The sequence below is a fragment of the Mytilus galloprovincialis genome, chromosome 6, assembly GCF_965363235.1.
Source record: "Mytilus galloprovincialis chromosome 6, xbMytGall1.hap1.1, whole genome shotgun sequence".
NCBI lineage: Eukaryota > Metazoa > Mollusca > Bivalvia > Mytilida > Mytilidae > Mytilus > Mytilus galloprovincialis.
Window position 1 is genome coordinate 60,002,676 of NC_134843.1, and position 62,755 is coordinate 60,065,430.

The 62,755-nt window shown below is 32.2% G+C and overlaps 2 protein-coding genes and 1 long non-coding RNA gene across 5 annotated transcripts; 2 read left to right on the forward strand and 1 right to left on the reverse strand.

Moving 5' to 3' along the window:
* Positions 1–4,383: 4,383 nt before the first annotated feature.
* LOC143080002 (uncharacterized) lies at positions 4,384–22,223 on the reverse strand. Of its 2 annotated transcripts, none has more exons than XM_076255646.1 (7): positions 22,139–22,223; positions 18,077–18,199; positions 16,846–16,997; positions 8,576–8,728; positions 8,103–8,264; positions 6,283–6,509; positions 4,384–4,985 (listed from the first exon to the last, which is right to left on the reverse strand). In XM_076255646.1, the coding sequence occupies exons 2-7, from the start codon at positions 18,174–18,176 to the stop codon at positions 4,904–4,906; spliced, it is 876 nt and encodes a 291-aa protein (XP_076111761.1). In that variant the 5' UTR covers positions 18,177–18,199; positions 22,139–22,223; the 3' UTR covers positions 4,384–4,903. The 2 variants fall into 2 exon arrangements, with proteins under 2 accessions (XP_076111761.1, XP_076111760.1); XM_076255645.1 differs by lacking the exon at positions 22,139–22,223 and adding an exon at positions 21,854–22,085.
* A 7,151-nt stretch (positions 22,224–29,374) lies between these two features.
* On the forward strand, positions 29,375–45,429 carry LOC143080004 (uncharacterized). Of its 2 annotated transcripts, XM_076255647.1 has the most exons (8): positions 29,375–29,508; positions 34,832–34,915; positions 36,995–37,162; positions 40,215–40,409; positions 40,764–40,858; positions 41,803–42,066; positions 42,366–42,478; positions 43,179–45,429. In XM_076255647.1, exons 2-8 carry the CDS (start codon positions 34,849–34,851, stop codon positions 44,353–44,355), a joined length of 2,079 nt encoding a protein of 692 aa, XP_076111762.1. In that variant the 5' UTR covers positions 29,375–29,508; positions 34,832–34,848; the 3' UTR covers positions 44,356–45,429. The 2 variants fall into 2 exon arrangements, with proteins under 2 accessions (XP_076111762.1, XP_076111763.1); XM_076255648.1 differs by lacking the exons at positions 29,375–29,508; positions 34,832–34,915; positions 36,995–37,162 and adding an exon at positions 39,362–39,511.
* A 6,579-nt stretch (positions 45,430–52,008) lies between these two features.
* On the forward strand, positions 52,009–60,000 carry LOC143080005 (uncharacterized). The gene is made up of 3 exons (XR_012979589.1): positions 52,009–52,167; positions 53,632–53,739; positions 59,838–60,000. It is a non-coding gene; the product is annotated as an uncharacterized LOC143080005 (long non-coding RNA).
* The last annotated feature ends 2,755 nt before the right edge of the window (positions 60,001–62,755 follow it).

Sequence of the window (62,755 nt, forward strand, 5' to 3'; positions counted from 1 at the left end):
TAAATTTATTGTGCAACAAATTGAAGTTTAGCATGAATAATTAAATGATTAATATAGAACCAGACAAAATGATTCAATAAAAGATCTCATCTTGATTAATAATCTACTCTCTTCAGATGTGTTCCGACACTAAATGTGAAGGAGTTGGAACCACAGTCCTTTTCTTAAAAACACCTGCAACATGAAAAAAGTTTCAAAAATCCATTTAAGCAATTATCTGTTTCAAAATCCTAACCACAAACAATAATTTCTGAAACACTATTAAGAATTTAATTCATTATAATTTCAGAAATAATGTGAAAAGTTATTAATTTAAGCTCTCAAATTACTCCCCCCCCCTTTTTTTCAATTATGACCTTAATTGTTCTGCTCTATTCTAAATACTACACAACTACATGTAGTTGAAGTCTACTATCATATTTTACATTTTTCTTCATGGACTCTTTTTTTTTACAAATCAACCTGTAATTATGCATATGTACAAGAAAAAACAAACCACCTGAACAGTTGTTAATTAATATCACAGTTTAACCCCAGGGAACACTCTACAAAACCTTATGCAAATAATGAAATTATAATTTCAATGGGTCCCTAGTGTCACATGGAAAAAGATACATGTTCATACATGTTCAGACAAGAATAAAAAGGAAATTTAGGTGTAGCAAATCTAATTTCTTCAACTAAGGCCGTGTTCACATTGACCTAAATTCGGTGTTGTGTTTGTGTAACTCACACGTAAACTAAACACAATTGCGTTCCCATTGATAAAACTCAATGTTTACATGTAGTTTAAATCATGTTTTACCTACACACAGTCGATAGTCAATGTAGGCCATGTGTAGGTTAAGTGTACACAAAACTGCATTTAGGACATTAGTTTCATCGTGTAAATATTTAAGGAGGAAACTATTTTTGAGTAAAATTGATATTTTTGATAATTATTAGTTGTCTAAATTTTACAGATGTTTTTTTGGTTAAAAAAAATTAACGTACTTTATTAACCCCTAATCAAGACTCAAAGCAGCATCATTGCCGAACCCATAAGGCAGCAACCAATTGATTTTCGGGGGGGGAGCTATTATAGTCGAGTATAAAACATAAAGGCAAGGGGGTGGGGGTGGTGAGCTATGGATTTTGTTTTGGAAACAAAAAATGTTTCCAGTTTTTGGCCCTGAAAAAAATGTTTGTTTCACCCTCAGCTGCCACTATATATAATGCTAAAATTGATTTTGACTTGTCACCAAAATTTGTCCTAAAAAAAATCAAAAGCTCACGCCCCCCTCCCCCTCCACAAAAATTTAAGTAAATAGTTGCTGCCTAATTCATTTGAAAAGGTCTTCCCGAATCGACTTGACGTACACAGAAATATTCGCCACTGGTCTTTACTCAAAAAACGATTCACGCATAAATGCATGACTAAAAAAAATGTGAGGTAAATGATCTGTTTGTCTAGTATCTCAGTTCCGTTAAATAACACGTAAAATAAATTAAAAAAACGTTACCCTATTCCTTTACCAAATATTCCTTGGAGAAGAAAAACCATTTGAAACGAACAGAAAAGATAAAAATGTAGTGATCCATAATATCTCAATCCTTTCTTTTCCGGCTGTAAGCACGCTGTTGCATCTAACGTTTTCTAATGCGTTATCGAGACATCTCTAGTGATATTCAAACTACTGCAAATTATAAAAATGGCTTTCATAAAGTAGCAACCACTTAACTTACGTATGTTTTTATTCCTTTTTTTTCGATGCTGGTGATCAAACACTTTTTTTTTCAATATTTAACACTATAATGTATGGGGAAACTCTTGATTCAGAATAATTTTTTTTATTATCTGTATGACCTTTTTTTTTTTTTTTATCAAATTGGGGATCGGAATATTTCCATTCCCATCTTTTGAAGTCAAATAGTTGTTCTCTTACCGCTAGAAAAAATTTTCAAAAATTTTGAATTCAGTTCTACGTAATGAACATTTAAATGACATATAGTTTACAAGTGGGAACAAATCTTATGTACAGGTAGCTAAACAAGGTGTATAGATGTGAACAAATGTAATGTGAAACCAGTGTACACTACACTAAACTAATTGTAAACATGTTTACTCTACACGGCGTTTGGTGTGAACACGGCCTAAAATATTGAATGTTTTATTACTTATTGGAAGGAAAACAAAACAATGTTGAGTAAAATTTCCCTCTCTTTTCCGTAAAATTAAGAAATTTCTAGTTACAAAATTCATATGCATTGTTTACTTTTTAGATCTTAAAACCAGCCTATAATCCTAATACCATTTGTATGCAATTCTGCAATTTCAGAAATAAATGCATTTGTCCTGCAATATTACAAATCTTTCAAAATAATGCAGGATTTTCTTTAGTCTGGAGTGCGTGTACATGCTGTAGGAACTGTTATGAACATTGATTGTTTACACTTTCATCCTGTATTCCTCAATGGAAGATGAGACCATTTGCAGAGTTAACAGTTTACAAACAAACAAACACGTTTTTTAATTATGCAGTATTTAAAGTAAATGTCAAAGTTCAAGTTTGCAGTTGTTTTGTAGAAGTATGAATTCCCTCAAGAGAGTTCACGGTGGCTGTATACATGTATCAATAATTCTTATAATTACATATTTTCTATAATTACTCTGTACATCTATCATGTCTATGCTAAGTGTGAATATACAAAATTAGGAACAGGCATTTTGTTTAGCCATATCTAGTATTTTGATTAGCCGATTTCGAGTCTTAGAACAATAAACATACATAAATTTATGACTGACTCATTTGGTCCTTAAATGTATAAATTAGAGATAAGCTTTTTAATTGTAAAATTAATTAATGATTAATTCTTGTGGCAATTGTTTAACTATTAACTATACAGTTATGAAAGTTTCTGTTCATTTTAAGTTGACAAAAAATGATTTTGGGCTGTTAAATTCCGATTAACCTAGAACAATATAAATGCACATTTACATCTAAAAGAATTTCAGATGGGATTTATCTTTGATTAAATATATCATCTTTTCATATCAATGAATGTTTCACAAATTTACAGGCATCGTCTCTTTGAGCATTCCCCGTTTCCATTCTGAATTTTATTACCCATTTAATTCATGTAAGTTGATCAAATTAGTGCCTACGGTTTACTTATATAAATATAACATTGAAATTTTTAATATAAAAATCCAAGAAATCTTTAACCAAGAATTTCATCTAAAATCTCACTTTTTAATATACTAAAATTTTGATAGCTGCATGTAGCTCAATTGATTTGAAAGCTATCTTTTTATCCATTTCATTAGTACAGTACAAAATATGAAAATTCAGCAATATATAAGCAAATACAGTCAGAAATGTTACTAAAGGGCAATAATAAAATAATTTAAAATGTAAACTAAGTTCAGAAATTTCTACTATCATAATTTCTATTATAAATATCCATGAAAAAGGAGAGGTACTATTCTAAAACTTTCACAAGAAATTGTAAAGGAAAGTCTTTACTTGTGCAAATTTACATACAACTCAAAATAATTCAATTTTAACAGCTATAACAAAAGTCCTATTCGAACATTGAAGTCTTTTTTTCATCATTTCATTCTCATTTTTTTGTATTTTCTATTAAAATAACGTTTCTACATTTTTCTCTATATTTTTTTCCTTTATTTTTTTTCTTGGTCAGAATCATAATATTTTATCAATACACAAATCCATTATTAAAGACATACACATGGTATTGATTTGTATCTATAATTTACACCATTTTAATACACATGTATTTATCATCAATGTCAACATGTTGAACATTATTCCCCATGTGACAATCTACATTTCATACTACTTGTAATATATATCAACAGCAAAAAGTATAACAAAATATATACATTTGGTAGCACCATAAGTGAAAATTGTTTAACAAACATGGTAACAAAATAATTCTCAATTATACACATCCATAATCTTATATTAGGCCATGGAAAATTAATTGTTGGTTTCCCCTAACATGGGAAAATTTGTTTCTACAGCAGAACTTTAATCTTGCATATTTCAAACACTTTTTGTTGTCTCTGCAAAAAAAAAAAAAAAAAAAAAAAAAATTAAATGACCCGGCGGTTAAACAATGACCCGGTCGGGTTAGGGGAAACCATGAATTATTTTTCCATGGCCTTATGTTATACACATATTATTTTTACTGACACCTCATTTTTTCTGACTTTAAGTCATTTCATTTTTATTCAATTGTTCTGATTACATTTTCAATTATTTTTTAAAATTTTAAATCTTGAAAGACAACTCGTTTATACACGTGTTTCACATATAAAAGTATAAGTACATTCCGATCAATGTTTTCTCAATTAAGACTTTCACCATATACATGGATATAAAAACTTGTCAAATAAGGGAAGATTTCAACCAGTTAAGTATTCTATCAATTGCAGTTCATTTTTTCCATTAAATAAAATTCAAATTAAAAAATCTTATGTGTTTTGATAAAAACAATATTTAGCATTATTACAATAGTCTGATATAAAAATCATTCATAATCAGTCTGGTATAAAATTATTCTTATTTCATCTGTTTTAAAATACAGTTTAAAACATTAACATTATGTAACAGATGATAAACTAATTAATATAGCAAATAAAACATGAACAGTTACAAAACCAGGAATCACATCATATATGATAAATAATTCATAATTATAAAAATAATTTTGTTGTAAACTTTGTCAAACTAAGTAAATTATTATCATTTAAAAAAAATTTGTTTAGATTTTTGTAACTTCGATTCTCTGCATATTTCAGGAAATCCCTGAAAAAATCTTCTTCAACAAATTTTTCTACCTATCTTTTTTTATTTATTCCACTTTCTCTTTCAAGTTGCTACTGGTAAAATTTTCTTTATTTAATTTTCTGTATTTTCTTGTCAACTATCTCAATGCATGGTGATATCTGGTTGTTTATTATAACAGCCTCTTCCAATCTGCAAAATAAATTATAATTACTTAATTTCAAATTGATTTACATCTAATTTTCTTGAACTGTCAATTTACTAAAAATTTTCTTGAACTTTTTAGTAAATTGACAGAAAAATTACCCTTTCTAATTCTATTGAACACTTAATGTTAAACAGTCAATGGTATAAAATAGGTGTACTTTCATTATTTCCAAACTATGACCAGCTTTCTATACATAAAGACAATAATATCATTAGAACTTGTATACATTATAACTAAACAAAGACTGAGTATTTCCCTTTGAAACATGTAACATACATTTTTTATCAAAGTTATAAAATTTTTAGTCCACAATAACAAATGTATGTTATTTTGTCTCTAATAACCAAATAGAGTTATACCCTTGATTGATAAAAGAGTCTAGCAATTTCAAAACTTGAAGAGAAAAAAAATCACAAATATTACAGAATATAAATGGCAGTTAATTATAAATTGTGTACATGACCAACCATGCAACCAATATAAAAGGTGCACTCATATGGGCCTTTAGAGAAAGGGGAATGCAAAAGGATGAAATTACTCGCCAACAATAGTTAATTATACCCATCCAACAATAGAGACAGGGTATCAATCAATCAAATAACAGCTATGGTCTAAATAGGTCAATATCCTCAATTCCTCTCAGTGAATAACACAATTGTTAGTTTTAAACTTGAGATGCAATTTTACAAATAGTAAAATAGGTGTACACAAGTTCAAAAATCAAACCAATTCAGTGAAAATGATTCAGCTTCAAAAGGAGCAATCATACAGATCTCAGCCATAACAGAGATATAGACAAAGTAATTGAAGAAAATGTTACTTTAACTGCCTCCTATATGACATGGTTGATTGATTGATAGTTGGTTGGTCCAATAGCAAAAAATTCATACATGTTCAGGACAATAAATTAAATGAAGTCTGCAATTCATTCCAAATAATTATTCTATCAATAATAACAAAATAAATCATATTTCAAATGTTGAAGATTAAATATAGAACTTAACAAGAATGTGTCCCCAGCACACGGATTCCCCATCCGCACTATCATTTTCTATGTTCAGTGGACCGTGAAAATGGGGTAAAAAATCTAATTTGGCATTAAAATTAGAAAGATCATATCATAGGGAACATGTGTACTAAGTTTCAAGTTGATTAACCTTCAACTTCATCAAAAACTTTAACCTGAAGCTGGACAGACGGACGCACAAACCAGAAAACATAATGCATCTCTACTATCATAGGTGGATACCATTTTACAACAGTGTATACAAAATGAATTACCTGTCTTTGATGGCTATATAAGCATCCTTGTCTAAACTGCTTTCTTTGACAGATTTCTTACACTGTGTTGCTAGGTTACGGAAGCACATTTCTTTACTTTTGTTGTGAGCTACATTGTCCCAGTCAGGGGTATTACCTACACACTCCCAGGCTTGAAGTATGTACTCTAGACTGGCTTCCCATGACCCCGCATCTTGAAGTTGTTTTCCTTGACTAATACATGTACTCTGCAAAATGGACAAATATTAGGTACATGTATAACATTTGATGCTGGAAAACATGCATCTAATGCCTCTTATTTTACACACACACCTATCATAACAAGTAGAGTAGATAAAACATATCGACTGTCACAGAAATAGGGTGCAATCAACAGTTTTTTTCTATGACGTCACATTTTGAGGGACCATGCATAAGTGACCCTTAGTGGTGGACTGATTAATAAAGATACTTGTATAAAACTAGATATCACTGGAATCAGAATGTTCTTTAGTTTATAATGAAATAAAAATAATGTGTAATATTAATATATTAAAAATATTCCATCCAATGAACATGGGGAAAAAAAGGTCTAATTTGAACATAAAAAACTTGAAACCAGGTCATGTGCACACCCATGAAGCTATGATTCATGCACATTTTACATTATCAAAACTGTATGAAACTTGTAGGTTTTTACCTGGCCTTTCAAAAAAATCTTGTTTCAGGGTAAGGTTTCCTGCTCCGAAAAGAGCTACAGTGGCTGCAAATAAGTTTTCAATTTTCACTGCCAAAAAAACAGGATGTTTACAGTGTTGTCTCCCCTCAAAACATGTAATGTTAATATAATTTTTAAAATTATTTCAATCATTCAACCTGTTTTAATTGAAAGCTAATTAACTAATTTTTACAATCAAATACAAAAAACATGATACTTTTTCACCAATTGAGTAAATAAACAGGGGTTTCCCTCCATGGTTATTTTTAGTCGGGGAATAACCCCTAGTTTTTTATACGAAACTGTTTATAGCACCCATAGCTTCAATAAACTTATATAACAAGAATGTGTCCATAGTACACAGATGCCCAACTCACACTATAATTTTCCATGTTCAGTGGACTGTGAAATTGGGGTCAAAACTTGAATTAAATTGAATTTGAAATTAAAATTAGTGTGATTCCATAATTTATAGTGACTGACCTTTGTAAATATTTGTGTATTGATTTTATTTGTGAATGTTGTGTGTTGAATCTTTAAAAATACGGAACACAAATACACAATCATATATTATCATATCGAAAAAAGCACAATGATCAATAAACATGCATCTAGTTTACAGAAATCACATAATGGTATTTCATACATTTCAAATATATGACGTCACACTCGACCTGGGATGAGTCGAATACTTTTGTCTGGTCCCTTCAACTTCGACACAACGAGGTTTGACTGTATATATAATATACCATTGTTTGTTTTGGGCTATGGATTTTTTTCATTTTATTGCTCACACATGCATAAAATGTAGGCAACTGTTGAATAAACTGAATATATATGAATTTTCTTATTTGAAGTCTTTTACTTGTAGTTGTTGCAGGTCTTTTTGTATCATTTGAAATTGATTTTGAAATAAATTATGCCATTGATAATTTCTCTTGTTCTAGTTTGAATTTGCAAGTGTGTAAACCAAATGCTGGTCGACTTTTTTTTAAATTTTATTTTGGGGTTTTAATAGTTATTTGATACTTTTAGGCTAAATCTTTGGTTTGTAGTAAAATAGTTCAATGCTTACAAGATTAGAAAGTATGTACATTGATATCACAGTTCTGTATATACATACCTTAAAGTTTTCAACATGGGTTTTTACTCTACGAAAGCAAAATGCATCCCTACTTGATCCCCACCTTGAATTTGGCAAGGACTTGAAAATATTTTTCCTAAAATACTCTAAATTGTCCATCAAATGTCCAATATCTGGTTTAGGCAAACTTTTTTCAACTTCCTGAAAAAATATTGACAAAAGTAACACATTGCATCTACTAAAAGAACTGAATTTTAACTCTAAGGGAGATCTAATTGGCTGTGTTGTATGTATAAATACACATTCATATCAGCATGAAGAGTCTGCATGAAGAGGAAAGTAGAACTTTGACTTTATATAAAATATAAAAAAAAAAAATTTTTAAATTATAATTTGACAATTAAATCATTTTTTTTTAATCATTGTTGGATTGATGCTTTTTCTTTATCATCGTTAAATGTAACATCACTTTTAAATTCACATTTTATATTCGTAAGAAAAATATCAAATACCTCTTTCAAATCTGGATGTTTGTTTATAAGGTTACCCAGCAATTCTGTTAATTGTTCAGAACTAAGGGCAGATAATCTCTTATTTATAGAAACAGACGTTTCATTGGTTCCTTTGTTAGATTTACGCTTCTTTGTTGCTGATTGTGTTAAACCCTGAAAAAATAAATCATTAGGAAAAAAAACTTTCTAAAAATGTACTAATTATACACATTCTGGACATTTTTAATTATTCAAGCAACATCAAAGTCAAGAATACATGTATTTTCCTGTTCAAATAATGTAAAATGTAAAAAAAACAAGAGTGCACACGCTGAAATGTCTCGCCTTCTATACTAATCATTGATATTATGTTGATAGTCCTAAGTATAAAGCTAAGCTTTAATACAACTGTCACATAAACTTAACATTAACCAAGATAACTAAACAAAGACCAAGGAACCTTGAAAATGAGGTCAAGGTCAGATGAACCATGCCAGGCAGACATGTACAGCTAACAATGCTTCTATACAACATATATATAGCCTGGTGCACCCAAATATTTCATTAGTCATATTTAAGTTATCTTTAATGCATTTGAAAGATCTTTTAAAAAGAAAGAAACTACATTTTATTTCATGGAGATTGGATGTATAGTTTTTGAGGTACGACATTTTGAATGTGTTGAATATGTTATATTTTTAGACCGTTTCTATGATACCTTTAATACAGTAATATGGCACCGAAAACAGTTAAAAAAGCAAAAATCAAATAATGAAAATAACAGAACTTTTTAATGCCTCAACCTTTTGATGTAAAATTTTAAATACATATAAAGAAATATAAGAACCTTAAATGAGTATAAGAATTGAATTTTTTTTTGTGTTGGAAATTGAAAAAAAATCCATAGTTACCATGGTAACGAAACAGAAAAAAATGAAAATAACTGCTTTGAGGGCTTTTTACTTGCAATAGTATCTACATAAGTCAGCTTTTTTATAGGAATTGTTAGTTTATTGATAAAACAAGTTTAGGGGTTCAATTTCTGCTGTTGTTTTCTGATATTTGATTATAAAATTTTCAGTTACCATGGCAACAGAAAGCATTATTTCGTATTTTTCGTGAAATTTCTTCTCAAATGATAAAAATTCAAAATGTTGAAACTTTTCTGTAACTACAAAAGATGAGGTTTATTTTTATGACAATTTTAGAGTTAAAAATGCTTACAAAATATAATAATATATGTATTTTTGTTTCCATAGCAACAGTATAAATTCTGAAATTGTAAAAAAAATTAAAAAAATATCAAGTTGTTACGACCAAATCTTCATACATCTTTAATGAATCTGAACAGCTTGAATATAAGAAACACTGACTGAGTGACATTTATTGATACAATTATTGTAGTATTGAGTTAACTTATTGTTGAAGGCTGTATCAGTATGCGGATAAATCTCGGTCACTGACTCTGGTAGATGGTGGATGGTTGTCTCATTTGCTAATATATATCATCCTTAATTTTTTTTTGGTTTATAATGACTTTTGAGTTTTTCTTTTCATTTAACATTGTTAAAGTATATTCTCAAAACACATGTACATGTAGTTGGTTAGTATATATTTGTTTTTGTGATTATGCATGTACTGTCAATTGTCACCTTTTTTCAAATATTCTTTTCAATGCAAAACCTCCAAAAAAAAATGCATATAAAATCAAAAAATTGAATTACCACACATTTATTAATAATTAATAATAAAGACCTGTAAGTAAGAAGAACTTCACAACACTATCAACAAAAAAAACCTTTCACATTTAGTTAGAACTAGAGCAGTAATTTCTATATTTGGTAGTGATTGATTGCAAACATTTTTTTTCCAGCTTCCATGATCGAAGAGAAGAATCATTTGGTCCAATTTCATTATCAAAATCAAAATGAATAACAGTTTTAATATAAGTAGTTTCCACTGCTGGTGGTGAACACCACTTAAATGTACATGCATTTGTATTAGATCGTTCCATAAAATTAACAGTAGCAGTTTCTTCTGATAAAATGTCTTCAACCTGACCTATATACCAATCTGAAAGACCTGCGACAGCAATCCACTGATTTACTTTAAAATCTTTATAATTACTAATAAAAGTCATATTTGTATTGATTTTTACATCATGGCTTCTCTTATGTTTTTTAACATGTTTAACCGCTGAAGTGACTTCCTTTTCATTTTCAAGCTTACGTTTCCTTGTTTTGTTGGAATTATGTATACCGTTTTTGCTTAAAACTGCGCTTTGTTTTTTTACAACCCTGACATTTTTTAAATTGTCCTTTTCCGACTTTAATAATTCATTTCTTTCTGTTAATGGTCTTAAATGTTCTTCTTTCCTAGGGACATCTAAGTCAATTTCTACACCAATATGTATATTAGAAGAATATTTTTGAATAATTTTGATAAGATTGTTTTTTAACATTTCTACACTAAATGCCTTTCCTTCAGATGAAAATTTGTAAAACGCATTATTTCCTTCAAAACTTAAAACACATTTATAATACTTTAACTGAAATTTTAAAGCAACTAATTTCATATGAGAAGTTTTAAATTTTGATAGAAGTTTCTTTACATCCCCTTCAGTTTTGCATTGTCCATATCTTAATATGTTATCTATTATCTTTTGTTTCTCTGCAATTTTTTTCATTTTCTTTCTTTTGATTTCATCGGCTCTTATTTGTAACATTTCAATTCTTTTTTTTTTTATATCTTTGGATCTTTGTCGCCACTTTTCTATAAATTTTGGCAACAATTTAGATACCTTTTGCATAATATCAGCCTCATTACATTGCGTGTCAAGCCAATCAGAAGTTTTATTATTAACATATAAAACCATTCCTTCAATATGAGCAGTGGTTGCATTAGGTTTGAATCTTTTAATTCTGTCTAACTGACCAAAATTTGATTGGTTTGTTTTAGGAACAGATTGACTAATCAGCATCAAATCCTCATTGGGATCAGAATGCTTCCCTCCAGTTAAGTGATCGACTAACTGCCTTTTAATAACGCTTAAAATACTGGCCAATATAAGTTCTAAAGCCTGTGTTGTTAAAACATCCAATTCTTCATTATTTTCTTCCACAGCATGTAAAGCAAAGAAACCAAACAAATCTTTTTCGGGAGGGTAATTTTCAAACATTTGATAATTTTCATCAAACATCGGAAAAGAATCTTGTACTAAATTTGAAATACTATCATGTAACTTTTGGTAATATTGTGACATGTCAGTTATAGATACATCATTACAATCAAGAAGTTTCCATAGTGGACGATTGATATGGACATCAACTAAACCAAGAGCTCTAACACCAGCAAGGGCAATTTTGGATTCAATGTCAGCATTCACAGATAGTAACAGATTGTTACCTGTACCATACATTTCAATAAAATCTTGGATATGTGTCAAATGACCATATACTGCTCTTGCATTTTGAAATAAAATGTTAAACCTATTCCCACGGAAAGGTACAAGATAATTTTTTAAACCATTTTCAAATAAATAGGCATTAAATTGCTGTGGCCTACCGGCAGTTTCACAACCATGTATTTGCAATAAGTTACAACACGAGCGTATTAATCTTTGCGCAGCAGACTCACTCCTTGTACCCCAATTACTAAATTGTGACAAAGTTTTCATACCAATTTTTTCTGCCGTACTAATTTCTTCAAATTTTTTCAAAGATTTGTTAGAATAATCAGCAAAATTTGTTAGTAAATGTAAACCACAATAAAAATCATGAATATCTATAATTGATTGCTGACATTCTTCATTTAAAGTTTCCCAGTTTTCTAAAGCTTTGGGTAATAATGATTTACGCCATTCTTCAAATAGCTTAACATACGGTTTGTTTGTTGGACCTCTATCGCTCATAGTATTATGAATAGTTTTTACCATTTTGCTAATGACTTTTGTTAATATTTCAGGATTTTTTTCATTAGTCAATGATACATAAATTTCACCTAATTCGTTAAACAATGCTTTTGTTGCATTTAATTGTGTTGCACTGTTTTCTGTTGCTAAGTCCATCAAACTTGCTGAATATGTTTTTTCTGAAGTTGTTATGTCAAAAGTAAAAAAATGTTCCCCCCACTTGCTTGTGCCATCAAACTGCAACGTGTTTGCAGAGTCCTTGCTTAAAATAGTATCTGCCAATTGAAATTTTGCCATCAAATTAGCTTGCAGAGCCATTCTTTTAGCAAATGTAACTTCTGGCATATCATTCAGTTCTTGACCAGTCATATTTTTTATGACTGATTTAATTACATTGCTGCACATGTTACAGCTTACACCTAATGATATTAATTCCATATATGTTTTTTTCATTTCATCACAAAACTCTCGCGACCCATCTTTTCTCGTTTTAAAAATAGGTATTTTTGTGCATTCTTCAATTATTTCCTGTAGGATGGCATTGGATTCTTGAAGTTCCTTGTTTTTTATTTTCAAAAAGTTCTGGTTTTGACTTAAGATATGATATTCTTTTTTGTAAATTTCTTTTATCCTCTTTTAAGACTAAGATTTCTTTTTCACTTTGCGTTATGCTTTCTTCCATAAAGGAAGATTTTTCTTTTTCATTTGTTAAAGTTTTGTTTATTGTCTCTAATTTAGTGTCTCTTCTCTGAATTTTTTTGTTAATGTTCCTAGTATTATACTTTTGAAGTTTGTTAATAACAGTTTCATATTTTTGTTTCAAGTCTGAAAGTTCTTTGTCTGATATTGTTTTATCTTTTATGATTTTATTTAGTTGATCAGATAATTGCTGATTTTCCTTATATTCTTGTGTAAGTTCTTCATCAACTTCTTCTTTTTCATGTTGAAGTTGGTAATTTAAATTTTGAATTTGTTGACAGCACTTTATTGTTTTTAATTTCTGTTTCGAACACTTAGGATTTTCACAACCCTCTGCCAAGTTGTCTGTTGAGCTTGCTTTATTAGTACCCATTTTTGGGTATGTATATGTTTCATTCAAAAACTGTTCCGAAAAGCTATAGCCCTTTCTACTCATATCTAAACGATTCTTTAACAAAGATTTAACGGAGTAACGCATGGCATGTTCTGAAAAAGTTTCGCTTTTAAGCCCCACTATATGATGAACCCACTTTGTTAATTCTGTGAAAGTATAATTATTTGAGCTACAAAACTTTTCAAGTTCATATACAACACCATTTGTGACTTGACCACAAACAAAATTATACAAATTATTTGAAAAAATTCTGAATTTTGAACAATGAATTCCTATGACGGTTGAATCTTCTGACAACAATAGAACTTCTCTTAAAACTTTTTCTTTTAATTCTTCTGTATTTGCTTTATCAAACTTGTTTTCTATCTTCCTTATCAAATCACTTATTTTACTTGGTATCTTTACTCTTGAGTTTACTTTAAGAAGACTCGGTAACTTTTCTTGTATATTTTGTTGTTCGTACCGAAGAATATCTCGTAACTGAATCACGAACGCATAATTTATGTCTGAAAAATAAAAAAAAGTAACCTACATTTTTGTGAAAAAAAATCCCCTACCCCTCTTGCTAGGATATTAAATTGTCTTTAAATTTCATTTTTCTCTCTCGAATATCTTTGTCAAGCAGAAATCGTTTTTTTTTTTTATTTTAAATATCTTATCAGGAAAGCATTATACGTATCTGAAAACAATGAAAATGAACCTACATTTATTGAAAAAAAATGCATCCCCTCTTTTGTCTTTTATTTCATTATTATATAAAAATTAGATCACTTTTTTTCTTGAATTTATGCGACAGTGTGGGAAGTTTTTTTTTTAGAATATTAAATTAATCAAGTTTCATTACAAATATCTAGTTTATTTGATGTTAGGAAACTATATTTATTTTATATAAGTTCTTCATAAGAGGATTGCGTAAAACCGAAAGTGAAACTTGATTTTCGTATTGTTTATCAATAGTTCACGTAGTTCATTCATGTTACCGTTATCCGTAAGTTCTTTATTTTAGCAAAGAAACATTTATAAGTATATTACTGTGCTAAATTACCTATGTTTTCACGTTTACACACGTCTTCTACTGATTTAAACAAGCCATTTATTTGCGCTGCGGCTACAGAAATCGAATTCATTTTTATCTGTAACGTTATCGACTTTCAGAAAATTTTGAAGGTCGTGACCTTTTTTCAACGAAGTAAAGTCAGTATCGCTTTAGTTTCGCATCTTTTGACTAGTTACTGTTTGGAAAGAGCTAGTTTTAAATTTTTTACACGTATAACTTTTATCAATTACTTTTATAAAATTAATATTGAAAATTTTAAACGAAATTGTTTTTTAAATTTAAAATTTTGATACAGCTATAATATCTTCATTTTATGTTAATTTTAAATGTGTAAACAAACGGGCGAAGGTGGCAAATTTAGTCAGAACTCAAGATCGCTCTAAATTTACACTGTCCAACTATCATACGTCGCCGAGTTTTAACATTCGGAGGGTAAGTGTTAATGTACAAATGTTGAATAAAAAAACAGATGAAATTAATCTACAAATGATTATCTTTCGATTGGTATAATTTTCGTAAACATATTTAAAGAGGAAAATAACTAAAATATCGTTTTAAAATCTTAGACATTATGCAAAAATCGTGACGTCTAACTGAACGTTACACTACACATGCACCAGGCTAATATATAGTTGACTTATTACTTATAGTTTAAGAAAAATAGACCAAAACACAAAAACTTAACACTGTGCAATGAACCGTGAAAATGAGGTCACGGTGAAATAAAACTTGCGCGACTGACCTAAAGATCATAAAATATTTCCATACACCAAATATAGATGACCTATGGCATATACTATTAGATAAAAAGACCAAAACTCAAAAACTTAACTTTGACCACTGAACCATGAAAATGAGGTCAAGGTCACATGACATCTGCCCGCTAGATAGGTACACCTTACAATCATTCCATACAACAAATATAGTAGACCTATTGCATATAGTATGAGAAAAACAGACCAAAACACAAAAATTTAACTATAACCACTGAACCATAAAAATGAGGTCAAGGTCAGATGACACCTGCCAGTTGGACATGTACACCTTACAGTCCTTCCATACACCGAATATACTAGCCCTATTGCTTGTAGTATCTGAGATATGGACTTGACCACCAAAACTTAACCTTGTTCACTGATCCATGAAATGAGGTCGAGGTCAAGTGAAAACTGTCTGACAGACATGAGGACCTTTCAAGGTACGCACATATCAAATATAGTTATCCTATTACTTATAATAAGAGAGAATTCAACATTACAAAAAATCTGAACTTTTTTTTCAAGTGGTCACTGAACCATGAAAATGAGGTCAAGGACATTGGACATGTGACTGACGGAAACTTCGTAACATGAGGCATCTATATACAAAGTATGAAGCATCCAGGTCTTCCACCTTCTAAAATATAAAGCTTTTAAGAAGTTAGCTAACACCGCCGCCGCCGCCGGATCACTATCCCTATGTCGAGCTTTCTGCAACAAAAGTTGCAGGCTCGACAAAAACCAAGAATGTGTCCATAGTACATGGATGTCCCACTTGCACTATCATTTTCTATGTTCAGTGGACCATGAAATTGGTTGAGGTCAACTCTAATATGGCATTAAAATTAGAAAGATAATTTATTAGGAAACATACCAATTGTGACTTGGATGGAGAGTTGTCTAATTGGCACTCATACCACATCTTCTTATATCTATATGTACTTAGTTTCAAGTTGATTGGACTTCATCAAAAACTACCTAGACTTAAACAGGACAAATGAATGGACGCACAGAACGAAAAACACAATGCCCCTAGGTGGGACATAAAAACAAATGTGTTTACCTACCTTTTACCTAAGCTTGTGAAACAAGTATATATAATATTTCTTTAGGCATAAGATTAAAGGAATGCTTTTTCTGTTTCACCTATATATGCCAACAAAATTTATAAATCAGATCTGATTTGTTTGATAGTAACCGATCAAGAATATATCTGTTTCCCCATCTTCAAAAAAGACTTAATTTATTGGATTTTCTCAAAGTTTGCCCATAACCATTTGCATTGTTTAGTACAAATATGAAATATTTTTTTTAGATTATTGGCAATGGAATCTTTACACATTAAAATAGCATTCTCATTGACCTATATACCACATGTCTCCCTTAATTCACATCAATCAAATTATAAGAAAAAAAAAATTTGGCATTCAAACTTCTATTTTCAGAGGTTTCAACCAAATAAAATAAGTTAACCTTTGGACAAGGACTGTCTTCTGGATCACTGCTGATGTAAGATGTTGATAACATAAGCCTCTTCCGGACTCCATCTGCAGCACTTTTACGTGTGGGTGTACGTGAACCACTGGATGAGGTAGTACTGGTATCTAATGATGTGTCTAATAAACCTACAACATAGATCAACTTAATGTGTTATTATTTAAAAAGACTGATTGATGATTGCTTGGGTAATTAATGCCCATTTAAATACACTTGGTAACATTATGGAGGTTAGTTTTAATCAGTACAGGAAGCTTGAATTTCTGGAAAGAACCACTCACTTACTGCAAGAAAAATAGCATTCCAAATAAGTGTATAGTTTATATTTGATAAAATTTAAATTATAAAACATTTAGAACAAGAATGTGTCCTCAGTACACAAATGCCCCACTCGCACTATCATTTTCTATGTTCAGTGGACCGTGAAATTGGGGTAAAATCTCTAATTAGAAAGATCATATCATAGGGAACATGTGTACCAAGTTTGAAGTCGATTGGACTTCAACTTCATCAAAAACTACCTCGACCAAAAACTTTAACCTGAAGCGGGACAGACGGACGGACGAACGCACAGACCAGAAAACATAATGCCCCTCTACTATCGTAGGTGGGGCATAAAAACTGGGACAGATTTATATACAACTGAATACATAATTACTTAGAATGTGCTAAACGAAGTCAATGTTTGTGAGGCTCAAATTCCATTAATTTCTTTAAACCAAATTTAGTCACTTTGCCTCTGGTCTGAATTTGTAACACAAATGGTGACCGACATGATTTATTTACCTCAACACCCATGTAAACAATTTATGCCATACAAGACTCATTTGATTAATGTACAAAACAAGACTCCCACTCAAAGACTACATTAAATTTTGTATGGAACTTCAGAGCAAACATTGGCAAAAATCATGGCCTCTAATTTGACAAGTGTGTTGCCATTATGAAGCAAAATTTTAGTTGGATTCTTTTGGCTTGTAGAGAAAAATCAAGCCAGGACCGTAGGACTAGTGGTTAAGTGTGAATACTGGTACATTTTGTATGCTATATGTACTCAATCTTTTCTGAAATAATGATATGCTTTTTGAAAATATTTCAAGTGTATCTACAAGTTCTCTTAAATACAAAACACCATTATTGGTCTCACTGACATTTACACCACAGATCCTCAATTTTTACTATATTTTATTAAGAAGTAATGACAAACCAATATCTGTGATGGCAGGGGTTGATGTCTGGAATGCCCTTTTCCTTGGACTGGTTCTAATTTGACCTCTTTGTCTAATAACCTCCTCATCTGGTGACATGGGAGAGGCAACAGCATCACTACCTAATATAAATAAATATTTTTAAATATATAATACACTATTAGATAAATGTATTTTCTACATTTTCATGAGCCTAACTATGTAACTATGATCAGCAATCTTTTCAAGTCTTGTAATATATATACACTTTTTTGAACATTTTTTTACATTCTACTTTCATGTGATAATTTGTTTTTCTTTTTGTTCTGTTCGCTTTTTAATTGTTTTCTATCTTAATTGTTTTTTATATATTTTTTTTTTTCTAATTAGTACTCTATAACTTCATGAACTTATCTAAATGTACTTGATATAAATAAGGGCGGCAACCCAAGACCCCCTGCCTCCAAACTTCCTTAGTGAGATCACTGTTAGTCAGAGATTTCTCCGACATCCAACAGCTGTTTTGCCAGGGCCCCAGCTTGTCTGGCAAAACAGCTGTTGGAAGTCAGAGAAATCTCTGACAGTGACTATAACTCTGCCCTTGGTGGAGAAAGCCTGAGTGCCTTAGAGAACAACCAACTCTAAAGACATCAAGGTTAGAAATCCAACAATCAAGTTCTGATAATTTTGGATCAAAATAATTTGAGTTCAAGAAACCAGCCACATGTGGGATCACTCACAATCGCAAGGGCTGATAGGCTGCTCAATGATACAGTAGTTGAACTACTTATACAACGCTGCCATATATATGGATTGACACCAAAACCTGTACATGTGTCCTGCTACGGTAGAGTAATAATTTCTTCTTCTTACGGTATTTATAAGCAGCCACCGTCAACTTGTTTACAATTCTGCCACATCATGGAGTGAGCGCATGAAATTTTTGAAATTCATAAACAAAAAAAATGGGTGCAATTTAACTATAATCATGATAATTACAAGTGCAATTAAAACATGTCATTAATTTAAAGAGAGAGCTGAGCCTTGAAAGATTCAAAATGTATGATTAAATGTGAAAAGCTATGTATAAAGGATATAAAAAAAGAATTGTCAATAGAATATTGTATGAATGGAGTTTGAACAACCATTTTATATAAGAACCCTGTTAATTTTAACTCGCTTGTTTGTAATTAAATCGGCCAAAAAAACATATGACAGTCACATGTCTTGAAGATCCAGTCTCTGACAGGCAAACACTTATCTGGACTTTTATCCCTTCATAATTTTTTTCAACAACTATTATGATTAAACAAAAATGGCTAAATAGGTCAGTTTATTAAATTTGTTCTAACGTCTTTAAAAAACAACTTTGAATATGGTTTAAATTTGTCAAGTTGTAGTGGTGTTGTTGTTCTAAATATAGAATCTGGGAAAAAAACCATCACAATATACGCAAGTGCAATACACCTTATCGCTAATCCCAGCTGACCATGCCGCTTGCACTTTTGATGCATATAACAATCACTTTTCCATTGTGGAGTCAGATATATATAGAATAAAGGACTTTTTGTTTTTGATACTGACTTTATCACAGTAAAATATCAGGTGAGCCCGAAGGGCGAGCCTGATATTTTCTGTGATAAAGTCAGTATCAAAAACAAAAAGTCCTTTATTCTGTTTATCGGTAATTTAAAAAAAATAAAAATTACTACAATAATAGAGAAAATAACAAACGAACTTCTTTTTCGCGTCGAATCACGGCGAATCACACTTGACGTCACAGGCCACATTACGTCATTTGAAATTTTGTCACAGTGCAGTAAACATGGCGTTCTCTTGCACAAAGTATTGAAAAGGAATTATTGCATGTGTTTCATTAATATTCTGCTTTGGACATGACTCTAACAATGGCAAATATAATGGAAGCATACCGGTAAGTCAGATTTCTTTATTTTTCACAAAGCATCAACATAGAGAGGGGTAGGAGGGTCCTGATCCCGAAATCCCGGGTTTAAAAACACGAAATCCCGAGGTCCCGAATTTAAATCACAGGAGTTTAAAATCCTATCAATAAGGGGTTAAAAATATACCAAAGTCGACTATCACAGTATAGCTTCACTCGAAGAGCTCTCTTATCCTATCGATAAGGGGTTAAAAATATACCAAAGTCGACTATCACAGCAGAGCTTCACTCGAAGAGTATATTTTTAACCCCTTATTGATAGGATTTAAAACTCCGGTGATTTAAAAAAAGTAAATCCCGATATTCCGAAATCACGAGCTTAAAGACACCCGATCCCGGAGTCCCGATTAAGGTCCTACCCACCCCACCCCCCCCCCTTCCCCTCGAGCATAGTAAGTCAGAACATTAGACTGATACGATATGAATCAGCAGATTTTTCATCGATCATCATTTTTAAGTTCAACGACGTCAAGTTATAATTATATTTTACTTAAAGCTGACTGTAGTTTGTAAATTATCTGAACAAGCTCATTTCTTGTCTACTTCATAATTATTTCAAACATTTTAATTTTTAATAGATGGTGCCCCGGTAACCCCCTTTTTAAAATTTATCCTAGATCCGCATATGAATAAGTTTACTTTTTTGTTCTTGGTTCTATGAGTATCTGTCTTTAAATTGACAATGAAACCACATCTTTTAAAATTGTATATGATGGTCCCACAAAAATGTCGAAAATGCGTAAATTTCATTTTTTTCTAGCTTCTCTCATGCAATAGCGGTACCTTTTTGGTCACTATATATGTGTTGCGTTTAAATATGAATTGTAACACTTTATAGTGACTGAACAGGTAAAACAAATACTTCTCAAGAAACCGAAAAAGAAAACTACTTGGGACGGCACCAGGCTATGTATTGGTATTGTATGAATAAAAACTCGGATTGGAACACCATGGACGATGTGTTAGTTGTACTTCATATATCAATTATAGATAACGCATTTTTTTTTTAAGTCTGTCGACTTTTTCATGCATTTTCTGTTCACATTTTCACAACAAAAAAGGCTAAACTAACTTTGTGAAAGTTATAATCAATGTCAAGTGTTTCATTCGCCAAAAATCTTGTGCGTTTCTGCTATAAAAATCACGCGCAATTTTGTGAATGAAAGGGAAAAGTAGATCCTTACGCGTTGCACTCGCGCATGTCATTTGTGTACTAACCCAATAATTTTTATATCACGGCCAGTCCACTGATACTGACATTATCAGCGAGTACACATCAAAGGAAAAATGTACAAATTACCGATAATTTGTTTTATGACGTCAAAATTTTACGGGAACCTGTGTGATATCCAGTTATGGCGGACAAATAGCGATGTGTATCCAAACCGATGAAATATGGATGATACGAAAACATATGACACGATGATACATTCGGTCCGCAAATAGTCAAAAAATAACATAAGGACCTAAGAGCTTTGCTTCCACAGCTACCTTTGGAGCTGATGGGGCTTATGTTTTTGAACTGTTTCCCCCATTCAAGATCTGAGGAAATAGTGCATCCCAGCAAAGACATGCCTGTCTCTCGGTCTCATCCCAGGTTAGTCCAAATAATTATGACGTCTTGAAAGGCTATTATAATTTTTTTCTTTGACGCCTTAGTTGATGTAAGGCGTCAAAGAAAAAAATTATAATAGCCTTTCAAGACGTCATAATTATTTGGACTAATCCCAGGTATTTGCCATAATTTGGCTAGGACTAGGCTATGTTGCATGGTTCGAGATTATAGCCATGTGAATGAACAACCTTGTCGAGGTTTTTTCTCTATCAAACTTACCACTAAGACTTGTATGCAAAGTGCGCAATGGGGAGCGCCTCGGTGAATGTCGAATATTTCTTTCTAAAACGAAGTGAGCAAGAGTTTGCTGTGACATAATTTATGAAATAAATTACTTGTTTGGCTGGGGTTAAAACAACGTATTAAATGATTTGGTGAAACAATTTCCCGTTTAAAATAATTCTGATTTTGTTAGACCATCTTTTCAGAAAAATTTTGTAAATTAGAGAAATGTTCCCAAAAAATCTTTGCTTAAATAAATTATCCTCCAGTGCTTGATTTTACCGCTTTTTCTTTGTTGTCATATTTCTGATTGGTTGAAAAGCAGGAGACGCCACCTGGATGCCACTGAAATACAAGAGCCGATAACTCTAGTTGTTATTCTTCTTTATGTAGATCCCTTCAGTGTTGGCGCACACACATCTAGCTGTGTTCCCTTAACGAATTAGTTTTTTTAGAATATACGGGATGAAGAAGAACACAAAACTACAGAAAAGTCTTTGTACTGTAAACTATAATTCTACAAATTTAATAAAAATATAACTTTCATCAATGAAAATAAATCCGGTAATGAAAGTTATATTTATATATTATACCTATATATATTGATATTTATAACTGCACATTTCATTGTTCGAAATGTGCCCAATGATATGCTATGTAGTATTTATTGTTTAATTGCTGCATCATTACTATTAGTATACTAGTTGTATGGGCCGTTGCCAATTATTGTAATTGAGTTTGTGCCAATAAAATATTTGTATTTGTATAAAATTTGTATAATTTCTCAAGGGAAGTGAATCTGGTAACCCCGTATCCGGGCACAGTCATCTGTTATGGTTCATTATCCATAGGATGTTTAAATTTACAGTCAATAGATTTAGATTGGTATAAAACATTTCTTCCTGTTTGGAACTTACAATATATGAAAAATCAAAAAAAATGATTCACCCCCCCCCCCTAATTTTGTGATAGCAATATTAATGTACATTTATTCGTAATAAAGTGAAAATTAATGACTGTGCCCCGGATACGGAGTTTCCAGATTCACTTCCCTTGAGAAATTATAGCAGTCTGCTGGTGCTTAATTTACACTGCCAAAGATATAATAATATTTCAACTCACTTCATGATCATCAACATTTTATATACTATATAGTCAGACATAAAACTTTTGCTAGAACCCCCTCAGTAAAAAAACATTTGATGGTATCCTATAGCCCCAAAAAAGCGGTATGATATTCTTGGCAATGACCTCCTCTTTTAAAATGCACCGACCCTTCAGCTGATAAAAAATGACTGTTCCCTTAAACAAACTGACAAAACTAAAAACAAGTTTGTAATTTAGTATAATTCTTACCGTAGATATTTCTACATGTTCAGGCATACTGTTATATTATATTTTATGATATGTACGGTGGTATATATAGTCATATATGGACCTTTTGTGTCGGAAATAAAGAATACATGAGAGTTGGGATGGGGTTCGATTAAAAGAGAATAATGATAAAAAAAAAAATCAGAATTAAGGCAACAACAAAAGAATAAAGGAAAATAGGCAAAAATAAAGAACAGAGAATGATGGTTTGATAATTTGAATTATTAACTTTAGAAAACAGGAGCTATCTATAATGATGATCTAAAGAATGGAAAACAACGGATGAATAAAATAATAAATAGAGAAACTCCAGATAGAACTTTTGTCTATTAATAAAATTGAGAATGGAAATAAGGTATCATCAATGTGTCAAAGAGACAACAACTCGATCTGTTGTTATAATTTTTGTGTCATTTAATTGATCTCTTGTGGAGAGTTGTGGCATTGGCAATCATACCACATCTTCCTTTTTATCTTCTCTATGGTCGAGTTGTTGTCTCTTTGACACATTGATGATACCTTATTTCCATTCTCAATTTTATTAATAGACAAAAGTTCTATCTGGAGTTTCTTGTATGTGCTGAAATCGAGTAGAAACTAGAAAGCCAATAGCAACTGGTACTAAAAGAAACAACCAGTAACAACTTCTGAATTACATGCTCCCAACTTATACGTAAAACAAGCAACAAACAAAAACAAGCATGGCATATATACAACAAACGACAACACTATTGACTCTGGATAGAACACCAAAAATGTTGGGGGTTATTCTGTTTGCGGTTTCCAATTGCAAACCCCCTCCTTACATGTTACAGTGATTGAGCAGCACAACATATAAAAAAACTGAAAAAATAAAAAAAAATATTTAAAAAAAAACAGTTTTTTTATATGTTGTGCTGCTCAATCACTGTAACATGTAAGGAGGGGGTTTGCATTTTTGGTGTTCTATCCAGAGTCAATAGTGTTGTCGTTTGTTGTATATATGCCATGCTTGTTTTTGTTTGTTGCTTGGTTCATAAATTGGAACGATAGATTCATTTGCATTTGCCTTAATATATTAGCCAAGTGTTTTATAGTTTGCAATACATTGCAATACCGGGTGTTGGTTCTGATTGTTCTCGAATGCCGTAAGATAACATATGATATAAATATAGTTGCTTACTTTAACGTCATTTGGACGTGTTGAACATCTGATTAGCCACTTGCTAAGGACATTCAAAACTTTACACCACTTGCTAAGGACATTCAAAACTTTACACCACTTGCTAAGGACATTCAAAACCTTTGCACCACTTGCAAAGGACATTCAAAATTTTACACCACTTGATACGGACATTCAAAACTTTACACCACTTGCTAAGGACATTCAAAACTTTACACCACTTGCTAAGGACATTCAAAAGGACATATTATCAACCTTAGTATCAATTGATTCGGAGTTTTTCTCGAGGAAGTTTTTGAAGTTAACCGTTGGCAATCAGACAACGTACATCAAAAGTAATAGCGGTACCCTTTGGAAAGAATCTGGTAAGGATCACTTCAGAAAGTGTGTGTGGACATCAGCCCTTAATATAAAAAAAGATGTTGTATGATTGCTAATGAGACAACTCTCCACAAGAGACTAAATGACACAACAATTAACAAGTATATATAGGTCCCCGTATGGCCTTCAATAATGAGCAAGCGCACATCGCATAGTCAGCTACACAGACCCCGAAATCACAAATGTAAAACAATTCAAACGAGAAAACTAATTACGGCAAAATGTATGTACAAAGAATGAACGAAAAACAAATATGTAACACATCAACAAACGACAAACACGAAACTGTACAGGCTCCTAACTTGGGACAGGCACAAACATGCAAAAATGCATAAATTTAGATCATTGTGAAAATTAAAAAGAAAATTATTTTAAAATATATGAATACTTCAAGAAATAACATATATTTTTTATCATTTGGGTCGTCTACAGGTTAGACATATACTAGTATTAGCCAGTTTTCTGTCCAACGATTTAGCGTCAGATGGTTGGGGCTAGATCCCCGACCTATTCACGATATAACTTGGTTTGGATGCTGTCACATTGACACAAAGCCCTCATCGCCTTTTACATATCAACCGTTTGCAAAAGATCAATTAGCGTATTTTAATTCTACATTTGATACATATTATAAAAGTAACATTGTTCTAAACCCCTCAAGCTCTAACAGTAAATAAATTCATTCGTTATATTTATCCGACTTTTCTTTTTAAGATTTGTCCGGTTTTCTAGACACAGTTATGAATCTTTAGATTGTCAAATTATACATCAATGAAAAATCAAATTCACTAAAACGCAAATTACTTTCATATCATTAATTAGAATATATTGCATCTAGCCGTATTCATCTGATGTGAAAATTGCGAAAGAAGCCCAGATGATCCAGAGGGTTCAGTGGCATAACCGGTTAAAAATCTAGAAAATGTGGTCTTTGTCTCTATGTGTATTTTCTGTTAACTCCAATCGGACGAACAAAGATTACCAATGTCCAAAGAAATTACAGCTATAGTTCCAGTATAAATCGATTGATCCATGGCAGAATGATTCAGCAATACTATCACTGCTTTTCACAAATTGAATGCTAATTGTAATGGCACTGTTTTTGGGCTACACTCAATATCAATAAAGAAAGCGTACAAGCCTTGTTGGTTTGCAGTAAAAAAAAATACCATTATTCTTATTGTACGACGAGTCAATGAAGTTAACTGAAAGAAAATATTTTTACACGGGAATCCAAAGTTAACTTAAAATTGCATAACAAAACGGAGTTTTTTTTTATTAGGAAAATTATCTAAAAACGTTGTAATATCACTACTAACAAAATTGACCACAAAAGATAACAAATAAAGCATGAGTTGTAAATCAAAAGAAAAAATGGAGGAGAGAGATAGAGGAGCACTGTACCTGAATCTGCAAGTCTTTTATGTCTTACTTTTGCTTGTTCAAAGTGATTGTCGCCAGATCTAGTATAACATATCAAATTTATTATACTCAAAGTAAGATAACTCATACAGAATAGCAAGTTATAAAGGGTCCCAAAATGACTAGTGTAAAACAAATAAAATGGGAAAATCAACTGTCTAATTTATATAAAAAATGAGAAACGAGAAACACCTACATGTACGAACCATTTTTATACTTATACCTCGAATTTGACATACGCAGTCATCCCATTCCAGAATCTATGACAAACGAGACGATTTTGATTTTGAAATTAACTAAATAGAAATATGATATCCATTTGATGTGGCTCTGTACTTATACATCCCCTCATTGTGTTATTGTGCTATGGTAGATTTTTGTATTCTAAATTATCATTATAAATTTGTTTTTGTATTCTTGTCTTTCATTTTTGCTAATGTGCTTTGTCTCTATGCCTTTTTGTGTTTCATTATTACATACGACGTGGCTCTGTACTAATACATCCCGTCATTGTGTTATTGTGCTATGGTAAAGTTTTGTATTCTTGTCTTTTATTTTTGCTAATGTGCTTTGTCTATATATGCCTAAAATTTTACTTTTATAGTAATTAAGTTTACAACACAATATTCTAATGTACCCTAATTTTTGACAGTTTGACTGTTTGTTATGTTAAAGCATCTTTGTCAATATAATGGAAGTTTATGCGACTGTCGTACAAGAAAGAGGTTTAGCTAGCTATAACACCAGTTTTAATCCACCATTTTTTACATTAGAAAATGCCTGTACCAAGTAAGGAACACATTCGTTTGATGTGTTTGAGCTTTTGATTTTGCAATTTGATTACAGACTTTTCGTTTGAATTTTCTGAAGTTCGGTATTTTTGTTGATACACTTTTAGTTTAGTATATCAATATATTGTTTTGTTGTAGCATATCTTTTTGACAAAAAATGGTTTAAAATCATTTCAAAATTAAAAAATTAAAAAAAAAATTAAAATGAGATATTTTACCTCGACCCTGCCAATTTTATCATCGCGAATCAATTAAAATTTGCCGGTGTGCTGTTAAAAGTTTTGCCTTTGATTGTCTTTCTCAGTTGAAATTTCCAACGAAAAAAATGTAAGAATCCATAGGCTTTTGATTTTAATTACCTCTTTTCGATATGTGGTAGCTGTCTTGACTTGTTTATTATTATTTCAGACGCCACACATAAATTATATGAATAAACCATTTATAAACAACTCATCTAAACATCAAACCAACAATGTTCGATCTGTAAATTTGCTTTCGCAAATTTTTTGTTCTTCCCTCGCCGGAATTCGAACCCATGCTACTGAGATATCGTGACACCAAATCGCCTGCACTGTAGCCGTCCCGCTAGACCACACGACCACATGGGCTCCATAAAAAAGAAGCTTTCGGTGGCCGGGTGTTACCTTTCCACGTCAGTTTTAATCTAGCGTCGTACTACAGTAGTGTACATGATATATAAGGCATGGAGATGTTATTTTTACAGATCAGCTAAATTATCTATAGTAAAGGATCCTACAAATTAATGTAAGATACAGTCACAGAAAATAATATATTTATAAGTATGTCTGAGCCAGTGACAACTCTACAACAGATGGTGATACATGGCTGTGTACATTATGTATATACAACTCGTCTAAACATCAACCCAACAATGTTTAACTTAATATATCTGTAAATTTGCTTTCGCAAATTTTTTGTTCTTCCCTCGCCGGGATTCTAACCCATGCTACTGAGATATCGTGACACCAAATATATACATATCGATACTGACAGAATGCTTTCTAGATGGCACTTTCTGGTTCCTTGTTTCGTTTATCTTTCTCTTGGAGTACCCGTACGTCATGTTTTAATTTTTTCTACCAGTTTCTTTTGAGTTTTCAATTCATTTAATCGTTTAAACTAACAATATCAGTTCTCTTCTTTTGTAAATAGCGAACGTCTGCATTGTGATCTGTTTCCTTCACGTGAATGGATAAAGCAAATCTACACAATAGAAACACACAAGCGGTTTGAGATTTCATCTTGCATGTATTCCGCGTAACATTGAATTACTAAAATGTTTCTCTGGAGTGTCAGAGAAATATATATGTACTGTGGTTTGTTTGACATCTTGTTAAATTCTTATTTGAAGTCACTAAATATTGTTTGCAAAGCGCGTTACTTTGCAACTAAACACTTTTAAAACAATGTTTTTATCGATGAAAGTTGTATTTTTAAAGCCTAAATTTACATCCAAGTGACGGCAAACTTATAATGAAACGTTCGGAAATAGACTAGGTCCTTTTCCGCTGATATCCAAATATGCTTACACAATTATAATACTATTGATAACAGTATTGTAATAATAATAAAAAGAATACATCGGATGCGCTTTACACTAAAAGTACACGTGATCGCAGCTTTTACAACCCAAAAGATAGAAGTAGTCGCGCCATTCTTATAATTACATTTTCTGCTTTATGCTTTGCTATTTGTTTTATTGCTGTTTCAAGTCTGTACATATAAATGATATACATTATGCAATATATGAGGAGTGTATATCTCTTTACCAATATGATGTGCTTTGCTGAAAAATAAAAGACAAATAATAACATTTGAATTTTTTTGGGGGATGCCTCACGATGTTGTCTTTCAATGAATATTCTAGGTAATCCCCGTCGCTTTGTCGCAGAGACTTGATGTAATTTTTGTGTAATCTGATTATCTACTTGTAAATAATCCTTTCATCAAATTTCTTCAATAACAAATAATAAAATTGAGAATCGAAAAGGGGAATGTGTCAAAGAGACAACAAACTGACCAAAGAGCAAAAAAAAAAAACAACCCAAAACAACAACAGCACAAGGCCACCAATGGGTAACCTTACACTGAAAAACTGCTTTAAGTCTTTTACGGATGATATGTTTTTTTCAAAAGTTTATACCTTATTGAAGCATGTGAAGGTAAGTGGGTTTCTGTAGACAATCCGGCTTCCCCCACCAATAAAATAAAAATGGCCTGTTTAAATTGTGTTTAAATTGAGAGTAAACTATATATATGATAATACCTTTTTACTTTTAAAGACAGGTTCATTTAAATTGAAAACCATGAATAAATCAAGTATCTAAATATAGAACTCTTTCGTAAGTTCCCAGTTGTTTATAATTAGTAAATACTTCCTTGTTGGGGAGAATATTCATACTGGTAATTTTATCTTAAATTTTGATCAACAGGAAGTAACGTTCTTGACATTTTTTGGATGATACTTGTGTATATGGTGTAGCGTGTCCAGTTATCTATAAGTAAGTTTATTTCCGTATATTACGAAAATCGTTCATGTTTATATTTTTTGTATTTTACATGTTATAAATTTATGAAGAAAACGTTTGAAAGCTTTTTTAAGTGTACAGTTTATGTTGTGTCGTTTTACTAAAGGAAGGCTATTAAGTTCTGTAAGCCTACCCTTTTCTCCTCACTAGAAGCATGATAAATAGGCCCATTTCGCTTTATAAACTTATTTGCAGAACTTTTTTTCTTGCGGGGCTAGTCCAGTTTAGCTGTACTCGACGATTTGGTACATTTGTATTTGGTGTTGTCTTCACTACTCGTCAGGAAAAACGTCCAAAGTCTGGACCCTGGTTATCCTAAGTCGTGTTTTACTTTTTCCCATTAGGGGTCCAAAACTTTTGAAGCCTGATTGTAGATCTTTGAAATGTTCCGTTTTGATTACTATTCTGAATTTTTAGAGCTTGATATATTATGGATAGACTTGTCAAATATACTATACTAAGACTAGAGACCTTACTTGTCTTTTTTGTGTCATTGCTGTCATGTTGACCTATACTCCTCAGATTCTTTTATCTATACAATCAATGCAATTTAGATTTTTTAAAGAGATATAAATCTTAAGTTGAATTGATGAAGCTTGAAATAAACGTACGAGTATTGTATTTTAATAAGATCAATACAATTATTTATTCATTGAATTTTACACGCATAAGGAAATACACTGGTCAACTATAAAAACGTTTTATATAAGACATATAAGGCAATGAATGCATTGTCCTTGTATATTTCAGTTAATATATTTAATTGGATTCACTATATTCAGACAAGAAAAACAAAAACGACTGATTTGTTTTAATATACTATTGTAAAAACATTGTTCATTATAAAATGTCTTCACTTTTACCTATTTATGATAATGTATGATAAATTCGAGTTCAAAAATGTGTATCGTTACTTTTGATGACTAGCATAGAATTACGATCTAAGGTTTTAAACATTAGGAAAAAAACCTATAGTCTGGTTTGGGGTATACCAAATAAAAATAAGGAACAAAAGTTAAAGCATGGACTAAAATGAACAAAAAAATAATGAAGAATGGGAACTAAAATATCTAGACTAAGAAATTATGAATTAACAAAGAATTGAGAAAAATTGCATGAGAAATTAAAATTATTAAAGAATGTAAGAATGCACCCCTATCAAGACCTTCAGCTATTGTATATGCATTACATAAGTATATGAATCAAAGACAGTATAAAAACGTCAATGTAACTATTCAAGGAGGGTTTTTTTAAATTGAATACATATAGTTAAATATAAGCCGCTCGCTAGAGAATGACAAAGGTTCATATGATTTACAACACAACAGTATCATCGTATATACATATTTGCTGAAAAGCTGATAACTTGTTGATCGAAATTTGCATTCGATTTTTTCTTGATTCAAAACATTTTAGAATTGGGAGTTTCAACATCATCCACCTCAAGTACAGATAATCATTTATATAACTTCAAAAGATAATTATTTATATAACTTCAAAAGAGAAAGAGTTTTAGTTCAAAAGAATATATTGAATCAAACTGTAGGATATGCATGGATATAATAAAAGATGAATAAGATGCCAATCGTCCATTATATTCGCTTACAAAGAGCATAGAATAATATCAGACAATACGATAATAAAAAAAAAACCACATGCATATACGGTTTAATATATCTAGTTAATCCTCGTCCTTTGATCTCGGGGGATAGCTGTCTCATTGACAATCATACCACATTTTACTGTTATTTAGTACATATGATACACTATGTAATAATCCGATATAATCCAAGCTAAAGTTTTTTTTTAACCAAATTCACTTGTTCAAAAATGTATACACGCATGTTAATCAATGAAAATAGGCACAGAAAGACTTTCAAAGTAAAAAAAATGAACAAAATTAAATGCAAATGACAGGAAATACGCAGGTACCATAAAACATTGATGGCCCAGTTATATACATATGCTCGTATATACATGTATATACATATTAGCCTTCTTAAATTTCCTTTAAATAAGCTTTCCCACACATTTTGTATTTGCCCTTTCAATGTGGCGAATTTATAAACACGACATTCTATATGAAACGTAAACAGAATCAGATAAAAGTAATCACTACAATTTGGGTATATTTACATTCATTTCGGTCCTTAGAACACCGGTATTTCAATACAAGATAAATGTTCTTTTGAGGAGCGTGACCTATACCGCCTAATACATCGGGGTTGTTGTTGGGTTTTTGTAATTTTCTTTATATTAAGGGAACACAAGTATATATTCTGACAAAAGTCAGGATACTCACTGAGCTCGTAGATGGAAATGAACTTTATTTATTATGTATACTATTCTAGGCAGTTCTTTGAAAGTTGATAAAATGAAATCTGTTACTTTCCACCGAATTTTTCAAAATGTTTACACAATATCCATATTTTCCATGTATATTTAAAAAGAAAGTAAATTACAAAAACAAATATACAGACATGAAATCTTTATTTTACCAAAAGATAGGACTGTAAAACTCTGTGATAGTGTAGCACTGCTCTGTTTTATGCGTAACCTGCATGTGTGTACCTATAAATACAAGATTTTTTTATATTATAGATCGGAGTCATACAGTAACTTTCAAATATATTGACTATACGTTTACATCTGATAAACGGTGTTTAAGATATTAAGATAATCCAAGGGTAGACTGGATTCAGAAAAACGGTTATCCATTGACTTCTCCCATTCGGCAGTACAATCAAGACTACAAAAGGGTGACATCCTTTTATACTGTACGCGATGGATAAAATCGTTTGGAACGGTAACGTTAGAGGGGCATTGGCTGTCAAATTCTTTTCACCTTTATTCGTTTCAAAGTTAACGATTATAATATGAAGTAAAGTAATTTATTATATATTTCATTTCTAAGTTGATTTATTTATTTATTGAATCGCCGACAACACACGTAAATTTTTTCGCGAATAGTTTTGAACCGTGTTTATTGCTGTGTATATATATATCATAGTCTGCACGTTTGTACTTGAACTTATAATGTCTGGACCTCCTTCTGTTCGTTATAAATATTAGTCACTATATGTACCTCAATTACCAGTTAACTTTAGTTAGCTAAGATTAGCTTAACTTATGGGCATATTAAGGAGCTACATGCTTATCATATTAGTAAGAAGATGGGTGCTAATCTAGTAATTTGCATATCATCTTAGTGGCGTTTGGACAAACGATTATATATTTCTCATATGTATAAGCCAAACGTCCACTACAACAGCCAATCTAATAAACATTACAAAACAGATCCAGCCATTTTAAAAGGGGGGGGGGGGTCCTAACCCAGGACATAAATGGGGGGGGGTTCCAACTTCATGCCCCCATTCAAATGCATTGATCGTTCAAAAAGGGGGGTTCCGGACAACCCCCCCCCCCCCCCCCCTGGATCCGGTGTCGACGCTTTTTTTTTTGTACTTTCTGTTTCCGTAGTTAATATAACATTTTCCGAAGTTGTGTATTATTAGGAATAACCAGCGGATTTGCTTTTTTTCTCAATGTTACATTTTTGATAGGGTAATGCGCGCAGTTATTTGATCGAGTTTATGATATTTAGCTGATTCTATGTATCAATGAAGATTATTTTCAAAATACAAAAAATATTTTCTCATGTAAAGAAAATTTCATTCATAAAATCAAGATAAAAAAATACGACTATAAAGTTGAAAATCAATGAGAAAAGTTAATCAGCAATACACAAGAATTTCTAACAGTAAGAATATGGAACTAAAACGTAGAACATATACAAGGAAGCTAGCACATCATAAGATGTAGTTACGCAAGGCAGAACAAGGTCAAGATTTTATAAGGGAAGGAGAAGAGATGCTTTAGAAAAAAACATGTGGTAGTTACCAAGAAGGAAGTAAGCGACCGACTTTAAGTAATAGAAAAGATCATAGAGAACAATACACTATGTGGAACGAGTACACTTTAACGAATTACCACCAAACATTGGCATGAGGATTAGGGAGGGTTGAAATATCACAGAACATGTTTTAAACCGCCGCATGTTTGTGCAGACCCAAGTTAGGAACCTCTAGTCTTTATAAGTCTTGTCTGTTTTATTTTTTTTTTATTTTTATTGTTTTGATTTAATTGTATGTTTCATAGATACGTGTGGCGTCAATTCGCTTTTCTGCTCTTGAGTCTGCATGGTTGTTGTCTTTTTGACATATTCCCCGTTTTATTTCTCTATTCTAAGTAATAATATATAAAAAAAAAAAAAAAGAAGATGTGGTATGATTGCCAATGAGACAACTATCCACAAAAGACCAAAATGACACAGACATTAACAACTATAGGTCACCGTACGGCCTTCAACAATGAGAAAAGCAGATACCGCATAGTCAGCTATAAAAGGCCTCGATAAGACAATGTAAAACAATTCAAACGAGAAAACTAACGACCTTATTTATGTAAAAAAAAAATGAACGAAAAAAACAAATATGTAACACATAAACAAACGACAACCACTGAATTACTGTAACAGGCTCCTGATACATGTTAAGCATAGGTATATAAACTCAAGCAAACCTATCGTATGCTTTGCAATACAGAAAGATGAAGCACGAGACTTCCATAAGATACACTAAAAGCAAGAACATTGTCAATGCAGATTGAAGGTGATGTAAAAAAAACTTGGAATGTTTGGTCAAGTTATACGAAATGTTACTACCTGCTTACCTTGAGTAATGTGCATACATCGTAATAAATGCATCCCCTCTTAATGTACACTTTTCGCAACTTTTCATGGTAATGATTTTTGATTCAATATTTGTCATGCTCTTTCTCCATTCGATTGCATTCCCAAACCTTAATTCATTTTAATTTCCTGTTAACGTTCCTTCGTACTCCTTGATATTTCAAATACTGTATTTATTGTAGACAAGTAACTTCCACCACTTTTAAATTCCGTTTCGATTCTTGCTTTCTATTCCTTGCAATCGCACTAGTAGTATTTGTATCTCTTATACGTCTTACAGCTAATAACTGTAATATATCTTTATTGAATACTTAGTTTACTCCCCCAAAAATCTTCGCATATCCCCTATGATCATTAAAAAAACTATCCCAGAAATAGAATTATTTTTACACGAATAACCTACGTAAAAAAATCGTGGAAAGCTTGTCAATTCTTCCCGCAACATCGTTATTCAGAATTATTTGAAATATTTTTTTATCAATATCGATTAAATCAGCAAAACGCGACTTTATTTGTCTGAGATTGATAACTTGTTTTATATTTCAGCTTGCGAAAACAAAATAATGGCGGGTGCAACTAACAGGTACAAAGATGCAGCCGATGAATACGTATCACTTAGCCAGGTTTCAGGTGAGATATGAATTTGTGTAAGGTGTGAAGAAAGATATTAGCTATAGGCAGAGGCGGATCCAGGGGGTGGTCATCCGGTGCCGGTGACCACCCCCTGGGTTTGCAAAAATGGTGCACCATGTACCAAAAAATGGTGCACCTTGAACATTTTGAAAAATAAATTCGTCGATCAAATCAATTTGTCTATCGTAATCACCAGTCATAAAGTTGTCATTACTTACCTTAAGGTTAAATACATGTACCTTGACAGGTATGTTTATACAATGAACATGTAATCAACAATCGCTAATTACTTATTCGATTTCTTTGATGTTAAGGTGTAAAAATGAAGAGACAGTCCTCAATCTTAGATGTTTTAGCAGGTAATTTAAACTTTTTTTACATTACGTTTATCTAAATTTTTAAAGTTTGTACAATAACTTTTCTCGACCAATAATATTTTTTACTGTGATGCCAAAGTTCAAAAATAATTTTAAAGTTTTAAAGTCACATAAATATTCTATATTGAATGAATACCCCCGTTCCATCATCTGTTTGTCTAAAAGTTTCGTTCATTCCAATTTTTTAGTAACTTATACCCTCTTTCCTTCAGGAAACGCCACAAATCAGCCCCCTCTGAAGTACCAACGACTTGTAATGGACCTAGCATTGATACGAATAAAAGTGATCAGATTAAAGAAACAACCCCCGACTTACATATAAGTACAAACGACATTGGTTTTGTAAAACAATCAACACGTAAATTAACAAACGAAGAGAAATTTAATTTGATAAGAAATAATTTCCAACCTGGAATAAACTATAACTTTCCTATAAAAAAAATATGCATGAAAGAACAGACTGTTTCAGCTGAATTGGCTAAATCGCTATGATGGAGTAGTGTACTCACCTTCACAAGAAGGAGATTACTGCATATACTGTGCTCTGTTTGGGGTTGATGGTTTGGGAACATTATCATGCAAACCACTAACAGATATGGCACATGCAAGTTCAAGACTTAACGATCATTTCGGCCGTGATAAGAAATCATGTAAAAAAAGTCATACTGAAGCTAAAGCAAAAGCTCAACTTTTTCTTGACAACATTGAGCAAAGGACTACTGATATTCAAACATTTATTGATAAAGCAATGAATGAACGTATAAAAGCAAACAGAATTGTTTTAAAATCTATATGCAAGTGTGTTTTGCTTTGTGGCAAACAGAATCTTCCTATAAGGGGCCATAAAAAAATAAATTTTAATTGAAGATTTCAAAAGGTGACCACCCCCTAATAAATTCCTGGATCCGCCCCTGATAGGTCAGGTTCAATAATGCAACGATAATGTCTAACAATGTGTGTATTTGTACTTTTTCGTTTTACATGTAATATATAACTATACGTTGCTTCACACGAGCTCGAAATCACGTGTGATTCGAGAGAAATTCGGTTATTAATCATTCAACTTGTAAAAAGTTTGAACAAGTGACACATATTACATTTCAGTAACTTAAATGTTAATGAAGAAAAAGTTTAATGGTATTTTTAAACACGGCATACAATTGCAGATTGCAGCCGAATGCTTATTAGATTCAACTATCGATGCACCCATTATAACCATTCCTGGCCGTTGCTTCGGTATTGGTTTGATTTAAATTATTCATTTTTGATTGTAATTAACCAATTCACAAACTTGTTTATTAATACAAAAGCTAAGATTACAGCTCCCTATAGGGCAGAGTTGATATCCTTTCCTGTATTTATGTTCCCAATCATTCTATACTTTTAATTTGCAGACTTGTTTAGGACCTTTCCTGGTAAAGGCTATATTCCATCATTGGTTCTGTGCATGGAATCGTATCATTAGTCGTCGTGCATAGTTTTGAAGTTTACTTTAATTTGGAAATCGACAGGATTTTGTTTAAAGGACAGTTTATTCGAGAAAAAAAATGGAGAGATGATATTACTACATACATTATTACATAACTTCTCTTCGTGTGTTCTGTTTTCAAATGAAAAAAAAATAATCAAGTAGTGTATATAATTAACCAAAAAATAATGTTTGATGATAAAATATAGCATACTCTTTGTATTCCCACAGTGAAACAAGATGATGACGACTGTGTTCCGATGAGACCACCTAGAAGCTTGCCAAATGGGCGTGGCTCCACCGGTTCACTTCCACCAAGAGTTTCATCTGAATCCCAACGTTTATCGTCAAAACACAGTTCAAGCAGCTCGAATAGTTCAAATGGCGAAGCTGTTGAAGGTAAAGAAAATAAAATTCTTAATATTTAAGAGCTTAGTACAAAAAGTATTAATCTTTCCAATTGGAAAATAAAATTGAGAATAGAAATGGAGAATGGAAATGGAGAAGGTGTCAAAGAGACAACAACCCGACCAAAAACAGAAAACAGATCAAGGCCGTCTACTGCTATTGAATTTTTGTCTTTCCGTACTCTAATTCGCTGATGGGTTTCTGTAAGTAAGGAGTGACCTTAACTGTGAAACCTCTCGTTAGAACTTCGGCCAGCACACAGTCAGGGAAAACTCGTAATGAAAAATGAAAAATAAATTGCACTTAAAGCCAGTAATAACTGATTCTTAAAAACAAATTAAATTCGCCAAAGCATCAAAGCATTGTACAACTGACATGTTCAAATGGAAACGCATGAAAAATGTAAAAAAAAACAATCATTGGTCTATCAATTCACTTATCTTCACGCGCTCAACGTGCTCTGTTATTGTTTATCTATGTCTTAATCCGGTTGACTTGAACAACAAACTCGAAAGTTATCTAGCTCTTGCAATCAAAAATCAATGAATAAATAATATGTGTCGATAGTTCATCATATAATCGTCATAGTTCATCATATAATTGTCATAGTTCATCATATAATTGTCATAGTTCATCATATAATTGTCATAGTTCATCATATAATCGTCATAGTTCATCATATAATTGTCATAAATGTTGGGAAAAATGCATACATAACATATAGTTTAGTATACACAGAAAAACAAAGATGTGGTATGAGTGCCAAACATTCGATTCTAGTCAAAATTTGTTGAAGTGAACCAATATAGGATAAAGTATGGTTTCAATACAGAGCCTTGGCTCAAAACGAACAGCAAGCTATAAATGCCCATTACAATGACAAGTGTAACACCATTCAAACTGGAAAATCAACGGTCTAATCTATACATACAACGAGAAACGAGAAGCACGTCAACAAACGACAACCACTGAACATCAGGTTCCTGTCTTAGGTGCAAACAAATGCAGCAGGTTTAAACGTTTCTCGAAATGCTACCATCCTTTAATTTTCATTATATATAATTATCTACTAATCTATTAATTGAATGAAACGAGTTCTTACGAGCTCTGGTTCAACTGACTAGAGATAATATATGCCAAAACCTGTATAAAAACAGTAGACTTTACTTTATTTGATTTTATTTTGAGAATATAAAACCAGTGATATTGTTGGCATTTTTCAAAACTACCTCTACCCCCTTTTATTGGGAAAATATGCGTAATTTTCATCAAATTGGGAAATTTAGAAATAAACCATGAATTTGACAGAAACTTCATTTTATATAGACCCCCTTTCAAGAGTCAAACCCTGCTTTGAAATAAGACCCCTTTTTGTCAGTGATGATACATAAATAGACCCTCAAACCTACACATTATAGTAATTGTAGGCATGCAAAATGTATAAATGAGTGTTTTTCAGTTTGAATTCGTGCATAATTACTACCGAGATTGCACTGTTTGTGAAAAAAGTTGTCTTTTGGGGAATAATTTTACGCCATTTTTTTTTTTAATTGGGATTCTTCTCCAGGGGAAAAAGCCTTTATTCTTCATTAATTTAAGGCAAACAATAGCGCTGAAACCTGTCCATTACATTTTCAAATTAAAAGTGCTATTTTCCTGTGTTGTATCCTGCACTCTAAACTGATCTTATTTATTACTCATGTCGTCAGTAAAAAATTTATTTAAGGAAATTTAAAGCTTGTACCAAGTGATACTATATATATATTAAGTGTTCTTAGTACTTTAATTTTAACTGAATCGAAATGGGGGAAAAAACTATTTCCGTTTGTTCTTAGTACTTATAGTGACTTGATAGTCTTATTTGAATGTTTATAAAATCTGCATAAACAACTTCCAGTTGATGTACTGTTATTTTAACGGCACTTATATACTATTACTATATTCACGATATTTCTAATATAAGGGTTTATGTCAATGAGACAGCAACCACGCAATATGAAAAAAATGTATATGAAAAACACCGTGTATATGAAAGATACCTACTACAATACGGTAAATAATATGTGTGAAGCTCTAAATCGCCAAAAATTTAGAAAATATGAGAATTTTATCAGAGCTAAATATAGAGCTAATATTTATCTCAAACTCACCGAAGGACACAGTACATTTGAATTAAGTAAAAATAATCACCCACGAGGATGTAAATAAAATAATCATCCACGAGGATCCATAGATGGGAAAAGTGAAAACCTTGTTTTATATCTCTATCCTTCCTCATCTCGGCCATTGTTGGATATATTGATAATTACAGGAGAAGTAAGATGAACACGATCTACCAAGGTATCCAACCAATACTTATATTTTATTAGGAGGCCTTACAGAACACTACCTTTTCGCACACTTTTCTTTTGGGTATTTTTTTAACTTCTATTTAATAGATATTTAAACAAACTTTCAATTTTTGTATCACATAAGACCTAAATATGGATTGATTTTATATCAAACAGTATAATTGAGCTGTCAGTACACTGGAGTATGTGTATGTTAGTACTAATTGCTGTCCATGAAAAAAAATTAAATCTGGAGACTCTTGTACATTTTATATCCGAATACATTATGCATTTCAAGGAACAGTTCGACAGGGATACAGTTTTCATATAATTTGACTGATATCGAAGTCGGACTAAAGATTCAATTTCCGCAAAAAACTTATTCATTCCCACTCAATTAGGTTATGCATGCATTAGTGGTTCTACTCCTAAAGTATATAATACTAATCTTTATTGCATAATTACACCCATAAGGGTCAAGTAATACAAACAAACAATTATACATTTTAAATACAATGCAATACGCCACGAAAATAGTTTTTTTTAACAAACAAATTGTCAAACCACGGACTAACTATAGCTTAAAATTTTACAATCTTATCTATCTTGTTTGATAACATTTTATTCTACGTACTGTTCTTATAGAAATTACTGACAAGACTGGCTTATATATAGACATAGCATTTTTCGTTTGAAATTCATATCTTTTATAGATCTTACATTTGAGGAGTTCCTGAAAAGGCAAGGGGTGACAAAAGCGACAATTCAACTTCTAGAGGAAGAAGAAATTGCTGACAAAGTAACTTTAGGAGCTTTATCTGAAGATGATATTAATGGACTAGGCCTGAAAGTAGGACAAAAAGCTATTCTCCGAAGTCTCACTACCAAAGCTAAAAGTCGATTACCCGGTTAGTCTTTTCATAAATGATTCATGCATGACGCACAGCTCCTGGATGCTCTTGACATTTTGTCAGTTTTATGCTTCCTGTTTTTTTTTTATATCAACATCAGTATTTAATATGGAAATGAAAACACGGTCCAAATACATAATATACATACTCTGTAGCTCTCAGAGGTCAATCGACTTCTATATATATAGAGGAATTTTTGAGATTTTCAAAGTTGTTGAGCTATAAACCATATACATGTATGCTGTTTTGTCTATGTAAATCGTTTTATTGAAGTCAATGTAATATATATTTTGGCAAATTCATGCACACTGTTTTGGATCTGTAATAAAAATTATTCCATTGTTTTATCAGACGCACGTAACAGTGTAATACCGCCTCCTATTAGAGAAGTAAATGGAACAGGAGAGGTTGATCTACAGTGTTACTGTTTGGAAAAAGATGGCAAAGTAAGGATAAGACATTATCAGTATATTATAAACATGACTTAATATAACACGTAAAATACCCAAGATTCCGGATGAGGCGTGTGTATAATTAGAGATTCTAACCGTATAAATTTAGAATGGAAATGGGGAATGTATCAAAGAGACAACCCGACCAAAGGGCAGACAATAGCTGAAGGCCACCAATGGTTTTTAAATGCAGCGAGAAACTCCTGCACCCAGAGGCGTTTATATATATATATTAAACAGTATCTTGGAATTGGAAAAAATACATTTGATAAAATTTATCAAAACGAAATTTGTTTCCATTATATAATGTAAAAAAAAGGAGGAGTAGTAAGAATGCCTGACGTTGATGTCAACATTTGTTTGTTACCGTATGCCTTTAACAATAAGAAAACTCATGACGTAGATAGTTAGGCCCAGACATAAAAAAACATGTGAAACAATTCAAATTTTTTCATCTGGTTCGCTATGTACTTTAAGTTTTGGAAGCTAAGTGCATAAGTCTGTTTAGCAAAAATGATAAGAAAATAGAAAAGCCAAAACTATGAGGAATATATGGATATCCAAAACTGTGAACAATATATGGATATATTTAAAAAGTACTCGATTAAAGATAAATAATCCTGAACAATGAGCTGCAAACATTTTAAAGTCAATATAAATTTCTTGTCGAGTCTTTAGGTGATTCGTTGCAAAACAAAGTTTGTGTCCCTATCCAACATAAGATTACACTCTTTTTACAGCGTTTATACACCTTGTAGTACACGATGGTATCACCAGCATAGTAGCTCTGGTCTTCGGCGTTTGCATAAAACTGCAGCAGTTAAATTTGCACTTTTAAGATTGAATGTGAAAATATTTCAAGAAAAACTGTTTTCAGAATACTTTTTCATTTTTTTATTTTTTCAGAATATTGCAGACTTGTATATTTTGTGTTTCAGGGAAAAGTAGTTGCAGAGATTACAACGAAACATACGAATGAAATCAATCCAATAAAAACTCGTATTCTGATATTGGTTGATACAAGCGGTAGCATGGGAATCAAAACAGGAAGACGACGGAGATATAGCAAGCTGTACAGAATTAAAGGATTTGCAAAAAATATGGTGACATCATTAGATGATGGGGATTTTGCAGGCCTTGTAACGTTTGGGGAAAATGCAGATGTATTATTGCCCATGACAGAAATAACACATGAAAGTAGGGTACGTATTCATTTTTATACATATATACAGCATACACCTTATTGCAGATATGTTATAAGTTCTCATATACATGGTTTTCATACTGCTGATATTTGTAGAAATGATTACAGATTTTATCCGGATTCATGGTATCTATTCAATCCTACTGTTTGGTTGAAAACAATTACGGTTATAGCTTTGTATATATATTTTTTTTGTCAATCGACAGTTTATGGACTATAGGCTTACTGAATATAATATTTGTAGTACTGTACAGTTTATTTTCATTAAAAATGACTTTTTTTAATTGCTTTTTTAAGGATCGTTTGAAATCAAAACTAGACACCTTAGACAAAAGTTTCTTGTCGACCAAGACAAACCTCAGTGCTGGTTTGTCTAAAGCATTGGAAGTATTTAGAGATGCAAGTTCAGGGTTAGTATTTAAGTAGTTTTTTCAAAAAATTACATTTTTAGTAGTACTTATTTTAACCAATTTAATTTAAAATATTAAAAGAGTTATTATAAACTTTAGGTAGACAGTCTTTAAATATTGTCTAAATGTATTTGAAATTATCCTTATTCTTTCATTATTTACATGTGTACATTCAAGAACGTACAATGCCAAAATTCGTCCATGAACATCATTACTAAAAACCGTTATAATGTAAACGGAGATCATGATTCTTATTACAAAATCATCTCTGTCTCCACCGGGACTCGAAGCTGAGGGATTACATTCCTAGCTCAACTTCTTACGGCTATCAGACTAGGTATCTACCACATTTACTAAGGGAAGCAATCCCGTCACACTCAAGAGTCATCATATCATTATGACTCTTACACACATACCCTAGCTAGAATTCCTCTCTAACCACCATAGATCTTTTATTTGGGCGCCAATTTAACCGGAGAGCAAAGATTCAACATACAAAATCATATTTGTCTCCAACGGGACTCGAATCCGGGACCTCCGTTTTACAAGGCAGCGCGTATAGTACCGACTGAGCTAAATGTGTACTTCCCTTGCACAACTAAGTATCTACCACATTTACTAAGAGAATCAATCCCGTCACAATAAACTTAACTGATTAACTCTTGTAAATTTTTGACAACGATTGAAATTATTCTTACAGGAAACGTGATTTGCTTCACTACAGAAATGCTATTATAGTCTTCTCGGATGGTGAAGTTAATGCTGGAACCCAAGAACCAAGTAAACTTGTACATGAAGTCCGAGAAAAGATTCGACAACTTTCGTTTGGTCTCGATGAATCTCTAAACCAATGGGCTTCCATTTCTACTGTCGTATTGGGAAAATCAGCGTCCGAGATAATGTTCTGCTTATCAAAGTTCTGCAGCAGTGATGCTTTTTATACAATAGACATGGATGTAGACAATTCAAATACAGAAACTGACCTTTTCCTTCCGGTTCTTATGAGAAAAGCGGCCGTTGCTTGGAATGTGTCTGTTTACATAGAATCGGTGAATGGTGCCGTTCTTATAAATGAGGATTGTTCACAAGATAATAAAGTACGGACTCATGGGCAATCATCCCGCGGTCCTAAAACTGCCAAGGCTTACTTTTATTATGACATACCAGCAGCATCAACAAGGCATATTGGTATAGGGGTTGATCTGGAGGAAGCTTTTGAAGAGGAAGTTTTGAAAGTTAAGGTGGAATATTCTGGATTTTCTGGAGAGAGGAAAACAATAATCAGAACAATAACAAAGAGTGACATTCTAACTGAAGGCAGAGTACAGGGTGGGAAAGCAATCACAGAACACTACAAGAATGATGCTCGAATGCTTTCAGAAGAAGTGTTAGGTAAAGCCGCAAAAGCTGCTCTTGATGGAAATTCGGGTGGATCAGCTGATGCCATGAGGGAGGGTCAATCAGAGCTTCAGAAACTGATGAACAGATATGGTGATATGGCAGATAAACAAGAAACTGCTCAGACAGAAATATTTGACTATGCAAAATCTTTGATGAGCAATTTTGAATGTTTACTTCAAAAAGTAAATACACCAAAAGACGAAGACACAGATGAACAAATAGAAGCAGAGAGCAGTTGGTTAAAAATAAAAGCTGTTTCGTCAGCTATATCTAGAGAAGCACCAGGCTTGGCTGAAACAGTTTCGGATAGCAACATTTTGTGTCCTTTACCAGACGTACGCAAAGTTTCTTCTACGCCAATGCGAACAGAGATGGAAAAAGTTTATAAAGAAAAGGGAATTCGAGAGAGTTTGTTTTTCGATTTTGACGGGGCAATAGATGAACTTAAAAAGAGTATTAAAAAAGATGAAGACTGAGAAATGTTACTTTTTAAATATTATGCATCAGCAAGACAACAATTTAAAGTTCACAGAACCATTATCAAGTAGAATACAAGCCATAACTGAACCTTTTTAAAACAAAAAACATAACATGTATATTCCGCATTTAAACTTTCAATGCCTATACGAAAATTCAATTGAAATGATATCATATATTAAATGTCACAATCTAGGTTTTGTTCAACTATCTGCATGTGTTTTTTACGTATATGTAGTTGATTACTACATGAGAATGATTTGAACTTTTTCGTGTCTTTTCCTTTGTTTTTTTTTTTTTAATTTGTTTAATATGTGTTTGTGTGTGTGTGCTTATTTTCAACAATGGACAATGATACTATCTTTCACCTTTATTATGAAGTTATAAATATGAGATACTATTCAATACAGGATAAGTATTTTACCTCACTAAATATAATAATGTATAGAACATTTTTGTTTTGTCACGATGAAGGTTGCCTTCTTGGGTTTTGGGTAGTTTTTCTCCAATACCACTCAAAAGGGAAAATGTAACCACTATTTTAATTATTATTGGAGAACTTTCTAAATAATAAATAAAAATTTATATTTCATTTATTTTTTAAATTACAACGTACTTTACGGAGCTGTTAATGTGACTGCTGTCCCTGAATAAGGGCCATGAAACCATTTTTACGGATCAGTCAAGTTATAAAATGGCAAGGCATAACTAGCTTTAGATTGTAAACAAAGTCCATCTTTTACCTTTATTCATAAATCACTGTCTTCGTTTCACATTACCATGCAGTTATTGGAAAATACAGGTGTATTTGCATAATGGGGGATCAAGTTCGGAAAACTTCATCCGTGAGGGAAAGGATTTTATTGTCCTTCTCTGCCCTCAATGATTGCGCCTATGTGCATATGTGTGTTTTGTAAATAATCTTAAAAATCGCATTGTATATTGCATATTGCAACATATATATTCTTTATTGCATTTTTTTGAATTTACATTTTTGTATTTTTTATTGTTTAACTAAAAGCTGTTAGTTTATTTCATATATGTTACATTAAGAATAAAGTAATATGTATCAACCTCTATTCTAATGCAACAACGTGTGTAACGTTCATTTTGATTGGATAACGTCACTTATTTACATGGCATCAATTGACAATTGATGCTATGGGACGTACGCGCAAGCGCAGACGGCATATGACAGATTTTAAATACATGTTTTAACGTTGTTTTCTGTCAGTTTCATTAGAATGGAGATAACACTATTGTATTTTAAGCTCCGACGGCATCAATTTGGGATTTGATGGTCGCAAATACCCGTTTACTGTCTCCGCTAACGCGTCGCCAGTAAACTTAATTTGCGACCATCAGATCCCCAATTGATGCCGTCGGAGCTTAAAATATAATACAGTTGTCTCCTAATTCGTTAATTTTTAAGGTTTCTTATAATGTCGATACTTGTATTTTGGAATTGAAGAAGTTCTTGTTTTGTCGTTTTTAAACTCATTTGAAGTGTACTTATTTGCATTTTAGTCTGTTAAACAAATTATTATTTGTTTTTAAAAGTACTATATTTCGGTAGCTGTGTGTACCCTTAGGTCGATGCTTTTTGTGTTTTTTTCTTTGTCTTTTTGTAAGTTTTTTTTTTAATGTTTGCGTATTTACACTAATATTATGTGTACTGATTGATAGTTTGGTCTTAGTAATATGTTACAATTGGCTTTTAACTAGCTTTCTGTAAATATGTTTGCTCTTGGGTTACTGCTTTTTGTCTTTAAGTGAGTTGTTTTTTGGTGTCTTTGTGCTCTATGTCTATCTGGTGAGTAAAGCCTTTTCAACTGATTTTCACAGTTTGTTCGTATGTTGTGCTGTTACATCACTGTCCAAGGTCAAGGGAGAGATAGGCGCCAGCTAACATGTTTTCCCGCCTCATTCTGTGTATATATGCTTGTACGAAGTTTTAGTTTGTCGTTAACATGTAGCTGTGTGTTTGTTATTGATTTTCGTTCATGGTATTGTGTTTTCTCGTTTTACCCATTCTCATTGTCTTTTCTGGGGCTTTTAAAGATTTGTATGGTTTGGGTTTTGTTTATTGTTTAAAAGGCTGTATGGTGACCTATACTTCCTTTGATCTCTGGTGGATTGTTGTCTCAATTGTGACAACACTAGTCTTTCTTATGTATATAGTAACATTTGTTTCAGAGAAATAAATAGTATATTAAACAAACTTATATTTAGAAGTAGTGTAGAAAAACAACGCGAATATATAAATACTAACTTCTAAATTGGGGTATAAAGTATGAAAATTGCGAAAGAAAAAATCAAGCCAAACCGACTGTTCAGGGCGAAATTAGAAAAGGGGTTCCGCCGTTTAATTGGATTACAGATTAGATTTTCCTTAAAAATCCAAAAAATTCAAGCAGTTTCCAATGGGGTTTCTTCAAATATAAATAATTATTGTACGAAATAGTAAATGAATGTTATTTTTTCAATTTTCAAAATGTGCATTTTGCTGTTTTTTCTTCTTTTTTTTCTTTTCTAGCACGTATTATGTTCGCCAAAAACCTTAGTTGAAACCTATAGCGAGAAGAAATGTTAAAGGGAGTATACATGTGTGATGCTATATATAAGAGGTTCGTTCAGTGAGAATCCGCATGTTAGAAGGTTATTGCTGATGCGAGTGTATTAGTTCAGATTAGCAAAATCTAAAAATATGCAGTCACACTTGGTTTGGAAGGGGAGGGGTCGCGGTGGCAGAGTGGTCGAAGTACAAAAAAATGTATTTCAACTACTGTTGGAGTAGCCTGTCATAACTGTGGTTGTGAGTTTGAATCTCGCTCTTTAAAGGTGCGCTGGACTCCAATCTTAAATGATTATGATTGTCAACTTTCGTACCGAAGGTCGGTAGTTTTCTCCGGGTATTTCAACTTCCTCGACCAGTAAAAACTGACGCCACGAAATAGCACAATAGTTTAACACTAAAAAAACAATAAATCACACTCGGTTTATGACAGAATGCATGAGGAAAGTTTTTGAAAATGTCATGCTGCACTTTAACGATTCGAATGATATCCTTTGTGACCAAATATTTGCGATATGCTCTCGTTTTTTCTGAGACATTCAATTTATCATACCTTTTTGCAGACCCTCCAAATATCACATGCTATTCAGTCGTGTTGGACCTTCATTATATATTTATATAGACAAGTGTAAAGTAGGCTACATACAACAAGCTTAATACGGTTATATATAATAATGTCATCTGGATCAGAAATAATGAAATTTTGAGTTGTGTAGACATTCAGAACGAATATATATCACGTGTGTAAAATAATCGGTGCCATTTGGGGTCAAGGTAAAATGTTGCAGGCAAAGCATTAAAACTGGTGTATTCATAATTATAACTGATAACATTTTTAATTAAACGTCAAGAATGAAAAAGAAATATAGCACATTTTAATATAATGGCATATGTATACGAAATGCATTCAACATTAATATTTGTCTTGTAATTACATAGAATCATATTCAAAACAGTGTGGTTGTGGCCATTGATTGGCGACCTTAATTATCCCATTGACTGGGACATATTAGGTGAACGTATGTCTGTAACGACCACTGCTCACTACTTACTTGTTATAGAGTTTAAACCGTGGGGTCATCAAAGGTTCTTAACGCCTTTAATAATAAAAAACTCGAAAAATTAATCAGGAATAACCTTTATATTATGATTTATATTATTGATATAAATCAAAACATCGTGCATGTTATTCCTGATTAGTTTTTTCGAATAACTTTATTTATGTGTTGAGAACCTTTGGTGACCCCACAGTTTAAGTGTCATTAAAAAGTACATAGTGAGCAGTGGTCGTTACAGACAAACATTCACACAATCTGTCCCAGTCAATGGGATAATTTAGGTCGTCAACCAATAGTCACAGCCACACTGTTTGAATATGATTCTATTTATCATTAGTCTTTTAGTCTCCTGACTGCTTTTTCTGATTTTCATTTTGCACACTTGAAAAGTTACCACTACTCGATACAAGAGAGTGCGACGAGGACAAACTCGGAAAATTAATAACTCCACTCCTTGCTTGTTCTGCCATAAACTGACGTTTTCTTCTGTCAATGGAAGACTGAAAGGCTGCTCCGATGTTTTCTTTCTCTCTTACATCGTTTAATTTAGAATTTGCAAGAGATCGGAACACATCTAATTGTTTCCATTCCATGTTTCTAATAGACTGTAACTTTTGCCTTTCAATGTTTGCAATCTTAGTTTCTAAGTGTCGTTGGTGTGTTGTTTTTCCATATAGTATTGTTTGTCCAAGTTTTGATTTACTCCATTGAAGTGCTTGGCATTGCTTTTGTGGCCTGTCAGTAAATTTCGTGTTTTGTACTGACATACCGGAAGCATTCGATATTCTCTGCAGTGTAGATTTTTCATTATGCTTGCTGATATCCTCTGATAAACGGTCAAACACAGATGGTTTAGAATTTTGTTGATCTGAATTCATTCTTAAAAAAGATTGACAATTATGATTATGAAGGTTTTTTTTTTTAATATAATGAGGTACAGTTTATCATTGAAGAATATCCTTAACCAAGTTGCTATAAAAAAAACTAAAATTCATAACTTGACTTGGGTATAGAAATATAGGTCTCTGGAGTCGGTTTCACAAAAAAACTTACGACTAAGAATGATCGTAAGTATACTGAATTGTTCATGACTTATGATCAATCTTTGTCGTAAGTTTTTTTGTGAAACCAACTCCGGAACTTCTCAATATATCTAGCAGTACATTTTTTAAGACTTAGAACTAGATGACGTTGCTGTGAATTTGAATTTTCTTGGAAATTTTTAACTGCGACGAATATTTCATACAAGACTAGTAAGATCGATCGGTATTAATCAGGAATTTTATAGACCTGGTGAAAGTGCAACCAACATTTAATACATGACGGACGAATAAAGGACCAATTTATCCGTTTCTAACCGAACTAGTATGTTACAAACACTATGTGTCATTCAATGAAGGGAAAACGGTAGTATTACATTTTCCCAGCATTAGGTTGGCCTTTTGTGTAGCCAAGGCAGGTGAAGGAAGTCAAATTAGGAGCGCTGTGATTGGATGTAAGGGTACATTTATTTTTTTAATTATCTATGAATAACTGCAGTGTGTAAATTTACAATATAAATTTTAAAACCTATTGAAATATTTTCTAGAGAATTATTCGAAAAGGCTTCCAAAATTTCAAAAATTTGGTGTAAAATGACGGTGGGCATGGATAACATAAACAAGCTCCGTTGGAAATTGGTCATGATACTATTTGGCTTTAATTTTTAAAATAGAATAATAAAGTACTAACACCACACATAACTGTTTTATCCAGGTTTTTATTATAAAATGTAGTAAATTTAGGAATTGTTAGTATTGTCGCCTATGGCAGAATAAATAGTAGCGTTTTCCCTGAAGACAACAATAAGATCTTAAAAAAAGGCAAACTGTTAAAAATTATTACTAGTATTTAATTAAATTGTGTAAGTCTAATTGTACTTTGTATTTTTTTATATTTTGTTTTGTAAATTCGTTTTACATATAAAAATTTTCATATTTTCTTTGATTGTGAAATAACCAGTGGCGAGGTAAAGAACAATAAGACAGCACCATTACACACAAAATACATTTTACAGTTTAAATTGTAATCTTTAACAAAAGACAAGACAAAAGACAGTCTAGAGGTCAAATTACGATCCGAAACAATATCTTAGTATATAAGTCCAAAGAACAGTTTTAGATCTCAATACTATTTCCAACAATAGACAAATCCGAAAGACATTCCAGTGGTCTCAATACGATTTAAAAAAATTAGATCGGACCAGAAGACATTTGAAAGAGCTAATCTGTCAACTGAGAACCAGAGTGGTGAAAACATGACAAATAATAACCCACTAAATTTTCGTTATTTAAGTTTAAATTGTATAATGGTGCATGAATATAATATTTGTTTAACTTTCCTGGTCGGGTATATCAAGAAATTGTATGGTTGAAATGCATTAGAAATGACGAATTATGGGGAGATCACTCTTTTATTTGCTTTCAATCTAACCATATTTTTTCGGTCATATTTTTGATGTCTCCTAAATTGCCTAATTTATTTCAAAGACTGACACATTAAGATTAATAAATTTATGATAATTTTGGTACATATATCAAGATTTTCTAAACAGGGTCGTCAATTCATTTTCTAAAGTACTATATTTGTTGAATCCCCTTCAAATTCAAAAAAGCATTATGGAAAAGAAACTATTTGCATTCGGTAAAGCACTTTTTTGTTGAATTTGACAAGACTTAGGAACTAAGATTTCTTGTATTCAATTTTGGTTATTTATAAGAGATTTTCTCTGATTATTCTTTTTTACTTTCCCCTTGTGTTGTTAATCCAATGAAATGTGTAGGAGTGTTATTGGGACGGTCTGTATCAGTTCCCGGTCGATTCAAACAAAAGATTATTTAAAATTCATATTTGCTGCTTGAATGAGACAATATAAAAAATATCTTCAAGTTGATTGAAATGTGTTTTCTTTCGGAATATTCAATTATGATTGAAAGGTATCTAGAGCGATGTTAACTATCTTTTTTTGTATTTTTAATTTCTCAGATATTTCGTGAAGCAAGTCATTTTAAAATTTCCAAATAAAAAAAAAAATAAAAATAAATAAATATTTTTTGCAAAGATCTTGTACATTTCCGAACACTTATACCATAGTTCTCTGATTTTTAAAGGATTATTTCAAAAATTGGGTTTGTATATTTATTATATAGATAATTGTTAGTAAAATAATTGAATCTATTACATCATATTTAAGGATTAAGAGCTTATTTAATTTTATCTATGATATTTTTCCCTAAAAACAGATTTTTTTAAAAAAAATAATGTAAAATATTTTGACTTACCTGAAACTTGTCTAACAGCTGAACTCCTTTGACATAATGTAAACTTGTTGACATGTGCTAAAATACAAGGTCACAGTTTTCGAAACTTCAGACGGAATTGGATAGTGTTGTTTGCAAATAGTTTAACAGTTTTTATGAAACGATTAAAAAGTTACAAAGAACGATTTTCTGAATGCAGCAAAATTATAAACTGGAATGAAATTGTTTGAGCTTTTTTTATTTGTCTTTTGTCTCTCTCAGTTTTATAAATCAGTTCACATGACAATATGTTATAATTGTGTTTGTCTATTTATATTTATAGAACTTTCCCACAACGGTGGGCGACACGCATATTATAAGATTGACTGACTGAAATCCACTTCCAGGTATTCTTGTAACTATAGGGTAGGCACTTAAAGTTAACCATCGAGAGACGTTAACCACCGAGAGTCGGTTTTTAGACCCGCCCAGTGCACCTAAGCACGCCTACTTTTGGAGCTCTTTAGTATGAAGGTAAGAAAAATATACGAAATTACGGAACTATGTACCCTGTTTTATCCTTATTGTTGGTGTTTCTTGCGCATGCGCACAAAGCACGGTGATAGTTACGGTTACTGACTCAGGAACCTTGTATATTATATACCTCGGTTTACAGACGTTTAATAAACTGGATCCCTGTTGTGTTCACTTATCGATACACTACGATGGAATTACGGACCAGTTTTTGAACATATACATGGTAAATAGATAGACAGCTGATAATCATAATTGATTAAGAAATAACCTGGAAGAAGAAATGAGTTAACTATTGATTATAACAGAGACGAGAATGCCATCGTGTTTGTTCTGCTAAAAAAAGCAGGAACATTGGAGTTTATGGTTAGATTTTAAATATTTATTGTCTCCAAACTGGGTAAATTTGATATATAGTAACAACCCCCCCCTTTTTTTTTTGAATAACTCGAGAACCACACATCGCGCTCGCTTAACAAAGTAACAATAAGAAATAATAATTCAATTCAATTCAATTCAAAGTTTTATTGCCATATAAACTATACAGTTTGTGACATACAACAACAACAAAAACAAATAAAGACAATAACTAAGTAACTCAATATATATACACAAATTCAGGTAAATATTAAAGGGTCCCCTGTCCTCAGTTCCATTGACTTTTTTATAAAGGATCCTAGTTTATTCACTTGTGTTGGTGTTGATGGGTTAAGTATATATATAACTTTGTCATTGTCAGTGAGATTAGCAAATGAATTACTTTCTCTGTTAATCTAATATTTGAATTATGAGAACAATTTATTAAGAAATGTTTCTCATCATCTAGTACTTTGCATTTTTGCATGGTTAGTTTCAAGAATAATTAATCGTCAAAACTTTTCCCCTCCCCGACATCAAAGGAAGTTAAATGTATTATCCCAAAATTAGACCAAATTATTATGATATAAGGACGTCTTGACAGGCTATTATTTTATTTTGTTTTGTTGGGGTTTTTTTTTGCTTTGACGTCTTCCTCCTGTATGAAAAAAACATAATAGACCCCCCCCCCTTTTTCCCCATAATATAGCTTTTTAAGGAGTCATAATTATTTGGACTACCCCTGAATATATTTCAGACAGACTCTTCTCTAAAAAAAATGTAAACATGATTTGAGAGAAATCTTTGGAATAGTTTTTTAAATGATTTAATTATTATGTCATGTATATAATTAACATTAACATAGTTATAAACTGAGACTACTAGTATAACACATAGTGTTATAGTAGTCTCAGCTATAAACTTTCCATTGTATTGACCAATATGACTAACTCATATGCTCTTTCCCATAAATGTCACAATATCAATATATTACAGTAAAACTGATAGTTTGATGACATTGTTTAAGACTATTGACCTCAGGTCAGCCTAAACTGAGTTTAAAACTGTAATTTATTCATTAAAACAGTTCAAGACATGTACCTTCTGAAATGTGATTGCATCAAAATTAAACCTAAGGCATAACATACTTAGTGTGCAGGAAGTGCCACCAAATAAATACTGATTTGTAAAATTAGATGATGATATTTGTGAAGTCAAAGATATTATAGCTAGTTATAACTGGTTTTAGATATAAATCTGAGTAAAAGGTTGATTTATATGTGCTCTTTCATGTTTAGATTATAATTTAAATTTAATCTTTTGAAGTTTTTTTTATAATATTAAGACATTAAAATCACAATTATTTATTTATACACAAAAAAATAATTTTTGTCCTTTTTTAGTTGAATGACTGTACACAAACATTATACACACATAATTTTGATAATTCTGTAATGTTTTTTTTTTCTATAGCCCCAGAATGTGACAAAAGACTTATTAATCCAGATTTACAAAAAATAGAAATAGTTCAGCTACCATAAGACTGCTATGACAAAAATTCTGCAGTTTCCAGAATTTGAGGTAGAGTATAGTTAGGAATAGTTTGATTATGCAGATGCTTAGTTTGCCATAAACAATTATGCCCTTGATACAAAAGCAGAGGAAACAAAAAAGTATGAAAATAGTTGAAAAAAGTAATCATTATTACCTAGTCATATACTGTAAATAGAAAAAGAGAAAAGCACTGGTTATGATTTGGTATTTTTAATAGCATTATCATTTGTCCATAACTTGGAATATATACTGGATTGAGCTTGACATTTATTTAATATCATTGACACATGGTTGCAAGAAATGAAAGATGGTAATTTAAACCTAGCAATTTTATTAAGATTTAAAAAAAAGTTTTTGATTTGGTAGAATATGACTTTCTTTGTTTAAAGCTCGACATGTATGGATTTAGTGAGACTACTGTTAGTTTTTTTAAGTCGTACCTGAATAACAAAAGGTATACATTTGTAATGTTAACTCTGAACAACAACATGTAAAATTTGGTGTTCCCCAATGTTCTATACCTTGTCCTCTATTGTTTGTGCTATTTATAAATGACCTTCCCTTATGCATTAAAAATTGTGAAACAGACCTATATCGTTGTATATGCTGATGACACCACTATTCATAAATCAGGGGGAAACATCTAGAAAATATAAATGATGATGTTCAAGAAGATTTATACAGGGTTGAAGAGTGGTGTAAAATGAATAACATGTTCATAGATGCAAATGAAACAAAATGTTTGATTACTGGAACAAAGCAGAAACTATTCAGACTTTTCAACCAAACTTGATAATAAATTAAAGTATTACAAAATTCTTCATGTGAAAAAATATAAGTTTCAAAATTGACAGCCCACTAAGTAACTGGAGAAATCAAATTGACCAAGGTTGTGCTATTAGTAATATATCATCCTGAATATACCCATCTTTCTTAAATACATTTTTTTTTTATATAACTGCAAGAAAACATAATACAATGGGTGTTCTGCCCCTAATTGACTACTGTTGTATTATTTGGGATGAATGTAAAAATTGAGGGATAACAAGAATTTAAAAAATCCAAAAAAAGGGCAGCATGATAAATTCTAGATGGAGATCCGTTATCCCTCTTGGTATATAGGAGCACTATATTCTATGTTAATCTCCGACAGTAGGTATAAACAAATACTGTTGATAGACGGTATATGGGAGCACTATATTGTATATTAACCACCGACGGTAGGTATAGACAAATACTGTTGATAGACGGTATATGGGAGCACTATATTGTATGTTAACCACAGACGGTAGGTATAGACAAATACTGTTGATAGACAATATATAGGAGCACTATATTATATGTTAACCACCGACGGTAGGTTTAGACAAATACTGTTGATAGACGGTATATAGAAGCACTATATTGTATGTTAACTACCGACTGTAGGTATAGACAAATACTGTTAATAGACGGTTTATGGGAGCACTATATTGTATGTTAACCACCGACGGTAGGTATAGACAAATACTGTTGATAGACGGTTTATGGGAGCACTATATTGTATGTTAACCACCGACGGTAGGTATAGACATATACTGTTGATAGACGGTATATAGGATCACTATATTGTATGTTAACCACTGACGGTAGGTATAGACAAATACTGTTGATAGACGGTATATAGAAGCACTATATTGTATGTTAACTACCGACAGTAGGTATAGACAAATACTGTTCATAGACGGTACATATAGGAGCACTATATTGTATGTTAACTACCGACAGTAGGTATAGACAGATACTGTTGATAGACGGTATATAGGAGCACTATATTGTATGTTAACCACCGACGGTAGATATAGACAAATACTGTTGATAGATGGTATATAGGAGCACTATATTGTATGTTAACTACCGACGGTAGGTATAGACAAATACTGTTGATAGACGGTATATAGGAGCACTATATTGTATGTTAACTACCGACAGTAGGTATAGACAAATACTGTTGATAAACGGTATATGGGAGCACTATATTGTATGTTAACCACCGACGGTAGGTATAGACAAATACTGTTGATAGACAGTTTATAGGAGCACTATATTATATGTTAACTACCGACAGTAGGTATAGACAAATACTGTTGATAGACGGTATATGGGAGCACTATATTGTATGTTAACCACCGACGGTAGATATAGACAAATACTGTTGATAGATGGTATATAGGAGCACTATATTGTATGTTAACTACCGACGGTAGGTATAGACAAATACTGTTGATAGACGGTATATAGGAGCACTATATTGTATGTTAACTACCGACAGTAGGTATAGACAAATACTGTTGATAGACGGTATATGGGAGCACTATATTGTATGTTAACCACCGACGGTAGGTATAGACAAATACTGTTGATAGACAGTATATAGGAGCACTATATTATATGTTAACCACCGACGGTAGGTTAAGACAAATACTGTTGATAGACGGTATATAGAAGCACTATATTGTATGTTAACTACCGACAGTAGGTATAGACAAATACTGTTGATAGACGGTTTATGGGAGCACTATATTGTATGTTAACCACCGACGGTAGGTATAGACATATACTGTTGATAGACGGTATATAGGAGCACTATATTGTATGTTAACCACCGACGGTAGGTATAGACAAATACTGTTGATAGACGGTATATAGGAGCACTATATTGTATATTAACTACCCACAGTAGGTATAGATTAATACTGTTGATAGACGGTATATAGGAGCACTATATTGTATGTTAACCACCGACGGTAGGTATAGACAAATACTGTTGATAGACGGTATATAGGAGCACTATATTGTATGTTAACTACCGACAGTAGGTATAGACAAATACTGTTCATAGACGGTATATATAGGAGCACTATATTGTATGTTAACTACCGACAGTAGGTATAGACAGATACTGTTGATAGACGGTATATAGGAGCAATATATTGTATGTTAACCACCGACGGTAGATATAGACAAATACTGTTGATAGATGGTATATAGGAGCACTATATTGTATGTTAACTACCGACGGTAGGTATAGACAAATACTGTTGATAGACGGTATATAGGAGCACTATATTGTATGTTAACTACCGACAGTAGGTATAGACAAATACTGTTGATAAACGGTATATGGGAGCACTATATTGTATGTTAACCACCGACGGTAGGTATAGACAAATACTGTTGATAGACAGTATATAGGAGCACTATATGATATGTTAACTACCGACAGTAGGTATAGACAAATACTGTTGATAGACGGTATATGGGAGCACTATATTGTATGTTAACCACCGACGGTAGATATAGACAAATACTGTTGATAGATGGTATATAGGAGCACTATATTGTATGTTAACTACCGACGGTAGGTATAGACAAATACTGTTGATAGACGGTATATAGGAGCACTATATTGTATGTTAACTACCGACAGTAGGTATAGACAAATACTGTTGATAGACGGTATATGGGAGCACTATATTGTATGTTAACCACCGACGGTAGGTATAGACAAATACTGTTGATAGACAGTATATAGGAGCACTATATTATATGTTAACCACCGACGGTAGGTTAAGACAAATACTGTTGATAGACGGTATATAGAAGCACTATATTGTATGTTAACTACCGACAGTAGGTATAGACAAATACTGTTGATAGACGGTTTATGGGAGCACTATATTGTATGTTAACCACCGACGGTAGGTATAGACAAATACTGTTGATATACAGTATATAGGAGCACTATATTATATGTTAACCACCGACGGTAGGTTAAGACAAATACTGTTGATAGACGGTATATAGAAGCACTATATTGTATGTTAACTACCGACAGTAGGTATAGACAAATACTGTTGATAGACGGTTTATGGGAGCACTATATTGTATGTTAACCACCGACGGTAGGTATAGACATATACTGTTGATAGACGGTATATAGGAGCACTATATTGTATGTTAACCACCGACGGTAGGTATAGACAAATATTGTTGATAGACGGTATATAGGAGCACTATATTGTATATTAACTACCCACAGTAGGTATAGATTAATACTGTTGATAGACGGTATATAGGAGCACTATATTGTATGTTAACTACCGACAGTAGGTATAGACAAATACTGTTCATAGACGGTATATATAGGAGCACTATATTGTATGTTAACTACCGACAGTAGGTATAGACAGATACTGTTGATAGACGGTATATAGGAGCACTATATTGTATGTTAACCACCGACGGTAGATATAGACAAATACTGTTGATAGATGGTATATAGGAGCACTATATTGTATGTTAAATACCGACGGTAGGTATAGACAAATACTGTTGATAGACGGTATATAGGAGCACTATATTATATGTTAACTACCGACAGTAGGTATAGACAAATACTGTTGATAGACGGTATATGGGAGCACTATATTGTATGTTAACCACCGACGGTAGATATAGACAAATACTGTTGATAGATGGTATATAGGAGCACTATATTGTATGTTAACTACCGACGGTAGGTATAGACAAATACTGTTGATAGACGGTATATAGAAGCACTATATTGTATGTTAACTACCGACAGTAGGTATAGACAAATACTGTTGATAGACGGTATATGGGAGCACTATATTGTATGTTAACCACCGACGGTAGGTATAGACAAATACTGTTGATAGACAGTATATAGGAGCACTATATTATATGTTAACCACCGACGGTATGTTAAGACAAATACTGTTGATAGACGGTATATAGAAGCACTATATTGTATGTTAACTACCGACAGTAGGTATAGACAAATACTGTTGATAGACGGTTTATGGGAGCACTATATTGTATGTTAACCACCGACGGTAGGTATAGACATATACTGTTGATAGACGGTATATAGGAGCACTATATTGTATGTTAACCACCGACGGTAGGTATAGACAAATACTGTTGATAGACGGTATATAGGAGCACTATATTGTATATTAACTACCCACAGTAGGTATAGATTAATACTGTTGATAGACGGTATATAGGAGCACTATATTGTATGTTAACCACCGACGGTAGGTATAGACAAATACTGTTGATAGACGGTATATATGAGCACTATATTGTATGTTAACTACCGACAGTAGGTATAGACAAATACTGTTCATAGACGGTATATATAGGAGCACTATATTGTATGTTAACTACCGACAGTAGGTATAGACAGATACTGTTGATAGACGGTATATAGGAGCACTATATTGTATGTTAACCACCGACGGTAGATATAGACAAATACTGTTGATAGATGGTATATAGGAGCACTATATTGTATGTTAACTACCGACGGTAGGTATAGACAAATACTGTTGATAGACGGTATATAGGAGCACTATATTGTATGTTAACTACCGACAGTAGGTATAGACAAATACTGTTGATAGACAGTATATAGGAGCACTTTATTGCATGTTAACCACCGACGGTAGGTATAGACAAATACTGTTGATGGACGGTATATATGAGCACTATATTGTATGTTAACTACCGACAGTAGGTATAGACAAATACTGTTCATAGACGGTATATATAGGAGCACTATATTGTATGTTAACTACCGACAGTAGGTATAGACAGATACTGTTGATAGACGGTATATAGGAGTACTATATCGTATGTTAACCACTGACGGTAGGTATAGACATTTACTGTTGATAGACGGTATATAGGAGGACTGTATTGTATGTTAACCACCGACGGTAGGTATAGACAAATACTGTTGATATACGGTATATAGGAGTATTGTATTTTATGTCAAACATCGACGATAGGTATGGACAAAATCCAACAAATACTGTATACAGACAGTGTATAGAAGTACTGTATTGTATGGTAAACACTGACGGTTGGTATGGACAATTTCTGTATCATGCATCAATTGTAAATAAAAGTATCATGTGAGTGACACAGGCTCATTGAAGCCTCTAGTTTTGATATTATTAATGTGGAGATCTGGTCTAATTTATCATTTTCTTTATTACATGCATGATAACTGCAACAATTGAATTGAAATAAAAGTGATAATATTTCTGTTGTAGGTTATCAAGATTTAGTGTTTCCATACAAGTGACAAAGATTGAACAACAAAAACATCTCAAACTTTACAGGACAGAGTAGACTTTTTTCACTGTGCTTAGTTTTGTCTTTATGTCTAAATTATGATACCTTTAAAAAAACCAATAAAATATGGAATAATATTTATTTCTATCTTATAAAGTGGAGTGAAGAAATAAGGGGTCATTGAAAACATAAGAATATATTGCTATCATATATGCAGATCAGCAGCCCATACATTTGCTATAGCACATAAATATGGGACCAATAATTTCAAGTTGCCTTTTAAATAAGACCTTATTAATGTTATGCGAGATACCACCAAAGACCACTAGGTGTTGATCAAATGATATTGTAAATAAGAGGGTTGTCCAAAATATTTCCAACAGCTGTTTGATATACACTACCTTAATCAAACCACAATGGTAAAAAAACAGTTTTGGTCTGACAGTCTTAAAAGAAGCAAATATAATTTAGAAAACGTGCAAGCTGTTGATAAAAACTACAAATAACTGCCAGTCCTAAATGTGGGTGGAGATTACCATTTAGCACAAATGAGTTTCTGGACTAAAGAAAGTAATTTCGGCACAAACCGATTATACCCTTTCAAAAACTATGTGTAGTCCTTTTTATAAAAGTGGCAGATTATCTTTCTATCTAGAGTATCTATGACAACTAACTGCTGCTCCTAGTGACGTTAGTCTTTGGTTTTTGAAAAGATTGGATATATTGTCACAATTCTTTTCTAAGGTACCGGTCTGATAAACAGGAAGTAGCTAGATTAGCTACTAAATATATGCACACTGAAATATAGTCCCTTAAAATTCCCATGGCTGTGTACATGTTCAGATACGAACTATGAAAATTTTGTTTATATCTTTACCTCGATTTTGTTTTTTGTCCATGGATTTATGAGTTTTGAACAGCGGTATACTACTGTTGCCTTTATTTAGAGAAGTAAAATCAAGTATGTATGTCTTTAGTTTTGTCAAATTGTTGTCTTGTTTTGTCCTGTTATTAGGTAACAGTACTGATACAATACTGTAAAAATGCAGAGATGTGGTATGATTGCCAATGAGACGCCTACATGTATCCACTCAAGTTCAAATAAAGTGGATGTAAGCAGTTATATGCAACCATACAGCCTTCAACAATGAGAAAAATCATATCAAATAGACCCTTGTAAATAGGTGTTGATCAAATGATATTGTAAATAAGAGGGTTGTATATTTCATGACGGTATAATACTAAACCCCTAACAGGAGGGATTGTGCCTGATATTCATATGATGAAGACATAATCTTTCAATCAGTTTAATTGAGGTCTGGTTCTGGCATGTCAATAACTGCTAGTAGTCTGTTGTTATTTATGTATTATTGTCATTTTGTTTATTTTCTTTTGTTTCATATTCTGACATCGGACTCGGACTTCTCTTAAACTGAGTTTTACTGTGCGTATTGTTTCGCGTTTGTTTTTCTACATTGGCTACAGGTATAGGGGAGGGTTGAGATCTCAAAAAACATGTTTAATCCCGCCGCAATTTTGCGCCTGTCCCAAGTTAGGAGCCTCACCTTTGTTAGTCTTGTATGATTTATAATTTTAGTTTCTTGTGTTTAATTAGGAGCTTAGTATGACGTCTATTATCACTGAACTAGTATACATATTTGTTTAGGGGCCAGATGACGGACACCTCCGTGTGCGGGAGTTTCTCGCTACATTAAAGATCTATCGGTGGCCTTCGGCTGTTGTCTGCTCTATGGTCGGGTTGTTGTCTCCTTGACACATTCCCCATTTCCATACTCAATTTTATAGTATGATTTACATCTGCAATAATCACGAAACAATCAGAGACAAGTTTGGGTCTAAATCTGTATGTCCCACATAATCAAATTGACTGAAGAGAGAGGCGAAAGATACTAAAGGCTTATTCAAACACATAAGTCAATAATAAACTGACAAAACCACGGGGGGAAAAAAAAGAGAAGGATTAAAAAACAAACAACAGAATGCAAAACACAACAAAGAACATCACAGACTGAACAAAACGAACCTCGCCAAAAAACTGGTGTGACCAAATGACTAATTTATCTCAGCCTTCCATTATTTAGCAGACCTTTTATTATACCAAACCAAACAAAGTTCTTTATGGTACAATGTTTTTGATCCATCGGTCTGTCAGTCCTGTTCTCGTTATTGCAACTCCTCTGAAACCACATAACAGAGTTTTATAAATCTTTGTAGATAATGAGGAAATTATGAAATTATCAATTCATTGATTTTCTATATACTCCTACAACAGTTTGTCATAAAATCTGTCTAAAGACCACAACAGAGTTTCATGAATTTTTTTAGATAGTTAGGACATGCTATGTAAATGTGCATATTGGCAGAAAATCATGATTAATTTTTTTTATGCCCCACCTACGATAGTAAATGGGCATTAGTTTTCCGGTCTATGCGTCCGCTCCTTCGTCCTCGCTTCAGGTTAAATGTTTTGGTCAAGGTAGTTTTTGTTGAAGGTCAGGTCCAATAAACTTGAAACTTAGTACATATGTTTCCAATAATATGTTTTTTTCTAAGCTTAATACCAAAGAAGGTTTTTTTTTCCCTATTTCACGGTCCACTGAACAAAGAAAATGATAGGGCAAGTGGGGAACGGTGTACGATGGACACATTCTTGTTTTTGTCGAGCCTGCGACTTTTGTCGCAGAAAGCTCGACATAGGAATGGTGATCCGGCGGCGGCGGCGACAGCGTTAGTTCACTTCTTAAAAGCTTTATATTTTAGACGGCGAACGACATGGATGCTCCATACTTTAAATACAGATGCCTTAAGTTTGGAAGTTTCCGTCTGTCACATGTCCATTGTCCTTGAACTCATTTTCATGGTTAAGTGACTACTT

What these genes read in the sequence shown, in the direction of transcription:
- LOC143080002 (XM_076255645.1), bottom strand. Translation starts at nt 21,950, where the DNA reads ATGTCACAGCAAACTCTTGCTCACTTCGTTTTAGAAAGAAATATTCGA. An exon ending in CCCTGCCATCACAGATATTG is followed by an intron (nt 16,998 to 18,076) that starts GTTTGTCATTAC and finishes TCTATGTTGTAG; the next exon opens with GTTTATTAGACACATCATTA. An exon ending in CCCATGTTGAAAACTTTAAG is followed by an intron (nt 6,510 to 8,102) that starts GTATGTATATAC and finishes TCCATTTTGCAG; the next exon opens with AGTACATGTATTAGTCAAGG.
- LOC143080004 (XM_076255647.1), top strand. Translation starts at nt 34,849, where the DNA reads ATGGCGGGTGCAACTAACAGGTACAAAGATGCAGCCGATGAATACGTA. An exon ending in AGCTAAAAGTCGATTACCCG is followed by an intron (nt 40,410 to 40,763) that starts GTTAGTCTTTTC and finishes TTGTTTTATCAG; the next exon opens with ACGCACGTAACAGTGTAATA. An exon ending in GTTTGGAAAAAGATGGCAAA is followed by an intron (nt 40,859 to 41,802) that starts GTAAGGATAAGA and finishes TTTGTGTTTCAG; the next exon opens with GGAAAAGTAGTTGCAGAGAT.